Source organism: Triticum dicoccoides, chromosome 7A, assembly GCF_002162155.2.
Source record: "Triticum dicoccoides isolate Atlit2015 ecotype Zavitan chromosome 7A, WEW_v2.0, whole genome shotgun sequence".
NCBI classification, from domain to species: domain Eukaryota; kingdom Viridiplantae; phylum Streptophyta; class Magnoliopsida; order Poales; family Poaceae; genus Triticum; species Triticum dicoccoides.
In genome coordinates this window covers 67,357,948-67,413,292 of record NC_041392.1, presented here as the reverse complement: position 1 = coordinate 67,413,292, position 55,345 = coordinate 67,357,948, and the positions used below count along the sequence as shown (strand labels likewise).

Below are 55,345 nucleotides of genomic sequence, written 5' to 3'. Positions count from 1 at the left end.
CTCAAAAAAAAAAAACGTCAACACAACAAGAAGCGGTAGACGACAATCCGTCACGCCTAGATAGAGAGAAAGATGGATAGGACCAAAACACCTCAGGCTATCCAATCGTGTCAGCCACACTAGAAAGACGACTCTCCGTCTTAATAGTTGAGACCATCATGAACTGGTAACAAAAATCTAACTAAAAAATCTTACCAAAACCACATCCAAACCTTCATTCTTTCTCCAGCTCTTCTCACCTAGTCTCCCATTCGTCGCGTGTCTCAGTAGTGGATCTGCGGATGTATGCATATTTTGAATCTCAAGGCCTTGAAACTTGGTGCAACTGGGACCTTTTATTCGCATTAGGCCTGTTGATCTTTGTGGTTTGATCCACTTCTTGTTTTGGTTTGCTTGTACGTTTAATGGAAAATTAAGAAAAGATATATTGAAATCAAGAATAATTATTTTTTACCATCATGCAATAGAAGAAGAGAATTTTTCTGTAATTTCTTGGATTTGCCATGTGTTCATGTTTATTGGGCACCGAAGCCTTCTTTGCCCTGTAAAAACAACTCATGATGGGAATGCACTACCTATTAGTACACTGGTTCGGCCCGTAGTTTCAAGAACGATGGGTCTTCTCTGTATAGGCTTCATCAGAAAATTGGGTAAGTGGAGCCAGTTGTCATTGGCCCACTAGGACAAGCGGTTCAACCCAAATTTAGTTGCCCAAGGTTGCAGTTTGCCGATACAACGTGCATGCCTTTGCAACCCTTTACAAAGTTGTTATCTTTGTGCTTATATGAAAAATTTCAAACTATTGACCTAACACTACTTTTGTTTTGTAGAAATAGAAACAGAGTTTCATTTTTTCTTTAAACAAATAAATTCTAAATATCCTAATAACTTACTAAAAATCCCTATGACTAACTGATGCTAGTTAAATAATCCTATTAACGGACATAATGAAGAATGAAGAATGAGAGAATGAGTGCTGGAAGGGTGTGTGTGTGTGTGTGTGTGTGTGTGTGTGTGTGTGTGTGTGACTACCACATAAAATGAAGAACGATAGCAATACATTGCCAGCAATTCAGGCAGCAATAGGTTCTAGGAAGCACCACGTATCAAATTACAGTAACTACCGCATATAAGAATCTCATGAACATATCTGATGTAGTACGTACTAGCACATAACCAAATAGAGTCATAGAAGCACATATAGATGGTCCATTTGGAGCAACAAGTCATCATCAACAAGCATACAAAAAAGCAAGTTAGATAAGAAATTTATGATCGATAACATAACTTAGAGTGATGATTAACTCAAGTTATCTTCTTAAAATACTACTCATTATGTAACCGGTTGATCACACCAACAGCTGAGTGTTGCTGAGCTTCAGTAAAACTCTGAATTCAGCCGTGATAAACCAATAATGAGTCAAGGTCACAATAAGACTAAGAGTACATATCGCGGTTGGTTTCTGGGACAGAGACGTTCGTTTTACGACCAATGAAAGACCGAGTCGAGAATGTGAACGAGGACGAGAGACAGTGGGTAGAGCAAGTATGCCACCAGGCACGTCCAGAGAGGGAAGTTGGTCCGGAAGCTCGTGAAGAGGCCCATGACGATGCAGACAAGCAAAATGATGAGCAGCTCAGAGGAGAAGTCCCACGTTATGTCCCGGGCATAGACCAGCGCCAGGAACATGCCCAAGCACATCAGGTTGTTCACAGTCACAACACAGTACACCTGCAAATTAACAAAGTACGGTGGTAGTAAATATTACCCCAATTAGTGTCCAGTTTACAAAGGTTGCATGCATGCATCATGGTGATTTCATGGTGGAGGTGAGGCACCTCCGATAAAGCGAGGGAAGCGCTCCTTCGCTTCTTCTTTCTCATGGACCTGACGGCAGAGACGACCTCGCTGGAGTTGTTCACCAGCGGGAGCACAACGAAGGAGACGAAGAAGGACGATACGTGTGTAGCCTTGGACAGGCTGTATATGGCGTCGACAAGTGGGTCCGCAAACGCAGCAGGGATGGCAGCACCCACAAGCATGAGACCCACGGCCTTGACAATCATTCTTCCGGGGTTTTCCACAGGCTCCACCTCTTCATCGCTTACCGCCAGCTGATCGTGTTCCTCCCGTGTTCTCTGCAGGATCAAGACCGCTTGTTGGGAGTGCATTTCTTTCTCAGAAGTTAGGGCAAATCTGCGATGCTGATCTTTTACTTCTGAAATGAGAATGGCTTGGAAAGCTATAGCTGGATTTTCCTTAATAAGCCGGCTCATTCGTTCTTTATTTCGTATATCGGTGGGTACTAAAAAAGATCATTAGAGATAGTTAAAGGCATGGGGACCCAAACTCGAACGCCGTGCACCGAAACACCTTTAAATATCCAGACCACACGGTCCCAACGCCTTTTGCCATCCAACATCATGCATCAAACGTTAGCGGAAAACCAAGAAGGTATATGTTTTAATTTCAAACATCCCATTCGTATATGTTTTCAAAAACTTCGTTTACAAAAAGGAATACATCTCAGCAACAACTGGAATGTGTTTTGGCTATGTGCATCCTAGGCTCCTAGCTATGCAAAGGTGAGAGTGACCGAGTGAGATGTGACCTGAACAAATTTTGCTTATATCCCACTGATGTGATATCAAGTCAATAAAAGCATCATTTTCAAGAAAAAACGACAACTCGTACAATAAGAAGTTAAGAAATGGAGACGTAGCTGCCATAGAGGCACTGGTGTCAGCTGAGACCAGTAATTTTTTTATTTTTCTTCACTATTTTCGTACTAATCAATGCTAAATGGCATAGATGACACCATTGCTACATAGCTTACACCATTGGGTTTTGTTTCTAGTTTCCTCCCTATTAGAGCAAGTACAATAATGGACTTGTAACCCGCTTACATGGCACTTTTAATTATGTGGAGGAGAGAGACATGAAAAAAATAGTGGGAGTGGGCTCTCATGAAAAAGCCTAGCTATATGCATACTTCTAGACAATTGCAATAAATATAAAGAAAGAGATAGAGAGAAAGTGAAAAATAGCCAACCTTATAACTAATTTTATTATATGAGCAACTATAAATGGTGACTATATATGACATGGCAATTTCATATATATAGCCATGGATCCACTGGCTCGATGCACTTCAGTTTCCTAATACGCGTTCCAATGTGGGGGAAAACTAAGATGCGATCCTTTTTGAAACGAAGGGAGTAGAAGTCAATGTTTGGTCACCAAATAGACAATATTTACATAGGGGACTGCGATTTACAGTTAGACGCGATATCCAGTTAAATACGACACAAATAGTAGGTCCTGAACTCATAAAAATGGCAAGGATATCAATCAGTCTACCTCGAGGAGTGAAGACAACATACTTACGACTGAACCGTCTCATATATTGTTGTGGAGAGACCAACTTGTTTAGTTTTCACTAAGTGATTGAATTCAAAATTTTCATTATTTTTATCTTGGTAAGCACGTTTACCGCTGGGGTGTTAGGAAATGTGTTAATGTCTGGTAACTGAATTTACCGCCCAGTAACCAAAACGTTCGTACGAGTTCAAATATAGTACAAATTCGTAGCCAAAGAATCATGAATGAAAATCCCCTAATTTATATTCGCAATTATAAATATTCTGAAAATGTCACAATAGAAAACATAATTAAGGCTTGGCAATCAAATGCAAGATTTTAGAATTGGTATACTGTTTTCCTACAATCTTTCTGTTTGTACAACATTTGTTATTAAAAGTACCTTTAAATGTCTGGACCATTTGGTAAGCTATCATTTGGGTTTTCCTTATAAGAGGGCTCATTCGTTATTAGAACTGGTAAGCTATCATTTAGGTTTTCGTTATAAGAGGGCTCATTCGTTATTTATTTCAGATATCGGCAGGTACAGTTCTTGATTAAAAAAAGATCAGCAGAGACAGTTAAAGGCATGGGGAACGAAACTCCAACGCCGTGCACCAAAGTACCTTTAAATGTATGGACCACGCGGTATGTACACTGTTAAATTATGATCCAAATTTTAGTATCGTATTGGACTAGACGTAATACAAACAGTATGGGCCTTTCCGTTAGTACCGACGTGTACGAGTACAATTCGTTTATTTGTCCTTTAAGGACTCTCATGTATTGCCCTCATATATATTTCATGTAGTCACACCTAAGACGGCATGTCGTTTCGTGCTTATAATACTCCTCCTCATAGTGATTGTGCCTTCCTGCGACCGTGATTTTCTCCCTCAAGGGTTTCCACGTAAAAATTTGTGTCTCTCATGTCTCATTTTATCTCGTTTTATCTAACAAATGATATACATAGCCAAGTTGTAAATACAAGTTTTCAATGGCGGAGCTAGCGAATTGCTAAAGCCCGGGCACAATGTAAGCTAAAGAATATTTTGGTCTTTCGAAAATCACAAGTATCACATATCTGATCTATCAAAATATGCCCAATTCTGAAATTTGAACAAACATAATTTGAATCGACACAATCAATGTTAAATTGCATAATTTTTCATAAAACTACAGAGAATGACTCACCTAATTATCGTGTGCCGCGGTAGCCCTCTTTGACAGTTTGGTGCTAGCTGCCTCTTGATCGCGGCTTTGTTTTGGTCGAACACTTGGCAGTGCTGCTGGCACGGCTACTGCGGACGACAAAGAGCCACCGTCCGCCGGAGACGGAATGAAATTTTCACAGGAGGAGCCGCCGCCTCGGCGCTTGCACTTTTGATTATACGTGATCTGCCCAACAGAGTAGTGGCCCCGCCGCGCGCCAACACTCTTGCAGCTCACCGTGCCTTCCGGCAGTCCGCCCTCCACCAGCGGCCAGATCGTTTTCGAGAATGGAGTAACGAGCTAGGGTTTGGGCGTGCCGCGCGAGCGCCCGTTCCCATCTCCCCGAGTTCCTCGTCTCTACTCGACAGGCAACAAATCGATCGATTCCTCTCCTGATTTTCTCAAGTTGGTTGTGGCCCACGTTACGAACGGGTGCATGACCTCCTGGTTGTTCTAAGAAAGGCTCAAAAGACAAGAAAATGACCACGTTGGCCCAGTTATACAGCAGTTTCCAGTTTGCAGCGTATTTTCACGAGTTTTCAGCCTATATGAGCAACTTTTGCGATTCTTGTGGCTTCGGAAGCTCTCGAAGTTCGGGAAATTGGCGGCGTCGAGCCCGGGCACATGCCCAGGGTGCCCGTACGGTAAAATCGCCCCTGCAAGTTTTTTGAGACGAGAGAATTAGAGTTTCTGTTCGCGCCGCTTGCACGCGTCGTGGCGATCTGTCAATTTGAAGGCAGATTTATTCTGTGCACGGCCGTACACGATTATTAGATCGTTTCACCAAGTCCGGCATGCAGTCCAATCCGTGCGTTCTGCTTCTTCTCGATCGGTCGCGCGTGGAGCTACAACGGCGTCACACCTACAAGTACTACTTCTCCTCCCGCTCCAGGTCATCGCACAAGGAAGGAACTACTAATTGATTCGCGGACCCGTCTAGCTGGCGGCCGGGGGCTTGCTAGCGGCCGGCCAAATAAAGTAAGTGTCTGTCTTTTTAGGCTGGTCATAGTGGGGAGTAATTTATACTAGTGTCATGCATATGGTACTAGTCTAAGTTACTATCTTTATAATGCAAAATATCTTAGTAGTAGTATCATATATTGTTTCATTAACTCATTTTATCTCGGAAAGCGGTATGTTACAGTAACATATTATGTTACTCCAAACACCTCTCTCCTCATTAAATACTTGCCACATAAGCAAAATTATCTTGGGGTGTGTTAAGTAAGTTACTACCTAAGTTACCCCCACTATGGCTACCCTTAGTCTCAGGAAAGGCAGGATACTGCTAATTAATCATCCTATGTGGTCTCTCCTCACGTGATGAATGACGTTTGCATGCCGCTGCATCAATGTTTCTTATGTTCGTCTTTTGTGCATTAGTTTTTTGTTTTCAAAATTATAAAAGACATATCTTCTAAACTATGCGTCGAAATTTAGATCCGTTTTCGCCGTTGAAACTCTCTCGACATGCTTTTCAAAAGTAGATCCTGCATGTGGATGTTTCGACGAACTAGTTTTTCTACCAGCTAAACATCAATGCATGTGCAACTAGACTATATTACCGTACCAACTGAGTATATGTGTGTGCCAATAGTCATGTCTACTAAACATCAATGTGTGTGCAACTAGATTACATTACCGCGCCAACTGAGAATATGTGTGCAACTAGTGTCCTGTCAATTAAACATCAATGTGTGTGCAACTAGACTAAATTACAAGCCAACTGAGCATATGTGTGTGCAACTAGTATTCCAGCCAACAAAACATCAATATGTGTGCAACTAGACTACATTACAAGCCAACTAAATATTAATGTACGTGCAACTAGACTACATTACAAGAGGAGGTTGCACATCGACTTTCGTCGGGGTAATAGACTAGTTGCACATCAAAGTTATCGTGGTTTCTAGGTTGCAACCTCATACAAAGGTGCAGCTTCAAACATTAGTTTTAAAAAAAGTTGCACGATGTAGTAATAAAGTTGCACAATATAGTACTAAAGTTGCACAATATATCATCCAAGTTGGCATAAAAAAATTTCATTGAAACATACCCATATGAGATCTAGTTTCAAAAATCTCGTCACGAAGAACCCAACGGTGAAGACGGATTTAAATTCCGACACGTGGTTTGAAAGATATGACTTTTTAAAAATTGAAGATCCGGAATAAATACCCGTAAATCTGTTTTGTTGTCCATTGAATATAATAAATTTAACTACATTTAATGATCAATCATATACACTAGCAGACAAATCCTACGCATGCATGTGCTCGTTTTCTCCAAAATGTGCACGTGCACTTTGAAGATTTTAGGTTGATTCGCACGGTGACGGAGAAAGCTACATCTCTGTCATCGCTAATCGCTACATCTATTCCGAAGCTATCAGGTGCTACTGTTTCTAGTTCCGTTTGACCGCAAATTAATTATGTCCAGAATTTTTCTACCGGTTTATACTACATTGTGAACACATATTTTATCGACTCATGGCATCAATGAAGTATGATCTTTCGCTGCTGGATCATGACACAAAGTTTACCCTATGGCAAGTCAAGATGCGGGCGTTGTTGGCACAGTCCTACTATGATGAAGCACTGGATAGTTTTGGAAAGAATAGAACTCAGGACTGGACTGATGAGCAGAAAAGAATTGATTGTAAGTCTTTGGGAAGAATATTTTGCAGGAAGTTTGAGCAAGAAAACTGACGCCGCTCTATGGTTAAAGCTGGAAGGGATTTGAATCATATTTCTACACAGGTTACCCGAGGGAGGTAATGTTTTGAATCATATTTTAGAATTTAAAGAGATCATATCTGATCTAGCTACAATGGAGGTTAAGTATGAAGAGGAAGATACTACTTTAATGTTACTTTGTTCACTGCCAAGTTCTTATACCAATTTTAGAGACACCATATTATACAGTCGTGATACTCTCATACTTAATGAAGTTTATGAAGCTTTGAACTCTAAGGAGAAGATGAAATTAATGGTGCCTTATGATGGTTCGAGTTCATCTCAAGCCGAGGGATTATCTGTTCGTGGCAGAACAAAGGAGAAGAACTCCAATAATGGAAACAGAGGCAAAAGCAAAAATGGCTACAGGGTCCAGTCGCAATCCAGAGACAACAAATATTGCAGATATTGCAAGAGAGACGGGCATGACATCTCAGAGTGTTTCAAGTTGCAGAACAAGGAAAAGAGGAAAGGTAACAAACAAGGTGAAAATTCTGCTAATGTTGCTTGTGATGATAGTTTCGATAATGCCATTGTTGTTATTGCTAGATGTGCTGAGACCAATGATGAGTGGATACTTGACACTGCATAGAGATTGATTTTCTACTTTTGATTCCACTACTACTGGTTCCGTTTTGGGTTTTGATAATTCACCATGCAAGATTGAAGGCATATGTTCTATTCGAAACAAGATGTTTGATGGCACCATTAGAATTTTGACAGATGTTCGGTATATTCCGAAGATGAAGAGAAATGTTATTTCTATGAGGGCCCTTGATGCAAAGGGATACAAGTATTCAGGTGGAGATTGTGTTTTGAAAGTCACCAAAGGTTCCCTTATTGTGATGAAAGGTGAATTAAGTTCGACCAATGGTCTTTATTACCTTCGAGGTTCTACCGTTTCAGGTAACGCTACTCCAGTTATTTCAAAGAATTCTGATTGTGACGCTGCTAACCTTTGGCATATGCGTCTTGGACATATGAGTGAACTTGGTTTAGTAGAGTTAAATAAGAGAGGTCTTCTTGATGGATATGAACCTGATAAATTGAAATTTTGTGAGCATTGTATCTTCGGCAAGCACAAAAAGGTGAAGTTCAACACTTCGACTCATACAACCGAAGGTATTCTTGATTATGTCCATTCTGATTTATGGGGACCATCTCGCAAGAAGTCACTAGGTGGTGCTAGTTACATGCTGACTATTATTGATGATTATTCGAGAAAAGTTTGGCCTTATTTATTGAAGCATAAATATGAAGCATTCTCAGTATTTAAGGAGTGGAAGGTTATGATTGAGAGACAAACTGAAAAGAAGATAAAAATACTTCGCACTGATAATGGTATGGAATTCTGTTCTAACCAATTTAAGAATTTTTGCAAGTCTGAAGGCATTGCCAGACACTACACCGTTGCTTATACTCCTCAACAAAACGGTGTTGTTTAGCGTACGAACATGACCATTATTTCCAGAGCCCGTTGCATGTTGTCCAATGCAGATTTACATAGGCGTTTTTGGGCTGAGACTGCTTCCACTGCTTGTTATCTGATTAATCGTTCACCATCTATTGCTCTTAATAAGAGAATTCCTATTGAGGTATGGTCTGGTTCACCTGCTGATTATTCATAATTGAGAGTTTCTTGTTGCACTGCTTATGCTCATGTTGATAATGGGAAGTTGGAGCCTAGGGTTGTTAAGTATATTTTTTGGGTTATAAATATGGTGTTAAAGGTTTTAAATTGTGGAGTCCTAAAACCCAGAAGGTGGTTATTAGCAGAAATGTTATCTTTAATGAATCTGCTATGTTACATGATGTTTCATCTACTAAAGTTCCTGTTGAGAGTGAAACAACCTATTGTTCAGGAGCCTACTGTTCAGGAGGAGCATGTTATTGATTCAGGTGATACATCTGGTAATGAAATTGTTGATGCACATGATGAACCCGTCGTTAATGATGATCATGTCACTCCCACTCCAAATCGGCATATTGTTCCACCCAGTTGGAATCTTGCACGTGACAGAGTTAGGCGGGTACTAATAACCTGACAGGTTAATTGAAGAGTGCAATATTGTTTCTTTTGCTTCATCTGTTGCAAAGAAATTGAAGGTAATTTTGAGCCTTCTTCATATTCCGAGGCTATTATTTCTGGTGATAGAAATAAGTGGATGACCTCTATGCATGATGAGATGGAATCACTTGAAAAGAATGGCACTTGGGATTAAGTAAAATGACCCAGAGAGAAGAAACCTATTTGTTGCAAGTGGGTTTTCAAGAGGAAAGAAGGTGTTTCTCCTAATGATGAGACAATAAAACAAGGTTAGTTGCTAAAGGTTATAGCCATTTTCCAGGTATTGACTATAACGAAGCATAGCTCTATTCGCACTTTACTCAGTATTGTTGCCATGCATGATTTTGAGCTTGAACAATTGGATGCTAAAACTGCATTCTTACATGGAGAATTAGAAGAGGATATTTATATGGAAAAACCTGAAGGTTTTATTATTCCTGGAAAACAAAAGCTTGTCTGGATATTGAAGCAATCCCCTAGACAATGGTACAAGAGATTTGACACCTTTATGCTCTCTCAAGGTTTCAAAAGGTCTAATTATGATAGTTGTGTCTATTTGAAAACTGTCAATGGTTCAACTATTTATTTGCTCCTTTATGTTGATGATATGCTAATTGTTGCAAAGAGTATGTCAGAGATTAATGAACTAAAGAAGCAATTGAGTAATGAGTTTGAGATGGAGGATTTGGGTGCAGCAAAGAAAATACTTGGTATGGAAATATTTAGAGATAGACCGTCTGAAAAAGTATATCTAAGTCAGAAGAGTTATATTGATAAAGTTCTTCGTCGTTTTAATATGCATAATGCCAAGCCGGTGAGTACTCCATTAGCTGCACACTTCAAATTTTCATCAGCTTTATGTCCTAAGTCAGATGCAGATATTGAGTAGATGTCTAGAGATTGAGTACATGCCAACCCAGGCGCGCCCAGGTGGGTTTTGTCCACCTCGGTGGCCTCCCCCACCGCCTCTTCGCCCTATAAATCCCCAAATATTCCAGAAACCCTAGGGGAGTCGACGAAACACAATTCCAGCCGTTGATACGTCTCCATAGTATCTAATTTTTTGATTATTTCATGCCAATATTATAAAACTTTCACATACTTTTCACAACATTTTATATGATTTATTGGACTAACCTATTGATCCAGTGTCCAGTGTCAATTCCTATTTGTTGCATGTTTTTTGTTTTACGGAATATCCATATCAAATGAAGTACAAACACGATAAAAATTTATGAAGAATTATTTTGGAATAGATGTGATTTTTGGGACTTGGAATCAACGCAAACGGGGGCCCATAGCCCCCAAGATACACCAGGGCGTGCCCCAGGGGCCAGGCACATGGTGGTGGGTTGTGCTCACCTCGTACATCGGTTGGAGCTCTACTTTAGGCGCAAGGAAGCTTATATCCAGAAAAAAATCATGTTAAAATCTCTGGGCAATCGGAGTTAAGGATCTCCAGGCATTTAATAAACGGTGAAGGGCTAGAAAACAGGAACGTGAAACAGAAGAGAACATAGGGATAGATCCAATCTCGAAGGGGCTCCCGCCCCTCCACCGCCATGGAGGCCATGGACCAAAGGGGGAACTCTCCTCCCATCTAGGGGGGAGGCCAAGGAAGAAGGAGGAGGATTGGGGCTCTCTCCCCCTCTCTCCCGGTGGCGCCGGAGTGCCGCCGGGGCAAGGATCGTAACGACGATCTACATCAACAATCTTGGTACCGTCAACACCAACTTTCTCCCCCTCTATGCAGCGGTGTAACACCCCTTCTCCCTGCTGTAATATCTACTTAAACATGGTGCTCAACGCTATATATTATTTCCCAATGGTCTATGGCTACCTTATGATGTTTGAGTAGATCTGTTTTATCCTATGGGCTAATTGATGATCGTGGTTGGTTTGAGTGTATATTTTTTTGTGGTGCTGTCCTACGGTGCCCATCGTCTCACGCAAACGTGATGGGTCCCCGCTGTAGGGTGTTGCAATATGTTCATGATTTTCTTATTGTCGGTTGCGGGAGTGACAGAAATGTGAACGTGAATAAGTGGGTTATTGCGTATGGGAGTAATGAGGACTTGATACTTAATGCTATGGTTGGGTTTTACGTTAATGATCTTTAGTAGTTGTGGATGCTTGCTAGAGTTTCAATCATAAGTGCATATGATTCAAGTAGAGAAAGTATGTTAGCTCATGCCTCTCCCTCATATAAAATTGCATGAATTATTACCGGTCTAGTTATCGATTGCCTAGGGACAAATGACTTTCTTGTTGACAAAAGCTATCTACTTTTATTATCTTGCAATTTATTCGTAGTTTTATTCTTGCAAAGTATTTATAGGTTTATTCTTGCAAAATAGTTTCATACTTGTTTTAGGTAAAGCAGACGTGAAGTATGCGTATAGTTGTATCGATGGTCGATAGAACTTGAAGAAATATTTGTTCTACCTTTAGCTCCTCATTGGGTTCAACACTCTTATTTATCGAAAAAGGCTACAAACGATCCCCTATACTTGTGGGTTATCAGCCGCCGCAAGTTTCAGAACCATGAGATCCAATCTAGACACCATCACGGAGGGGTTCATCATCCTCATTGGTGCCTCTCCGATGATGCGTGAGTAGTTCATCATAGACCTACGGGTCCGTAGGTAGTAGCTAGATGTCTTCCTCTCCCTCTCTTTTGATTATCAATATACAATGGTCTTTTGGAGATCTATCTGATGTAGCTCTTTTTGCGGTGTGTTTGTTGGGATCCAATGAACTTCGAGTTTATGATCAGATCTATATATCCATGAAAGTTATTTGAGTTTTGATCTCTTATATGCATGATTATTTATAGTCTCATGTTTCTTCTTCGAATCTTTGGCTTAGTTAGGCCGACTAGATCGATTTTCTTGCCAGAAGAGGTGCTTTGTCATGGGTTCGACCGTGCGGTGTTCTTTCCCAGTAACAGAAGGGGCAGCAAGACACGTATTGATGTTATTAAGGATAACAAGATGGGGTCTATTCCTACATGAATAGATCTTGCCTACATCATGTCATCGTTCTTATTGCATTACTCCGTTTCTTCATGAACTTAATGCACTAGATGCATGCTGGATAGCAGTCGATGTGTAGAGTAATAGTAGTAGATGCAGCAGGAGTCGATCTACTAATCTTGGACATGATGCCTAGATATTGATCATTGCCTGGATATCGTCATAATTATTTGAGGTTCTATCAATTGTCCAACAATAATTTGTTTACCCATCGTGTGCTATTTCTTGTGAGAAGCCGCTAGTGAAATCTACGGTCCCCGAGTCTATTCTTTATCATATTTGCGTTCTGATCTATTATTTGCCTTTGATGGTACATTTTGAGTTAATTATAGCACCCTTTATCGAAAAACTTATTCACCAAAGTTAGAGAATTTTGATTGGACAATTACTAAAACATTATTTAGTTTTTAGTAAGACTTCATTTGATTTTCTAAATTATTCAGTTTGTGTGTGGGAATCATTGGCTCATAGTAATTTAATGCAAATTACCTCATGGTAGTCGTTGATGAACTTGTTAGCATACGCACCCGAAGCCTGCACCTTTATCTTGGCCTCATTTATCCATATCTTCATTCCTGCAAGGAACTCTTCCTCATCTACTGTGTCATTGCCTGATGTGTCGAAGTCGTCCATGATTTTGTCCACGACGTCATTCTTGTCAAAAACAATCTCCTCAAAGTTGATTCCAATGATAAGGGCATGCAGCTCAGCTCGTGACAGGTCGCGGCTACCATCATTGTCAATCTTGTAGAACAATCTGCGCATTGGCACAGAGGAGTACATCATGTTCATGAGTGTTCCATTGGCATATCAAGAACAAAACAAAGTTGAAGCATAATACTTTCTTATCACATTTTCATTAGGTGTGCCATCGTCGTTTAGCAGACGTCCGAGCGCTTGCATTTGGGCATGTTTTAGTATGCCAGAGATTACATGCCTATGTTTTGCAAACGCGAGTCGCCTCCGCTGGATCCACGGTAGGAAGATCTATAATTTGAGAAAATTAGCATTGTCAAGTAGATCTTTGTAACCTAGATGTACACGTATGTACCAATGTAGCCATCATTATTTGAACGTGCAAAAGAACATCAGATGGAATGGATGTACCTGAAACATGCAGTAGGAGAGTGCAAGCAAGAATGATACAATGCTAGCCAGCAAGATTGGTAGGCGATGCCCGGGCTGGGTTCTCAACATTTTTGGGAAAAGTGCAATGGCGAAAGGAATAACACAAATCGCCATGATTCGTGCCGTCCAGCTGGTTTCGTCGTCGGTTGAAATACCACTGCCTGCGAAGCGAAACAATGTGGATGCAACACATGATTAACTACTAACCACACTGTTGGGGAAGTGCATGCAGAGGAGCTCGTAAGAACAACACTTTCAGATTAATTATTTTGCCACATTGCAACATTTTATTGCACCTCCAGTTAGACAAACTTGACTTACACGTGTGTTTGGTTCTAGCCACACGCCCACACCTAAGGGAAGAATTTTTTTTGTCAAGATGAGCCCCACATGTAGTACAAACAAATGTGGTAAGATTTTCTTAGGCAAGTCAAAGTGTGGCTTAGAATATGTTCAACTAAAGTTAGGCAAATTTGGTAAAAAAAAAATAGGTTGGCAAACAAGGGAGAAGTTAGTCACGAACCAAACAAGCACTATGATTTGGTTCTGTGGCATTTAATCTACAAAATAACTAGACAGACACCGTGATTTTGTTCGGTAGCATTTGATCTGCAAAATAACCAAACAAGCACCATGATTTCGTTCGATTACATTTGATCCGCAAAATATATAGCCATATATGTTCAGGGAGCATAGGTTAGGCACTATGAAGGCTATGTATGCCACCAATGGCAACAAATAGCCCAGTTATTAATGTGCTCTTGTTGAAATTGAGATACCACTGGATGTACAACAATTGCTTATTGAACATCCTTTATTCATCAATTGCCCCTTGGCATGCCAAAGTCTTTTCTAACGGATGACGTATGTACCGGATAAATATCTAAATTTCATTCGCTTCAAGATCTGTGCATTTTGGACTCATATGCATGTGGTATTCTATGTATTTGCTTTTCCTCTTAGGTGGTATAGAAATATTAAAGGCACATCAGAGGGTCACATCACCTTTCGTGTGCGAAAGGAGGACGTACGTGCATGCATGACTCTGCCATTCACCATCCCTCTCCCATGGAAAACATTAGCATTATTTTTCTTGCTGTTTCTTTATATGATCCATCTTTCAAACTAGAATTTTTTTGATTTGTTTATACATATTTCGAATCCTGACGCCAAGATCTTTGAAATATGATCAATATTGAATATTTTTAAAACTCATTTAAATTTTCTTGTTTCACAAAATTGATTGGAACTGAAATTACTTTAATATTTTTTAAATTATTTCTTCCATTGATTGAAATTGAAATGAATTCCATCTATAACATTATGCCATACATTTCATCAGTAACATAGTTTCACACCGTATGCTTCAATAATTGAAATTTAAATGAATGTTAATTAATTTCATATATTTGAATAATTGAATTTGAAAATTGAAATGAATTCCATATATTCAAACAATATCATATACTCTATGTTTCACAACCATATCACTTTCTTAGCATATGAATTTCAATACCAGCTGCATTTCAATTTCCACACCAGTTTCAGTACCCAATCCATTTCAATAACTTCCACATATTTCAAATTAAATACAGTTTTTATTCTATTTCAATACTATAAAGTGAAATATAAATTATAAATTTCAGTACCAAATGCATTTCAATACTAGATGCATTTCTATACCAGCTCACATTGTTACCGAATGCATTTCAATATTGTATGCCACACTACCATATCACCTTGTTAGCATATGATTTTCAATAGCAGTTGCATTTCAATTTCCGGACCAATTTTAGTATTGCATCCATTTCAATAAAATGCATATATTTCAAATTCAATAATATTTTAAAACTATTTTCAAAACATTGATTTGTAACAACTATCAATATGAAATTGAATCTCACATCACAACTATCAATGTGAAACTGAAATATTGGAAATTAATTTCATTTTAAGTCATGTTAGAAAATGAATTTTCGGTTTAGAAGAAGTGAATTATTTAATATATCACTTAGAAATAAAAGGATTGCTTTTTTGCATGGGAGAGAGAAAAATATAAAACATTCATGCATCGTCGTTCTCTGTGCTCTCTCTTTCTCTTTTCTGGCAAGACGACAAAACACTGACATACACAGGTATTCTCTTGTATTCCGTATATCTAATTCTGAGCCCGGGCTCATCTGCACCTTGTTAAGAAATAATTCATAAAAAAATATAAAAAAATCCAAATTTTTTGTGCATGGTAGATAATTTGGTGCGTGAGGTGCACTCCAAATTTCAGAGCATTTGGACATTTGAGTAGCTCTCGGCAAAAAAAGACAAATTGGGTCAGAACAGTATACGAACAGTACACTATTTAACAGACCCTAAATTTGTCTTTTTTGCCGAGAGCTACTCATATTTCCAAATGGTTTGAAATTTGAACCGGACATCATGCACCAAATTATCTACCATGCCAAAAAAATAGGATTTTTTTTAAAATTTTCTACTATTTGTTTTGATTTTTTTATTCAGCGCAGGTGCAGATGCTCCTGGAGCCAAAACGCCTCACTCCTTTCCAACATAACACTCATAGACATGCACAGATCTCGAAAAAAAAGTGTTGAACGATGGATGCTTGCCGTTACATACATCTTCCACTAGAAAATGCAGTTTTGGAGGAGGGTCATACAGTCATATATACTGGGATGATGCCTCCAACGGCTCCTGTACGGCCTGGCGACGCGGGTGGCGATGGGGCGGGCGACGCGCCGCGCCCCAGTGTGTCAGGTGAGTCGGCGGGCTGGTCGGAGGTGAGGTCGTCGGGGCGGCCGGTGCGCGCGGCCCCGGCGGCGGCGCTGGGCGTGGGGCCGTCCCCGCGCTGGGAAGGGAGTTGGTTCTGGGCGCTGTCTGAGGTAAGTGACGACGAGGTCTCGGAGGAGGAGGAGTGTGTTGGCAGTGGCGATTCCGCCGGTCGGCGTGGTGCAGGGTCCAGGCCGTCGGTGGGTGCGTTCGTAGCCTTGGCGGAGGAGCTTGGGGGCTCCCTCAAAGCTGGGCGACACGGTGCTTTTGCGCCAGGCGGTCGGGGCGTCCGCAGACCAGGGGTGTCGGGACGGGCGCCGTCGTCGCGTGCGGTGGAGGCGCCGCGCGCCCACTCGGTGCGGAGGGACGACGAGGTCGTGCCTGCCGTGGTGGCGGCGGCTGCTACCTTGCCGGCCGTGGGGCCAGCCCTGGCGGCCGATACACCACGTGGGGTAGTGCCGGCCGCGGGGCCAAGGGTGGCGGCGGCGGCGGAGCCGCTCGAGACCTGGCCTAGGGTTGGTGAGGTTGGTGAGGCTGGGCCGGTCCTTGATTCCTGGCCGGTCGGGCCCATCCGTGCCGTGTGTAGCCCAGGGGGGCGGGGCAGTTGCGGAAACGACACGGGTGGTCGTGGGCTGCCCAGTGCGGCCCAGGCCCGCCCCCGCTGTGGTGCGGCCAGTCCTTAAGTGGTTATGGATCCGCCGGGGCGCCACTGACTGCGTCCTAGGGTTTCCAGCCACTCCTGCAGAGGTGCGGCGCTTCGGTCATGTCGCTCGCTCTCTCTCCCCACTTCCCCCTCCCTCACCCCTGGATCGCTCCTTCACGGAGGTCGTCGCCATGGGATCCAAGGCGGATCGGCAGGCGGACAAGCGGGCGGAGCCGAATCCGGAGGCGGAACGGCGGCGCGAGTGAGATCTGCGCGAGCAAGCTAACATGCGGGCGGCGGAGCGCGCCGGCGAGGAGGGCGGCCGGGGGCCTCCCCCTGCCTGGTGGCTCAAGCAGCAGGAGTGCAAGAAGAAAAGGAAGGAGGTATACAAAAAGAAGGGGCTGGAGCTCAAGCGCAAGGAATCGCTCCATCCCCATTGCGGCGACCGGGTGGGCGACCCGTTCAACAAGACGAAGATGAAGAAGCACAAGCCGGCGATGAAGGCGGCCTCCAAGCCCTCCTCCTCCAAAGGCACGGCGGTGGAGCCAATCCCCGTCGAGGAGTTGGCGGGGCCGGAGTGCTTCCGCTGTGGGCGCACGGGCCACTACCAGAACGAGTGCGCCTTCCAGCAACTGTGCGTGCTCTGCAGCATGGAGGGCCATGTGTCGGTGTACTGCCCCACGCATGGCAAGCAGCTGGTGCTCCAGACCATGGGCCACGCCTTCGCGGGGGGCGTCTTATTCTACTTGCCGTACCCAGAGGAGGCAGACGCGGGGGCGTCGGATCTGCTGGGGGTCAACACGGCATTGGTGTCGGCCGCGCCCGGCGTCCTGTCGAAAGAAATCCTGGAGGCAGAGCTCCCCCACCTCTTTGAGGGGGAGTGGGATTGGCAGGTTGCTCCGTTCGACGTGGACTGCTTCTCGGTGGCGTTCCCAGATTCGGCCTTGCTGAGGATGGCGACGCGCAACGGCAAGCTGTTCCTCCCCATCAACAACATCACGGCGAACATTCGCGACGCGGTCCTCGCCGAGCCCAAGGCGCCGTCGATGCCGGAAGTGTGGGTTAAGATGTGGGGCATCCCCCCAAAACAGCGGCGCGCGAAGCGTCTGATGGCGGCCACGACCATGATCGGGCGGCCCCTCGTGGTGGATGAGCTGTCCCTGATTCGATCCGGCCCGGTGCGCATGCATTTCTCGTGTCGTGTGCCGGCCAAGCTCCGGGGCTCCGTGCAGATCTGGTTCAACGGAGAAGGGTACAACGTCAAGCTCGAGCCGGAGTTGGAGTCTCTCCTGGCGGCCCCTGCCCTCCCACCTCCTCCGCCTCCTTCTAGTGGCCGCGGGCCCGATGAGCAGGACAAGGACAAGCAAAAGGACAAGGATCAAGAGCAGGATGCGAGCATGGAGGAGGACGACTCCATCGACATGGCGGCGTGGGACAAGCTGGGGATCTCCGCACCGGGCCCTGTTGCTCAAGTGGATGGGGCAACGACAGCGAGGGCGGCGGAGGCTGGGGGATCGGTTGGGATGACGGTCTCGATCCCCAACCAATATGGATCCAACCCGGGGTCGGTCTCCTCTCCCCCCATGGCTGCCGCGGGTGCAGATGGTGGCCTGTCCCCGCACGGCCTCTCCCCTGCTCCCTCGCGCCCCGTCCCGCCGGGACTCCTACCTCTGGTGGCCACGGCTCTCCTCTTAGCGGCTCGGTGAAGCTCATGAAGAAGACGGCGGTGCGCAAGGTCAGCGCGGAGGTGGTGCGCGCGATGGAGACGCTGGGGGCGCCTGTCACTCCAAGGCAGTCGGTCATGGCGCTGGCGGCCTCGATGGCGCCTCCCCTAGTGGACCAGCTGTTGCAGGACGCCTCCAAGACGGGGATGATCTCAAAGGCCAAGCGCACCAAGACGGTGCCAGCGGCGCCGGTGCGCACCAGCTCGCGTTCGAAGGGGGCCAAGGGCAACATGCCATCACTGCAGAGGGCGCAACTCCTCCAAGCCCCGAAGAACATGGAGATCTCAGGTAATCCATCCCCCGGTTTACGGTTCTTGATGATTTCTCGGACGATCATTTGCATGAGGTGTTAGATGCGAGCGGTGTGGATCCCACCTGTGTAGCAGGGGTTAGAGAGTTAATTTTGCTTGTGCGTGCTAAGGAGTTAGCACAGGCCACGCTCGCGGCCGCCGCTGCAGAGCGTGCTGAGCAGAGACCCCGGGTACCCGAGGGAGGGGACGCCGTGGTGATCTCTGTGCCCGAAGAGGGGGGACAGGCAACAGGGGTTGCCCCTGTTGGAAATATGCCCTAGAGGCAATAATAAAAGCATTATTATTATATTTCCTTGTTCATGATAATTGTCTTTATTCATGCTATAATTGTGTTATCCGGAAATCATAATACATGTGTGAATAACAGACACCAACATGTCCCTAGTGAGCCTCTAGTTGACTAGCTCGTTGATCAACAGATAGTCATGGTTTCCTGACTATGGACACTGGATGTCATTGATAACGAGATCACATCATTGGAAGAATGATGTGATGGACAAGACCCAATCCTAAACATAGCACAAGATCGTATAGTTCGTTTGCTAGAGTTTTCCAATGTCAAAGTATCTTTTCCTTAGACCATGAGATCGTGTAACTCCCGGATACCGTAGGAGTGCTTTGGGTATGCCAAACGTCACAATGTAACTAGGTGACTATAAAGGTAGACTACGGGTATCTCCGAAAGTGTCTGTTGGGTGACATGGATCAAGACTGGGATTTGTCACTCCGTATGACGGAGAGGTATCACTGGGCCCACTCGGTAATGCATCATCATAATGAGCTCAAAGTGACCAAGTGTCTGGTCACGGGATCATGCATTACGGTATGAGTAAAGTGACTTGCCGGTAACGAGATTGAACAAGGTATTGGGATATCGACGATCGAATCTCGGGCAAGTAACATATCGATAGACAAAGGGAATAGCGTACGGGATTGATTGAATCCTCGACATCGTGGTTCATCCGATGAGATCATCGTGGAGCATGTGAGAGCCAACATGGGTATCCAGATCCCGCTGTTGGTTATTGACCGGAGAGTCGTCTCGGTCATGTCTGCTTGTCTCCCGAACCCGTAGGGTCTACACACTTAAGGTTCGGTGACGCTAGGGTTATGAAGATATGTATATACAGAAACCCGAATGTTGTTCGGAGTCCTGGATGAGATCCCGCACGTCACGAGGAGTTCCGGAATGGTCCGGAGGTAAAGAATTATATATAGGAAGTGCTATTTTGGGCATCGGGACAAGTTTCGGGGTTATCGGTATTGTACCGGGACCACCGGAAGGGTCCCGGGGGTCCACCGGGTGGGGCCACCTGTCCCGGGGGGGCCACATGGGCTGTAGGGGGTGCGCCTTGGCCTAGATGGGCCAAGGGCACCAGCCCCTATAGGCCCATGCGCCTAGGGTTTCCACCATGGAAGAGTCCATGTGGTGGAAGGCACCCCTAGTGCCTTGGGGGGGAGGGAAACCTCCCCTTGGCCGCCGCCCCCCTAGTAGATCTCATCTACTAGGGCCGGCGCCCCCCTGGCACCCCTATATATAGTGGGGGGAGAGGAGGGATTTCACACCAGCCCCTGGCGCCTCCATCTCCCCCCGTTACGTCTCTCCCTCGTAGTCTCGGCGAAGCCCTGCTGCTGTGACGCCCTGCATCCACCACCACGCCGTCGTTCTGCTGGATCTTCATCAACCTCTCCTTCCCCCTTGCTGGATCAAGAAGTAGGAGACGTCTCCCGTCCCGTACGTGTGTTGAACGCGGAGGTGCCGTCCGTTCGGCGCTGGTCATCGGTGATTTGGATCACGTCAAGTACGACTACATCATCACCGTTCTTTTGAACGCTTCCGTGCGCGATCTACAAAGGTATGTAGATGCATCTAATCACACGTTGCTAGATGAACTCCTAGATGATCTTGGTGAAACGAGTAGGAAAATTTTTGTTTTCTGCAACGTTCCCCAACAGTGGCATCATGAGCTAGGTCTATGCGTAGTTCTTCTTGCGCGAGTAGAACACAATTTGTTGTGGGCGTAGATTTGTCAACTTTCTTGCCGTTACTTGTCCTTTCTTGCTTCAGCAGTATTGTGGGATGAAGCGGCCCGGACCAACCTTACACGTACGCTTACGTGAGACCGGTTCCAGCGACTAACATGCACTAGTTGCATAAGGTGGCTGGCGGGTGTCTGTCTCTCTCACTTTAGTTGGAGCGGAATCGATGCACATGGTCCTTATGAAGGGTAAATAGAAGTTGACAAATCACGTTGTGGCTTTAACGTAGGTAAGAAAACGTTCTTGCTAGAACCCTAATTCAGCCACGTAAAACTTGCAACAACATTTAGAGGACGTCTAACTTGTTTTTGCAGCAAGTGGTTTGTGATATGATATGGCCAAAGTTGTGATGAATGATGAATTATCTATATGTGATGTATGAGATGTTCATGCTATTGTAATAGGATTCACGACTTGCATGTCGATGAGTATGACAACCGGCAGGAGCCATAGGAGTTGTCTTTATTCTTTTTATGACCTGCGTGTCATCGAGAAACGCCATGTAAATTACTTTACTTTATTGCTAAACGCGTTAGCCATAGTAGTAGAAGTAATAGTTGGCGAGCAACTTCATGGAGACACGATGATGGAGATCATGATGATGGAGATCATGGTGTCAAGCCGGTGACAAGATGATCATGGAGCCCCAAGATGGAGATCAAAGGAGCTATGTGATATTGGCCATATCATGTCACGTTTATTATTTGATTGCATGTGATGTTTATCATGTTTTGCATCTTGTTTACTTAGAACGACGGTAGTAAATAAGATGATCCCTCACAATAAATTCAAGAAGTGTTCCCCCTAACTGTGCACCGTTGCGACAGTTCGCTGTTTCAAAACACCACGCGATGATCGGGTGTTTTATTCAGACGTTCACATACAACGGGTGTAAGACAGATTTACACATGCAAACACTTAGGTTAACTTGACGAGCCTAGCATGTACAGACATGGCCTCGGAACACAGAAGACCGAAAGGTCGAGCATGAGTCGTATAGAAGATACGATCAACATGAAGATGTTCACCGACGTTGACTAGTCCGTCTCACGTGATGATCGGACACGGTCTAGTTAAACTCGGATCATGTAATACTTAGATGACTGGAGGGATGTCTAATCTAAGTGGGAGTTCATTAATAATTTGATTAGTTGAACTTAATTATCATGAACTTAGTCTAAATATTTTACAATATGTCTTGTAGATTAAATGGCCAACGTAGTCCTCAACTTCAACGCGTTCCTAGAGAAAACCAAGCTGAAAGACGATGGCAGCAACTATACGGACTGGGTCTGGAACCTGAGGATCATCCTCATAGCTGCCAAGAAAGATTATGTCCTACAAGCACCGCTTGGTGACGCACCCGTTCTCCCTGCAGAACAAGATGTTATGAACGCTTGGCAGGCACGTTCCGATGACTACTCCCTCGTTCAGTGCGGCATGCTTTACAGCCTAGAGCCGGGGCTCCAAAAGCGTTTTGAGAGACATGGAGCATATGAGATGTTCGAAGAGCTGAAAATGGTTTTCCAAGCTCATGCCCGGGTCGAGAGATATGAAGTCTCCGACAAATTCTTCAGCTGTAAGATGGAGGAAAACAGTTCTGTCAGTGAGCACATACTCACTATTTCTGGGTTGCATAACCACTTGACTCAGCTGGGAGTTAATCTCCCGGATGATGCGGTCATTGACAGAATCCTCCAGTCGCTTCCACCAAGCTACAAGAGCTTTGTGATGAACTTCAATATGCAGGGGATGGAAAAGACCATTCCTGAAGTATTTGCTATGCTGAAATCAGCAGAGGTAGAAGTCAGGAAGGAACATCAAGTGTTGATGGTCAATAAAACCACTAACTTCAAGAAAGGCAAGGGTAAAAAGAACTTCAAGAAGGACGGCAAGGAGGTTGCCGCGCCCGGCAAGCAAGCTGCCGGGAAGAAGCCAAAGAATGGACCCAAGCCCGAGACTGAGTGCTTTTATTGCAAGGGAAGCGGTCACTGGAAGCGGAACTGCCCTAAGTACTTAGCGGATAAGAAGGCCGGCAAAACAAAAGGTATATGTGATATACATGTAATTGATGTGTACCTTACTAGTGCCCGTAGTAGCTCCTGGGTATTTGATACCGGTGCAGTTGCTCACATTTGTAACTCAAAGCAGGGGCTGCGGAATAAGCGGAAACTGGCAAAGGACGAGGTGACGATGCGCGTCGGGAATGGTTCCAAGGTCAATGTGATCGCCGTCGGCACGCTACCTCTGCATCTCCCTTCGGGATTAGTTTTAAACCTTAATAATTGTTATTTAGTACCAGCTTTGAGCATGAACATTGTACCGGGATCTCGTTTAATTCGAGATGGCTACTCTTTTAAATCTGAGAATAATGGTTGTTCCATTTTTATGAGAGATATGTTTTATGGTCATGCTCCTATGGTGAATGGTTTATTCTTTATGAATCTCGAACGTGATGCTACACATGTTCATAATGTGAGTACCAAAAGAAGTAAGGTTGATAATGATAGTCCCACATACCTGTGGCACTGCCGCCTTGGTCACATAGGTGTCAAACGCATGAAGAAGCTCCATGCTGATGGACTTTTAGAGTCTCTTGATTATGAATCATTTGATACATGCGAACCATGCCTTATGGGTAAAATGACCAAGACTCCGTTCTCAGGAACAATGGAGCGAGCAACCGACTTATTGGAAATCATACATACTGATGTGTGCGGTCCAATGAGTGTTGAGGCTCGCGGTGGCTATCGTTATGTTCTCACCCTCACTGATGATTTAAGTAGGTATGGGTATATCTACTTAATGAAACACAAGTCTGAAACCTTTGAAAAGTTCAAGGAATTTCAGAGTGAGGTTGAAAATCAACGTGACAGGAAAATCAAGTTTCTACGATCAAATCGTGGAGGAGAATACTTGAGTCACGAGTTTGGCACACACTTAAGAAAATGTGGAATAGTTTCACAACTCATGCCGCCTGGAACACCTCAGCGTAATGGTGTGTCCGAACGTCGTAATCGCACTCTATTAGATATGGTGCGATCTATGATGTCTCTTACCGATTTACCGCTATCTTTTTGGGGCTATGCTTTAGAGACTGCCGCATTCACTTTAAATAGGGCTCCGTCGAAATCCGTTGAGACGACACCGTATGAATTATGGTTTGGGAAGAAACCTAAGCTGTCATTTCTGAAAGTTTGGGGATGCGATGCTTATGTCAAGAAACTTCAACCTGAAAAGCTCGAACCCAAGTCGGAAAAATGCGTCTTCATAGGATACCCAAAAGAAACTATTGGGTACACCTTCTACCTCAGATCCGAAGGCAAGATCTTTGTTGCCAAGAATGGGTCCTTTCTGGAGAAAGAGTTTCTCTCGAAAGAAGTAAGTGGGACGAAAGTAGAGCTTGATGAAGTATTACCTCTTGAACCGGAAAATGGCGCAACTCAAGAAAATGTTCCTGAGGTGCGTGCACCGACTAGAGAGGAAGTTAATGACAATGATCAAGATACTTCTGATCAAGCCCCTACTGAAATTCGAAGGTCCACAAGGACACGTTCCGCACCAGAGTGGTACGGCAACCCTGTCTTGGAAATCATGCTGTTAGACAACGGTGAACCTTCGAACTATGAAGAAGCGATGGCGGGCCCGGATTCCGACAAATGGCTAGAAGCCATGAAATCCGAGATAGGATCCATGTATGAAAACAAAGTATGGACTTTGACTGACTTGCCCGTTGAGCGGCGAGCCATAGAAAATAAATGGATCTTTAAGAGGAAGACAGACGCGGATGGTAATGTGACCATCTATAAAGCTCGGCTTGTCGCTAAGGGTTATCGACAAGTTCAAGGGGTTGACTACGATGAGACTTTCTCACCGGTAGCGAAGCTGAAGTCCGTCCGAATCATGTTAGCAATTGCTGCATTCTATGATTACGAAATATGGCAAATGGACGTCAAAACGGCATTCCTTAATGGTTTCCTTAAGGAAGAATTGTATATGATGCAGCCGGAAGGTTTTGTCGATCCTAAGAATGCTGACAAAGTGTGCAAGCTCCAACGCTCGATTTATGGGCTGGTGCAAGCATCTCGGAGTTGGAACATTCGCTTTGATGAGATGATCAAAGCGTTTGGGTTTACACAGACTTATGGAGAAGCCTGCGTTTACAAGAAAGTGAGTGGGAGCTCTGTAGCATTTCTCATATTATATGTAGATGACATACTTTTGATGGGAAATGATATAGAACTCTTGGACAGCATCAAGGCCTGCTTGAATAAAAGTTTTTCAATGAAGGACCTTGGAGAAGCTGCTTATATATTAGGCATCAAAATCTATAGAGATAGATCGAGACGCCTCATAGGTCTTTCACAAAGCACATACCTTGATAAGATATTGAAGAAGTTCAATATGGATCAATCCAAGAAGGGGTTCTTGCCTGTGTTGCAAGGTATGAAATTGAGCTCAGCTCAATGTCCGACCACGGCAGAAGATATAGAAGAGATGAGCGTCATCCCCTATGCCTCAGCCATAGGTTCTATTATGTATGCCATGCTGTGTACCAGACCTGATGTAAACCTTGCCGTAAGTTTGGTAGGAAGGTACCAAAGTAATCCCGGCAAGGAACACTGGACAGCGGTCAAGAATATCCTGAAGTACCTGAAAAGGACTAAGGAAATGTTTCTCGTTTATGGAGGTGACGAAGAGCTCGTCGTAAAGGGTTACATCGACGCTAGCTTCGACACAGATCTGGATGACTCTAAGTCACAAACCGGATACGTGTATATTTTGAATGGTGGGGCAGTAAGCTGGTGCAGTTGCAAGCAAAGCGTCGTGGCGGGATCTACATGTGAAGCGGAGTACATGGAAGCCTCGGAGGCAGCGCATGAAGCAATATGGGTGAAGGAGTTCATCACCGACCTAGGAGTCATACCCAATGCGTCGGGGCCGATCAAGCTCTTCTGTGACAACACTGGAGCTATTGCACTTGCCAAGGAGCCCAGGTTTCACAAGAAGACAAGGCACATCAAGCGTCGCTTCAACTCCATTCGTGAAAATGTTCAAGATGGAGACATAGAGATTTGTAAAGTACATACGGACCTGAATATAGCAGATCCGTTGACTAAACCTCTCCCTAGAGCAAAACATGATCAACACCAGAATTCCATGGGTGTTCGATTCATCACAATGTAACTAGATTATTGACTCTAGTGCAAGTGGGAGACTGTTGGAAATATGCCCTAGAGGCAATAATAAAAGCAGCACTATTATATTTCCTTGTTCATGATAATTGTCTTTATTCATGCTATAATTGTGTTATCCGGAAATCGTAATACATGTGTGAATAACAGACACCAACATGTCCCTAGTGAGCCTCTAGTTGACTAGCTCGTTGATCAACAGATAGTCATGGTTTCCTGACTATGGACACTGGATGTCATTGATAACGAGATCACATCATTGGGAGAATGATGTGATGGACAAGACCCAATCCTAAACATAGCACAAGATCGTATAGTTCGTTTGCTAGAGTTTTCCAATGTCAAAGTATCTTTTCCTTAGACCATGAGATCGTGTAACTCCCGGATACCGTAGGAGTGCTTTGGGTATGCCAAACGTCACAACGTAACTGGGTGACTATAAAGGTAGACTATGGGTATCTCCGAAAGTGTCTGTTGGGTGACATGGATCAAGACTGGGATTTGTCACTCCATATGACGGAGAGGTATCACTGGGCCCACTCGGTAATGCATCATCATAATGAGCTCAAAGTGACCAAGTGTCTGGTCACGGGATCATGCATTACGGTATGAGTAAAGTGACTTGCCGGTAACGAGATTGAACAAGGTATTGGGATACCGACGATCGAATCTCGGGCAAGTAACATATCGATAGACAAAGGGAATAGCGTACGGGATTGATTGAATCCTCGACATCGTGGTTCATCCGATGAGATCATCGTGGAGCATGTGGGAGCCAACATGGGTATCCAGATCCCGCTGTTGGTTATTGACCGGAGAGTCGTCTCGGTCATGTCTGCTTGTCTCCCGAACCCGTAGGGTCTACACACTTAAGGTTCGGTGACGCTAGGGTTATGAAGATATGTATATGCAGAAACCCGAATGTTGTTCGGAGTCCCGGATGAGATCCCGGACGTCACGAGGAGTTCCGGAATGGTCCGGAGGTAAAGAATTATATATAGGAAGTGCTATTTCGGGCATCGGGACAAGTTTCGGGGTTATCGGTATTGTACCGGGACCACCGGAAGGGTCCCGGGGGTCCACCGGGTGGGGCCACCTGTCCCAGGGGGCCACATGGGCTGTAGGGGGTGCGCCTTGGCCTAGATGGGCCAAGGGCACCAGCCCCTATAGGCCCATGCGCCTAGGGTTTCCATCATGGAAGAGTCCATGTGGTGGAAGGCACCCCTAGTGCCTTGGGGGGGAGGGAAACCTCCCCTTGGCCGCCGCCCCCCCTAGTAGATCTCATCTACTAGGGCCGGCGCCCCCCCTGGCACCCCTATATATAGTGGGGGGGAGAGGAGGGATTTCACACCAGCCCCTGGCGCCTCCATCTCCCCCCGTTATGTCTCTCCCTCGTAGTCTCGGCGAAGCCCTGCTGCTGTGACGCCCTGCATCCACCACCACGCCGTCGTGCTGCTGGATCTTCATCAACCTCTCCTTCCCCCTTGCTGGATCAAGAAGGAGGAGACGTCTCCCGTCCCGTACGTGTGTTGAACGCGGAGGTGCCGTCCGTTCGGCGCTGGTCATCGGTGATTTGGATCACGTCAAGTACGACTACATCATCACCGTTCTTTTGAACGCTTCCGTGCGTGATCTACAAAGGTATGTAGATGCATCTAATCACTCGTTGCTAGATGAACTCCTAGATGATCTTGGTGAAACAAGTACGAAATTTTTTGTTTTCTGCAACGTTCCCCAACAGCCCCCTCTCCCGCGCCTTGCAGGGGCAGGACGAGGCGAGTGGCAAAAGCGGTCACCTCCAGGGGTGTCTGGCTCCGGAATCGCGTGATTTAGATGTGAGCCTTGTTCTGGAATATCCGTGGCTTCGGTCACGTGGGGCGGCACACCCAACTTAAAGAATACATGCGCAAAGAAGACATAGACATCGTAGGGCTTCAAGAGACGATTAAGGCGGACTTTCGTTTCCACGAACTGCTTGCGATCGACCCTTTGGAGCGCTTCGAGTGGCAGCACGTACCTGCGGTAGGGCACTTAGGTGGCATGCTGCTGGGCTTGAGCCGAGCCCTGTACGAGATTATTGACTGGGACGTAGGCTCGTTTTATATCGCGACACATTTTCGTATTAGTGCCTTGCTTCGTGAGTTAGCAGTCATACAAGTCTACGGACCGGCCGATCACTCTCGTTCGGCGGAGTTCTTGGCGGAACTCCAGGCCAAAGTCACCACGGTGACCGCGGCCACGCTCCCTGTTCTGGTGGGTGGAGATTTCAACCTTATCCGATCGGGAGCCGACAAGAACAACATCAATATAAACTGGCCTAGGGTGGCCATGTTTAACTCCGCCATTGCTTCCATGGCCCTTAGGGAGGTGGCCAGGTCGGGCGCGAGGTTTACTTGGACTAATAAACAACTCGATCCGGTGCGGTCAGTGCTGGACATGGTGTTCATGTCGCCGGAGTGGGAAATGGGCTTCCCTCTCTGTACATTGGTCGCGAAGACGCGCATAGGCTCTGACCATGTACCGCTCGTCTATTCCTCGGGGGAGGACAGGGTGCGATGCAGCTCACGCTTCTTCTTCGAAACAGCCTGGTTCGAGGTTCTAGGCTTCAAGGAGATTTTCAGGGCGAAGTGGTGGGCGTGCGTTGATTCGTTAGGGCCCCAGAGAGGCCCGATGGAGTTTTGGAACGCGGTTGGGGGTCGGCTCAGGGCTAGCCTCAAGGGATGGGGCGCAAACCTAGGGAGGACTGACAGAGAGCGCCGCGCCGCGATCCTTGCGGAAATCGCAAGGATTGATGCAATGGCTAATGCTAGGGTCTTTTCGGAGCAGGAATGGGCTCATCGCTATGACCTGGAGGGTCAGGTCGAAGCTTCACTTCACGCAGAGGAAGAATACTGGCGTCGATGAAGTGGTCTGAAATGGGTTCTGAAGGGCAACGCCAATACTAAGTATTTCCAGGCTTATGCTAACGGGCGTCGTCGGAAGTGCTCCATCCTAAGGTTGCAATCAGAGCAGGGGCTTCTGTTGCGACAGGAGGATATCTCCCGACACATTTACGAGTTCTACATCAATTTGATGGGCTCGTGTGAGGCCCAAGGGGGCGGGTCTCCGCGCGGACATTTGGGAGGATTCGCAACGTGTGTTGCACTGTGAAAACGAAGCGCTAGGGCTTGCGTTTCTGCCACAAGAGATCGACGCCGCCCTTCTCGGTATGAGAGTGGACACGGCGCCGGGCCCAGACAGGTGGCCGGTGGCGATGTTCAAGCGCTTCTGGCCTATGCTTAGGGGCCCTATTTTCGAGATCTGCAACGGTTTTATGCGGGGGATGGTTGACATCTCGCGCCTCAATTTTGGCGTCTTAACGCTCATCCCGAAGGTTCAAGGGGCAGGCAATATTAGACAATTCCGACCGATCGCGCTCATTAACGTGCCTTTTAAAATTTGTGCAAAAGCGTGCGCCAATAGGCTAGGTCCGATCGCTCACCGCTCGATTAATTGTAACCAATCTGCTTTCATCCGAGGCCGCAACATCTTAGAGGGACCGCTCGCCCTACAAGAGATCGTGCATGAACTAAAGCGCACTAAGGAAACAGCGGTGTTGCTGAAACTTGATTTCGAAAAAGCATACGACGGTGTGAATTGGGATTTCTTGTGGCAAGTGCTTATCGGTAGAGGCTTTTCTGCCGTTTGGGTCCATCGTATTATGCAGTTGGTGTCGGGAGGCCAAACTGCAGTTTCGGTGAACGGAGAAATAGGGCATTTCTTCCGAAACAAACGCGGGCTCAGGCAGGGTGATCCGATGTCCCCTCTCCTATTCAACTTTGTTGTGGACGCTCTGTCCACAATGCTTCGGAAAGCAGCCGAAGCTGGCCATATCCAAGGGTTGGTAGGCCACCTCATTCCAGGGGGAGTGACGCATCTGCAATATGCAGATGACACGCTGCTTTTGTTTCGCCCAGACCACCACAGCATTGCGTCGGTCAAGGCGATTCTTATTTGTTTTGAGCTCATGTCAGGGCTCAAAATAAATTTTCATAAATGTGAGGTGCTCACGATGGGGGTTGAGCCGGAGGAGGGTAAGCGTATAGCGGACCTGCTCAACTGCAAGGTGGGAAAATTCCCGCTGACATACCTAGGCCTTCCAGTTGACATCAAAAGGCCGGGGATAGAGGATTGGGAACCTTTATGTGCTAAGGTGAGGGGTAGGGTGTGCCCTTGGAGGGGTAAATTCCTTTCAAAAGCGGCCAGGCTAGTTCTCACGAACTCAAGCCTCTCTTCCCTGCCTATGTTTGCTATGGGCCTTTTTTTGCTTGCAGAGGGGGTGCATGCAAAGTTTGACACACCGCGGTCTAAATTTTTCTGGGAAGGAACTAGCCCGAACCGTAAATATCATATGGTTAAATGGGCTTGGGTGTGTCAACCCAAGGACTTGGGGGGCCTCGGGATCACCAACTCTAGACTGATTAACATCGCAATGATGTGCAAGTGGATCTAGAAAATTGTCCAGGGGGCATCCGGACTCTGGGTTGATCTCCTTAATGCGAAGTACTTCCCCAACGGGAATTTCTTTGAAGGTAGGGCAAGGGGCTCGCCTTTTTGGAATGATCTCCAGACGATCAAGTCGGCCTTTTGCCTTGGGGGCTAAGTTCTCGATTGGAGATGGGCGCTCTGCGCGTTTCTGGACAGATCTTTTGATAGGCTCCCGCCCCCTATGGGAAGAATTCCGCGATCTGTACGACATCGCCGTGGATCCAGGCATGTCGGTGGCTGATGCGCTGAGATCGACCCCTTCAGAGATTCATTTCAAACGTGAACTCCAGGGGCCAGAGCAGGCCAGCCTAGTAGCCCTGCGGCAGTTAATTGATAGGGTGGTGCTCTCGGACCAACCGGGCGCGGTGAGCTGGGCGCTCACCAGCTCTGGGAAGTTCTCAGTCAAGTCTCTATACCGAAAGCTGTGCCAGGGGCCGTCGCAGCTTGTGGTTGCAGGGCTTTGGAGCGCGCGGTTGGCACTGAAGATCAAATTATTTCTTTGGCAAATGTTCCGCGATAAGCTCCCCACTTCCCTGAACGTGGCCAAACGAAATGGACCGGCCAATGGGCCATGTGCGTTGTGCGGGGATCCAGAGGACGCGAATCACGTCTTCTTTCGGTGCCCCTTAGCGCGGTTTGCGTGGAGCGCAGTGCGGTCCGCGGCTGGAGTCCAGTGGGACCCTTGCTCGGCTGCAGAACTCATTCACATTTTAGGCGCGCTGCAAGGCTCAACGAAACGGGTCGTGTGGAGCTGTGACGGGGCACTTCTCTGGTCCTTGTGGCTAACTAGGAATAAACTCAGGATTGAGGGGACCTTGCCAACACATCCGGCTAATATCATCTTCAAATGCAATCTTCTTTTGCAGCAGTGGAGTCCGTTGGGGAGGCGCAAGGATGTTGATTTGATCAAGACAGCGCAACAACGAATTCTGCAAGTGTACGCGGCGGCTACGGAGCCATGACTACGGTGGTATACGTAGTCTCTTTTGAGTGCTTGACAAGCCTGCGTGCTCAGTACGGGCGATGCCTTGTAACGCGATAGTAACTTTTTCTCTCAGCTCGATCCTGTGCGTGGCCCGATGTGGCTTTTGGGTGTTGTAAGACTTATTGCTATGACTCTGCCGTTGGGGCTTTATTAATTTAAAGCCAGACGCACCTGGCGTCTTCGTTCTAAAAACAAAATGCAATTTTCCCCTTGGAGCATAGTGGCTAACCACTCACACTCCATCCAATCTAGCATGCTAGCACCACCAACTCACATAGCTCGGATGTTTGGAGATTGATTTATGTGATGTGGTTGACATTTAGATGTGGATATGTTCTTACTGGGGCTGCTGCATTATGTTGGTCGACTTGGTCATGTCTAAACCATAATATGTTTGGTAAGCATAAGATTCTACTAATCCATTGCAAGTTATGGGCATCTCAATTTTCCACGGTCAGCATAATGGTTAGAGCACGGGGATGCGTGGAACCATGCAGCTAAAGCAAAAACAAGGTAAGCAAAAGGAAGCATGGCCAATATAAAACTCAATCAACAAGAGTGACGCGCCAGCTTATTGTAAAACAAATTAACCACGTATGCTTCTTGTAAAAGCTGGGTAAGTATAAGAGTAGTTGAAGATATCATACCAGTAAAACTGAACCACCCTTTATTGTCTTCTAAATCAATGGCAGCACCATTGGGCCCAATGTCACACTTGCCAGCAAAAACACAAGTCCCCCAAACGACGGTGAGAAGAAAGATCGTGGAGCCAGCAAGCAGACCCATTCCGACCAGAACCTGATTTTGTGCCTTTTCTCCGCTTCCCGAGAGGCCAGATGCTGTTTATATATGAAATAGAACTGAGACTAGTTCGGAATCCTGGTTTAGACATACACATGTACTTTCAGAAAAGGCGAAGACACACTATATATTCAGCATAGGTACTAACTAGTGAACGTGGTAGGATAGTTCTATCTAGGTGCTAACAGGTTTTAGTCTCATTGCTTGAGTTTCGATTGCCGGCGCGAGCAGTGTTTCCTGTTAGCTCAGGCTGGTTGTAATGAGGAGTATCATATATTAGTATCATGCATATGATATCAGTATATAATACCACCTTCCTAATGCGTAGTATTATATATTAGTATCATGCAGTATTTTAGTTATTGACATGCATGACACATAATTCTACTAGCATAGCATTTATTATGATATAGTATCATGATATGATACTCAACCCTCTCTTTCTTCATTTAATTTTATGACACCTCTTTAAAATTGCCTAATTGGCATGCATGATACTTGGTATGATACTACCATTACGACTAGCTCCTTTCCTATCTCCTTTACTTTTGACTCGGAATTTTTCCATTAAGAAATGAATGGAAAGGGGTTAATACTCGGTTAAAAGAAAAAGCGAAGACACACTATTCAGCAATGGCACCGACAAAAGAGCGCAATGGTGAGATGTGCCTCCTCGGGTTCAACGGGAACCCAGCAGATCCATTCATTAGCAGGCGGAAGCAAAACGGGGACGTACCGAGTACGAGGAGCGCGTCGGGGAGGGCGCCGAGCATCGGGAGCAGGAGCGTGACGATGTGGCCGTGGCCGACATAGCCAGGGCCGATGGTCTCCAGCAGCAAGTCGCTCCCGGCCGTCAAGAAGGAAACTCGCACCTTGTAATTCAGGATGCCGTAGGCAAGAACCAGGAAGAGGTTGCCAAGCGCAGTGGTGGTGCAGGGGAGGAAGCTGTACGTCTGCGCGCATGTCTCCGCCGTGGAGGATGAGCGTACGTGGTTCATGGTCGGATACCGATCCACCGACGTACTTGTGTCTAGGATTTCATAATATGTGTGATAATAGTGGCGTTGTTAGTTTTCCTCCCTCAGATGAGCTCTCTTTGGGATGGCTTGCCGGGAGTGAGATGCACCCAACCCCTACTCCCCTTTTGCCATTTGGAGGTGCTTTGAATAAAGCAAGAATTGTTCTTTTCTTGTCGGCATAGGGTGACGCTTTGGCCCATATGCACCTTTGTTTTTTTCTATCATCGACCTTGCGGGCAGCTGAGGTATAGTTTGTTCTAACCAACCTTCATATTAGCCCTTAACTGCACATCTAGTCTCTTCAAAAAACTTACGTACTTGCATGTTTAACCCTGTAGGTGACCGACGCCTCGTGATTCGTACTCAGCTTGTCCAAACCAACAACCCTAAGTTGAGTTTGGTTGTAAAACCACGTTCGCCTTCAATTTGACCTAGACTAGAATTCTCAAAAAAAAAGAGACCTAGACTAGAGAAACACGACGGGCGCTTTGTGATTGCGGTGCTAGCTACAATCCCCCTCGTATCTCCTTCCTCCAGCCCCCAGCCCGACGACAACGGGAACTCCTAGTCAGCACCTTCAGCGCCGCGCAAGCTAACCGGCGCCTGCACCCGCGGCTGGATGGGCCGGCCCACAATGGCGCGGCACATCTAGTCTCTTCAAAAAACTTACGTACTTGCATGTTTAACCCTGTAGGTGACCGACACCTCATGATTCGTACTCAGCTTGTCCAAACCAACAACCCTAAGTTGAGTTTGGTTGTAAAACCACCTTCGCCTTCAATTTGACATAGACTAGAATTCTCAAAAAAAAAAAAGAGACCTAGACTAGAGAAACACGACGGGCGCTTTGTGATTGCGGTGCTAGCTACAATCCCCCTCGTATCTCCTTCCTCCAGCCCCCAGCCCGACGACAACGGGAACTCCTAGTCAGCGCCTTCAGCGCCGCGCAAGCTAACCGGCGCCTGCACCCGCGGCTGGATGGGCCGGCCCACAATGGCGCGGCGAGAAAAAAGGTGGCCGAAAAAACTGCTATCAATCGGGATCGATCTCACGCCCTCACGCTTCCAAAGAACGAGGCTAACCACTTGACTAGCCAAACTGCAGTGATTATTTAGAGCGTGAAGTTTAACAGAATAGAAACAAAGACGCATTATTAATTTCGCATTACACGGTGGCGTTTAGATTTTCCAATTATTTAAAAACATGTGCACATATTACAAATGAAGTTCATGCTTATGCAAAAATAGTTCGCGTACTCAAAAAATAGTTCAACAAATAAAAAAGTTCATGTATTCAAAATAAAGTTCACAGATTCAAAAGAGTTCATCAATTTTCAAAAAATGTCCATCGAACAACAAAATTAGTTCATCAATTTGAATAAAAAAAGTTCATCAATTTGAATAAAAAAAGTTCATCGAATTTGAAAAAAGTTCATCTAAATTGAAAAAAGTTCATGTATTCAAAAACAAGTTCACAGATTCAAAAGAGTTCATCAATTTTCAAAAATGTTCATCAAACAATGAAAGTAGTTCATCGATTAGAATAAAAAAAGTTCATCAATTCGAAAAAAGTTCATCGGATTTGGAGAAAGTTCATCAGTTTTCAAAAAAGTTCATCAACGTTGAAAAAAAGTTCATCGATTTTGAGAAAAATTTCAAACAAATGAAAAAGTTCATCAAATTGGAAAAAAAGTTCATCGATTTTGAAAAAGGTTCAAGAGTTTCCAAAGAACAGTTCATGGATTTTGAAAACAAGTTCATCTATTTGAAGAAAACAATTACGAATTTGGAAAAAGAAAGAAGAAAAGAACAGAGAAAAAAGAAAAAGAAAGAAAAAAAAGGAAAAATGGAAGGTATAAATCGACGAAAAACGTTTTTGTTATCACAGTTAGTGAGGTAGTCGGGTTGGTCAAGCCACGAGCATTGATAACCAGCGATGCAATCTTCGAATCCTAGCTCGCGCTGTGTTTTTGCAGTTTTCCATAGAGTTTAGAGAGCGGAAGAAAATGAAAGATGGGCCGGCTCACGAGATCCTGCTGCAGGCGCCGGTTAGCAAAAACAGTAGAAACCGGCGCCTGCGGCGCTAAATAGGAATTGCCGACGACAACTCACCGCGTTCCTTCAATACCCCTCGAGCTTTTTGCCGGCCCAAGGAGTCGCCCGCTCCTCAAGGTGATCTCTTATCTCCAGGGGCGGAGCCCAATGGGCCAACCCTCTAGCCTGTGCTACAGGGTCCAAAAGAAAATTTAGTGCTAATTATAAGGTATATGGCCCGAGGCAACAGGGTGGCCCATCGAGTATGCATCAGGTTGGCCCATGAAACCAATGAACCAGGCTGAACCAGCTCCGAGGCACGCGCGTATGCTCTCGCAGCCCAACTCCCGGATTCGTGTACGACTGCGGCTGGGCGTTCGGTCTTCTAGTACGTGATCGTGAATTTTCAGTTTTCTACTCGAGAAAAAAAACAGCAACCCCAGATCCCAATCCTATAGTCTTCTCATCTCCCGTGATCTGTTCCTGGCGGCTGGGCGGCCGGCGTTCGTGCAGCAGCGGCCAGCCGGGCGCCGGCAACTAGAAGGCCGCCGATCAACGGCACAACGCCGGACGCTGAACTCCTCCAACGCGAGACGCGACTAGCCGACTACGCCGCGTGCCGTAAATTTTTTCCTCCTCGGACCCCCTCTGTTTTAGGCCTTATTATTGCCTTAGCGAAGTAGCAACATCACTTTGAGTATTTTTACCTAATTGTAGTCAATTAGTCATACTTGATTCGCATTCTGCTTGGTACCCCATTTGTGTGTCATTCTTCATAAATGCTTTTATAAGTTGCAAACAATTGTATGTATTAACTTGTAGTTGGTAGATCAATTTTTGTTCTCTGTTGTAATTTTATTTGTTAAACGCAGACAATGGACAAGTTTCTTCTCAAAAGAAAGGAACCATCACAAGATGCTCCAGAAGACATGAATTGGGAGGAGGAGATTCAATATGATCCAGGCAAGAGGAAATTGATAGAACATTATCATCCAAATTTGAAAGACTTGGTAAGAAGAAAGTATTTGCTTAATGAACCTTGTCAGCCAAAAGATATCGATTTTCCATATTCAAACTTTGGGACTAAGAGGAGAAGGTTCAATCCTGAATGGTTTGATGATCATGAGAGTTGGCTTGAATACAGCAAAGATAAGAAAAAAGCATATTGCTTTTGTTGTTTCTTATTTAGGGATCGTGGCCACAAGAAAGAAGCTGGGTATGAGGCATTTGTTCTGAATGGTTGGGATACCTGTAGCGTTCCATCAAGGCTAAAAGATCATGTTGGCGAGCCAGGTAGTGTCCATGATCAAGCAATACAAAATGTACCGCTCTACTAAAAAGAGATGAACACATTGATGTTGCTATGAAATTTCGAGGTGAAGCTTCGAAGGTTGCATATTTTACTCGACTGAATGCTGCAATTGACACGGCTAGACTATTGTTGAAGCAAGGGTTGCCTTTCCGGGGCCATGATGAGTCAAAGAACTCGCACAATAAAGGTAATTTCTTGGAAGTTCGTGATTTCTTAGCTAAGCATGATCCAGTTGTTGGCAAGGCTATGGGAAAAGATGCTGAAAAGAATGCTGTTATGGCTGCTCGTCAAGTCCAGAAAGATATTGCTGAAGGTTTTGCCCATGTGATAGTCCAATCTATTCTCAAAGAAGTTTAGAATAATGTGTTTTGCTTGCTTGTAGATGAGTCCAGAGATGCCTCTTGCAAAGAACAAATGGTTGTGGCCTTGCGGTATGTTGATAGTTCCGGAGATTCTAAAGAAAGCTTTGTTGGTCTTGTTCATGTGAAAGAAACAACTTCTTCGTACTTCAAGAGTTCAATTGATTCTCTTTTTGCAAAATATAAGCTGAGCTACAATCAAGTTAGAGGACAAGGGTACGATGGTGCCAACAACATGCGAGGTGAGTTTAATGGTCTCAAATCATTAATCATGAGAGAAAGTAGCACAACTTATTATGTTCATTGCTTTGCTCACCAACTCCAGTTAGTTGTTGTGGCTGTTGTAAGAAAGCATAAAGGAACTAGTAATTTCTTCGGTATGATTTCTACCTTGTTAAATGTTGTGGGTGGTTCTTCCAAGAGAAGAGACATGATTAGAGATATAAATCTTGAAGAAGTGAGCAAGGCTTTAGAGTGTGGGCAGCTTACAACAGGAATAGGTCAGAATCAAGAGCTGTGTCTTCAAAGACCCGGAGACACTCATTGGGGTTCACATGCTAAAACACTTAAGAGTTTGGTTGCCATGTTCAGGTCAGTTATTAAAGTTCTTGAATGTTGAAGAAGAAGACACTGACAGAACAAATAGAGACCAAGCAATCGGTCTTCTAGTGTACTTTCAATCTTTTGACTTTGTCTTCTACTTGCATCTCATGTTGACAATCCTCAGTACTACCAACACATTGTCATTAGCATTGCAGCGGAAGGATCAAGACATAGTAAATGCCATGATATGTGTCAAGTCAACTAGAACAGTTTTGAATGAACTTAGAGAAGATGGATGGGAATCTATGCTAGGTGATGTTCATGTGTTTTGTGAGAAACATGATATTGTAGAGTTGGACATGGAAGAAGCATATGTTAATCCAAAAAAGAGAAGGCAGGTAACTGGAATTACCAACAAACATCACTATCAGGTTGTTTGCTTCAACGATGTTTTTGATTGGCTAGTTCAAGAGCTTGACTGCAGGTTCACTGAGGCATCCTCTAATTTGCTTGTTTTGTCAGCCGCTTTGAGTCCAAGAGACTCATTTCGTGATTTCAATTTGGATAGTCTCATGAGTTTGGCTAAACTATACCCTGAGGATTTTGATTCCGGGGATTTGAGGGATCTTTATAAGGATCTACGTCTCTATATTGCTGATGCGCGCACAGATGATAGCTTTTCCAGCATAGCAACAATCACCGAGCTTTCAAAAAAAATGGTGCAAACAAGGAGACATATTATGTATCCTTTGTTTTATCGGTTGTTGAAACTAGTAATTGTGTTTCCTATTGCTACTGCTACAGTTGAGAGGTGCTTTTCAGCAATGAAATTGGTCAAAACTGACTTGCGCAGTCGCCTCAATGATGACAGCTTGAGTGATGATGTTATTTGTTATGTGGAGAAAGAAGAGATGGAAAAGGTCACGAATGATCAAGTGGTTGAGTATTTCATGGCTAGAAGGAAAAGAGTTTACTGAAGGTAATTCATAAAAAAGCAAATTAACGTACTTTCATTTGTGCATTTTATTATGTTCCACACTTCTACTTGAAAATTCAATACTAGTTTTTATACTGTAGGTTATTGAGTCTTGGTATGTGATGAGGTGTTTTGGAATTTGAGAATGCAAGACATCCTTTTGAAGTAAATTGTCATTTGTTTTACTGTTTTATTAAGCCGTTTACCTCTTACATTTTGTTTTTTATAAACCGACTTATATTATGTTCTGTAATTCGTGTTACAAGATCTGAAACATTTCTTTATTCATTCCATCCTCGCTTGAAAAATTTATACCATAGTTAAGTGGTGCTTCAGGGTAAGATTAGCTCCAGATCCGCCCCTGCTTATCTCTACGATATTTCTTGGCGCCCTTGACCATGACCATGATGCATCAATCGAGGACGATTTTTTATTCTGTTTTGTTGATTTTGTGGGAGTAGCATACCACGTATTTGGTTGTTGTGTTTCAATCCATGCACACGTCAAGCATACGTTATAATCGATCTTGTGATTACTTCCGCAGATCTGTTGCGAGATTACACTTAATGAAATATATAAAAGACAAGTCGACTAATTTGAGATGGCGGTGGTGATCATTAGGGATGGAAAAATCAATAAAACTGAGTTGATAAAAGCTCTCAATGATTGCTGGGATGGCAGTGGAGAGTAAAGGAATATGGAAAAAATGTTATATGATGAGAGTCCCCAATAAAGCAAAGTTGGTGAAATTGGCAAAGTTCAACGACTTCAACTTGTTGGGGACAGGGGCGGAGCCCAATGGGCCAACCCTGTAGCCTGTGCTACAGGGTCCAAAAGAAAATTTACTGCTAATTATAAGGTATATGGCCCGACGCAACAGGGTGGCCCATCGAGTGTGCATCAGGGTGGCCCATGAAACCAATGAACCAGGCCGAACCAGCTCCGAGGCACGCGCGTACGCTCTCGCAGCCCAACTCGCGGATTCATGTACGGCTGCGGCTGGGCGTTCGGTCTTCTAGTACGTGATCGTGACTTTTCAGTTTTCTACTCGAGAAAAAAAACAGCGACCCCAGATCCCAATCCTATAGTCTTCTCATCTCCCGTGATCTGTTCCTGGCGGCTGGGCGGCCGGTGTTCATGCAGCAGCGGCGAGCCGGGCGCCGGCAACCAGAAGGCCGCCGATGAACGACACAATGCCGGACGCTGAACTCCTCCAACGCGAGACGCGACTAGCCGACTACGCCGCATGCCGTAAAAGTTTTCCTCCTCGGACCCCCTCTGTTTTAGGCCTTATTATTGCCTTAGCGAAGTTGCAACATCACTTTGAGTATTTTTTACCTAATTGTAGTCAATTAGTCATACTTGATTCGCATTCTGCTTGGTACCCCATTTTTGTGTCGTTCTTCATAAATGCTTTTATAAGTTGCAAACAATTGTATGTATTAACTTGTAGCTAGTAGATCAATTTTTGTTCTCTGTTGTAATTTTATTTGTTAAATACAGACAATGGACAATTTTCTTCTCAAAAGAAAGGAACCATCACAAGATGCTCCAGAAGACATGAATTGGGAGGAGGAGATTCAATATGATCCAGGCAAGAGGAAATTGATAGAACATTATCATCCAAATTTGAAAGACTTGGTAAGAAGAAAGTATTTGCTTAATGAACCTTGTCAGCCAAAAGATATCGATTTTCCATATTCAAACTTTGGGACTAAGAGCAGAAGGTTCAATCCTGAATGGTTTGATGATCATGAGAGTTCGCTTGAATACAACAAAGATAAGAAAAAAGCATATTGCTTTTGTTGTTTCTTATTTAGGGATCGTGGCCACAAGAAAGAAGCTGGGTATGAGGCATTTGTTCTGAATGGTTGGGATACCTGGAGCATTCCATCAAGGCTAAAAGATCATGTTGGCGAGCCAGGTAGTGTCCATGATCAAGCAATGAAAAAATGTACCGCTCTACTAAAAAGAGATGAACACATTGATGTTGCTATGCAATTTCGAGGTGAAGCTTCGAAGGTTGCATATTTTACTCGACTGAATGCTGCAATTAACACGGATAGACTATTGTTGAAGCAAGGGTTGCCTTTCTGGGTCCATGATGAGTCAAAGAACTCGCACAATAAAGGTAATTTCTTGGAAGTTCGTGATTTCTTAGCTTAGCATGATCCAGTTGTTGGCAAGGCTATGGGAAAATATGCTGAAAAGAATGTTGTTATGGCTGCTCCTCAAGTCCAGAAAGATATTGCTGAAGGTTTTGCCCATGTGATAGTCCAATCTATTCTCAAAGAAGTTTAGAATAATGTGTTTTGCTTGCTTGTAGATGAGTCCAGAGATGCCTCTTGCAAAGAACAAACGGCTGTGGCCTTGCGGTATGTTGATAGTTCCGGAGATTCTAAAGAAAGCTTTGTTGGTCTTGTTCATGTGAAAGAAACAACTTCTTCGTACCTCAAGAGTTCAATTGATTCTCTTTTTGCAAAATATAAGCTGAGCTACAATCAAGTTAGAGGACAAGGGTACGATGGTGCCAACAACATGCGAGGTGAGTTTAATGGTCTCAAATCATTAATCATGAGAGAAAGTAGCACAACTTATTATGTTCATTGCTTTGCTCACCAACTCCTGTTAGTTGTTGTGGCTATTGTAAGAAAGCATAAAGGAACTAGTAATTTCTTCGGTATGATTTCTACCTTGTTAAATGTTGTGGGTGGTTCTTCCAAGAGAAGAGACATGATTAGAGATATAAATCTTGAAGAAGTGAGCAAGGCTTTAGTGTGTGGGCAGCTTACAACAGGAATAGGTCAGAATCAAGAGCTGTGTCTTCAAAGACCCGGAGACACTCATTGGGGTTCACATACTAAAACACTTAAGAGTTTGGTTGCCATGTTCAGGTCAGTTATTAAAGTTCTTGAATGTTGAAGAAGAAGACACTGACAGAACAAATAGAGACCAAGCAATCGGTCTTCTAGTGTGCTTTCAATCTTTTGACTTTGTCTTCTACTTGCATCTCATGTTGACAATCCTCAGTACTACCAACACATTGTCATTAGCATTGCAGCGGAAGGATCAAGACATAGTAAATGCCATGAAATGTGTCAAGTCAACTAGAACAGTTTTGAATGAACTTAGAGAAGATGGATGGGAATCTATGCTAGGTTATGTTCATGTGTTTTGTGAGAAACATGATATTGTAGAGTTGGACATGGAAGAAGCATATGTTAATCCAAAAAAGAGAAGGCAGGTAACTGGAATTACCAACAAACATCACTATCAGGTTGATTGCTTCAACGATGTTTTTGATTGGCTAGTTCAAGAGCTTGACTGCAGGTTCAGTGAGGCATCCTCTAATTTGCTTGTTTTGTCAGCCGCTTTGAGTCCAAGAGACTCATTTCGTGATTTCAATTTGGATAATCTCATGAGTTTGGCTAAACTATACCCCGAGGATTTTAATTCCGGGGATTTGAGGGATCTTGATAAGGATCTACGTCTCTATATTGCTGATGTGCGCACAGATGATAGCTTTTCCAGCATAGCAACAATCACCGAGCTTTCAAAAAAAATGGTGCAAACAAGGAGACATATTATGTATCCTTTGTTTTATCGGTTGTTGAAACTAGTCATTGTGTTGCCTATTGCTACTGCTACAGTTGAGAGGTGCTTTTCAGCAATGAAATTGGTCAAAACTGACTTGCGCAGTCGCCTCAATGATGACAACTTGAGTGATGATGTTATTTGTTATGTGGGGAAAGAAGAGATGGAAAAGGTCACCAATGATCAAGTGGTTGAGTATTTCATGGCCAGAAGGAAAAGAGTTTACTGAAGGTAATTCATAAAAAAGCAAATTAACGTACTTTCATTTGTGCATTTTATTATGTTCCACACTTCTACTTGAAAATTCAATACTAGTTTTTATACTGTAGGTTATTGAGTCTTGGTATGTGATGAGGTGTTTTGGAATCTGAGAATGCAAGACATCCTTTTGAAGTAAATTTTCATTTGTTTTACTATTTTATTAAGCCGTTTACCTCTTACATTTTGTTTTTTATAAACCGACTTATATTATGTTCTGTAATTCGTGTTACAAGATCTGAAACATTTCTTTATTCATTGCATCCTCGCTTGAAAAATTTATGCCATAGTTAAGTGGTGCTTCAGGGTATGATTAGCTCCAGATCCGCCCCTGGTTGGGGACTAGTATCATTATAAAGGTACAACCCTGGTCTCTTTATCATTTGGCAATTGGGAAAATGCATACTGCCTGGGTGAAATTTGAGAAAGTAGTAGATTGCTTTAGACATTTCTTTGGGATGTGTGAAGTGACTACTGCTGTAGGGCCTGTGTTAGAAATAGACATGGACACTATTAATGAAGAGAAAGTGAAAGTGAAGTGCAGGGTTAGGGATGTGGGGAACATCCCTTCCTAGGTGGAAATAAGCTCTCCAAATTTGTTGATATTCAGGATTGGGGCAAAGCTTGATAAGGTGACTGAGATGGGCTGGTATAAAGAGGAAAACATCTGATGTTGTATCTGAAATGGAAGATGGAGATGATGAGGAGGAAAAGAGAAAAAGAGCAAAGCTGACTGGAGCTGATAGAAGAGGGATGTCATTGCGCAGTTTATCTTTCAAACAAATTGAAGAGATTGACAAATAGAATGAAATGATGAAAAACTCAATAAAGGAAATCATTGGACACTTGGACAAAAGTATGGCTGCGGAAAGAGGGAAAATGCAAAAAGAAATTGATATTATGTTCAGGAAAATCCAGAACTTAGAGGAGGAGAAAGCCAGAGAAAATGCTTTGTGGTACAAGGTTGATAAGAGAATAAAAGACTTAGAGAGCACACAAAAAAGTTTAGAGAGCATGATTGAAAAACAAAAGGAAGATATATTGAAGTTGGAAGAGGAGGCTGCAAACAGAGAGCAATATGAGATGGAACTGGCTAATCTAGAGGTTGAAAACTTTGAAAAATAAGCTCAAGCTAAGAAAGAGGGAACTGGATCTGGAATGTATAATGAACCGACTGATTATAATGCAAGCCAAAAATCAGTAGGGGCTTTGGGAGAGAGATTGGCAGAGTTACATGGGATGGAGGTGATAGAAAAAATGATGAAGACAAAGAAATTGAACTGAAAAGAAGCTTGAGGAACAGGGGAAATGAAGATCAAAAAGTGGAGGAAATGGCAAAGATGAGGGCTGAAGAAAGAGATAATTATGGTAAGGGCTCTGATCTAAATTGTGCAAACTTTTCATTGTTACACATTAGTTATTCTCTAGTTGGGATTGATTTAGGGTGTTCCATTGATATGATAGACAAAAACTTAGAGATCATTAGGAGAATGGAGATAGCAAGAAGAGAAATATATTTCCAAAATCTGAAGGAGAGTAAGGAAAGGAGGAAAATAACAGTAACATTGGGGAGAAAAAGGCAACACACCAGCGTATATTCACACTGGGGATGTGGATTTAGATGAATTATGCTCAAACTTAGAGCACTCCGAAGCTGATCTAGAAGAACAACAATTTGAGAAACTGAGAAATATATTCTCAGGGAGAAAAGGAGAAAAAAGAATGGCTCACCAGCATCAAGTTGTGTGAAGCAAACTGTTGGGATTGGTGTGCTCGGAAGAAAAAAGAGAGCAAAGGATTGAAAAAAGAGAAGGAGAAGGGTAGAATAGCAATAGCAAAAAAATATTTCAATAAAACAAAAATGAGAGGAATTTTTTGGAATGTGAGAGATTTTGGGGAAAGATCACAAAAAAGATATGTGAGAGAATTAATTGTGGATCACAGACTTGATTTCAGAAACTATTAAGCAAAATATTTCAAAAAATGAATTACATAATCTTTGTGGGGGGAGAAATTTTGATTGGTGTTGGAATGAGCCTAGGGGGATGTTAGGAGGGATCCTGATGGGAGTGAATCAAGATAGGTTTAATGTAGAACACATAGAGAAAGGAGTTTACTTTATGAGGATGCTGATATATGACAAAATTATCAAAATGCACTGGAATTTGATTACTGTTTATGGAGATGCACAGATTGAGGGAAAAGCCAGCTTCCTGGCAGAGTTAGCTAGAGTTTATCATGATAACCAATTACCTTGTTTGGTAGTGGGAGATTTTAACATCATTAGAAATGAGAAGGAAAAGAACAAACGTATACACAATGACCAATGGACCTTTATGTTCAACTAGCACAGTGGCCCTCGCAAATGCGAGGGTATCACTTTAGTGCATTAAAGTATGTTTCGTGTTATGGGTGTGATAATTCTCTGTGAGTGAATGTATTTAGTGTGTTAAAAGTAGGATTCATGTTATAGGTGGGATCATTCTATAACCATCCCATTTATGAAATACATATTAGCATCAATAACATAAATAATTTGTGTACAAATTATTGTTAAATACAACATATTAATTAATGGTTTTATGTGTCGATTGTGCATGATCTTACTTTAGTGCAAAGAATTGAACCTCAAATATTGGGATAAACACTATTTTGTATGTAACACATATTATATCAATTGTGCAACTATAACTCAATTTAGATTTTATATAGTTGTTAGACTACACTAGATGTAAAAATATGAATATTTATGTATTGATGTCTATTAATAATTAGTTTGGATCAAGCACGACACAATAACAAAGACATTTGATAAAGGAGGATTTGGGGTAGAATCGGCAATTCAAGGGAAGAAAATAAATAAACCTAATAAATGATAATTTCTCTTAGAAAGAAATAGAATTAACATCACACAAAAAAGGAGTAATACTATCAAGCAGATGGTAGTACAAAGCTTATTTACAATCATCAAGATTTATCATTTTTGGGGTGTACCTAATTAATGTCTTTGTGTTTAGCTTTACTATGGCCTATATGTATGGTGCTAGTTTGGCATTGTTTTTCGTAAGCCTATAACTTATAATAAATATGGTATATGTCATGAATACAGAAAAAATAATTTAATATAAAAATAACACAATGAAATAATATATTAATGTATAGGAGCCAATTATACCAAATAAATAATCATATTATATTTTGAATCAAATAACAATAAACATTGATTAATGAAGTGTAACACCCACAATGCGGCTATATCTCCCACGTGTCAGGGCACGACTTAGAGGCATAGCTGCATGGTAGGTTTGTTGCAAGAGGGGTAATCTTCACACAATCCCATGTACTAAATAAGAATGAGATAAAGAGTTGGCTTACAATCACCACTTCACACAAATAACAAGTTAAACATACATCATCCAGAATACAATCAAGGTCCGGCTACGGAACCAAATTAAAAGAAGACAACCCCAAATGCTAGATCCCCGATCGTCCCAACTGAGCTCCACTACTGATCAATCGGAAAGACACAAAACAACGAACAAGATCTTCATCGAGCTCCCATTTGAGCTGGGTTGCGTCACCTGCACTGGTATCATCGGCACCTGTAGCTGTTTGGAAGTATCTGTGAGCCACGAGGACTCAGCAATCTCACACCCGCGAGATCAAGACTATTTAAGCTTATGGTTAGGAAAAGGGAAATGAGGTGGAGCTGCAGAAAGCACTAAGCATATATGGTGGCTAACATACGCAAATAAGAGCGAGAAGAGAAGCAATGCAACGGTCGTGAACTAGAAGTGATCCTGAATCTACTTACGTTCAAGCATAACACAAGACCGTGTTCACTTCCCGAACTCCGCCGGAAAGAGACCATCATGGCTACACACGCGGTTGGTGCATTTTAAATAAGTCAAGTGACAAGTTCTCTACAACCGGACATTAAAAAATTCCCATATGCCACATAACCGCGGGCACGACTTTCTAAAGTTCAAACCCTGCAGGGGTGTCCCAACTTAGCCCATCATAAGCTCTCACGGTCAACGAAGGATATTCCTTCTCCTAGGAAGACCCGATCAGACTCGGAATCCTAGTTACAAGACATTTCGACAATGGTAAAACAAGACCAGCAAAGCCGCCCGAATGTGCCGACAAATCTCAATAGGAGATGCACATATCTCGTTCTCAGGGCACACCGGATTGTCCAAACTTCCGGTAGGCCAGCCCAGAGGTGCCCCTGGTGGCCACCGGCGGCTGACAGGTTGGACCAACACTCAGAGGAGCACTGGCCCCGGGGGGGCTAAAATAAAGATGACCCTCGGGTGCGCGTCTCCCAGGGGAAAAAGGCTTAGGTGGCAAATGTTAAAACCAAGGTTGGGCCTTGCTGGAGGAGTTTTATTCAAAGCGAACTATCAAGGGGTTCCCATAACACCCAACCGCGTAAGGAACGCAAAATCAAGGAACATAACACCGGTATGACAGAAACTAGGGCGGCAAGAGTGGAACAAAACACCAGGCATAAGGCCGAGCCTTCCACCCTTTACCAAGTATATAGATGCATTAAAGTAAATAAGATATAATAATGATATCCCAACAATATCCATGTTCCAACATGGAACAAACTTCATCTTCACCTGCAACTAGCAACGCTATAAGAGGGGCTGAGCAAAGCAGTAACATAGCCAAACAACGGTTCACTACTAGGGAAAAGGCTAGCAGCAGCGCGGGTTTTATGTGTATCAGTAGCACGGGGACTGGCGCTACTAATAAGGCGCTATAGCTAAGACGTAGCAGTAGCGCATGCTCACCAGCGCTACTACTACACAAGTTTAGTAGCAGCGTGCTTAATGGAAGCTCGCTACTACTAATAGCTATAGCGCGCTTCTCCTGTGCGCGCTACTGCTACTACCGCGCTGCTGCTAACTTTTGTCCACTCGCTACTGCTAATTTTAGTAGTTTTTTGTTTTTTTCGGCATATTTGTTTTGTATTTGAACAGGCTTTATAGAAGAATCTTTAGCACATACAAATGTCATCATGATACACATACAAATGACTGCGAGACCACAAATGTAATCATAGCATATACATACAAATAGGCTCATCATAATCATCATCCAACACAAAGTGGTATCTTGTCATCATCTCGAAAATAGCGATACATGCAAGTCTCGAATACTTGCAACTACAACGTCATTCATCTAAACAAAGGTATACGCGAGAAGAGCTATCACTATGAGTGAGAGCGGAACTATGCAGTACATGAGGTGGCGGTTACGAGTCCTCTCTCGCGCTAGCGTGAACCTCAAGTAACTAGCTTCTCCTTCTTGTCTGCTTTTGAAGCCTTTATGGCTGGTGCCCGAGAACCCATTCACTTGCGCCTGACACTCATGCCACTCGTTGTACACCCCCGGAACCTCCCCTTTGTACACGACATAGCACTTCCATCTCGCCAACAAGAAACTAGGTACCTGTTAGAGATGCATGTTCATGAAGAGGATGTACAATCATATATATGCAATAAAATATACTAGAGCAACACCGAAAAAGAAAGGGTTAGCAACTAGATGCAACATATAGTATGCAAATTAATTAACTAGAGGTGCGCAGGTCTTCGTACGCAAACTAACAAAGTAGCATTACACATGTTCGGCAGGGATCATGGACATCACAAAGTTTCATCGCTACAAAAAGTATACAAGTTCAATTGACACATATCATCATCATCGGCATCATAAATCACTAGAAGTTCCATCCTTCCATATCATCGAGGATGGACCCTAGCTTCTTGGACGGCGTGAGGTCTAGACGTTGCATGCCTATGCGAGTTCGGACGTCAGTTCGCGATATAGGGCCGTGGTGGAACATCCCCTTCTCATCGACGACTTCTTTCATGATGATCGTCGCAATGTCGCTTTGGATGCGAAAGAAGTCATCTCTAAGTTTATAATCCGCTTCTCCATGAGATTCTAGCCACTTGTGGATATGATCATCATTTCTGCTTCTCATGCGAAGCTTTTGGTGATCCGTGTTGAACTGAATCATGAGATGGACGATGTAGAATCCATCCTTCTTGCTTGGTTTTGGGACATGGATGCAGGAGAAGTTACTTTTATGCGCGAAACCCATCTTCTTGTTCCTTTGTTTCCTGATCTGCATGTGGCCACCTCTAATGCTGAAGCCTTGGAGAGCATCATCTAGAATATTCATTATGTGGGTGTAGTCTTTTTTCTCGTAGTCTCTGGAAGGGTCAAAATACACGGCATGGGAGACTTGTGGGTAAAGAACGATAAGGACGGCGCGCCCGTTGCTGCGGGGAAAAGACACCTCAAATTATTCCCCATATGAGAGAGAAGGAATGATTGAAATGTATGAAAGGGTTGTCCGGAACTAACTTACTTTGGATGATAAGGCACGAGGACAATTTCCCGGTCCTTATTCTGTACCATGATGTTTTGGAGGTACTCCCTAGCAGTTTCACGCTCAAAGTCGTCGAGACTCAAGAAAGACTCGTGCATGTAGTACGGATCCGCCACACAGATTTGCGAGACTTCTTCACTCTTCATGATGGAGCTCATATGTAGCGCAAAAAGGCGGACGATTGTAAAATCGAGCCACCTTGTCATAAACATCTCAAAGATATGGTCAAACCGCAGGAAGAAAACCTCCGCGGGCCGTGTGTCGACGTAGCACTTCCCCTCAGGCACACGAGCCGCGTATGTCGGATATCCTGGATCCTTTGAGGCTAGTAGGCTTTTCTCAGTCGACAGCACATGGTCGTGCAGACTCCTGAGATCCCCTGATAGTGCCTCCAGCGGTTTCGGCGGTAGCATCGGCTCGCCCGTGAGATGGAACATGGTCGCACCTTTCACGGGTACACGCTCTTCAGATTGCATTGTCTGGCTGCTTTGTGCTCTGGCTTGTTTGGAGGCAGTTATCTTCCCCGATCTCTTCCTCTCCTTTTTCTTGGGCACACCTTCTAGACCCTTCCTTAACCCCTGCCCTAGGGTTCCTGGGCTAAGCACTGTACGACCCCAGGCTAGTTGAGCCTGTGTTGAGGCGACATCTTCAGGCGTGTCCTGTGAGGAATTCATGAAGAGAGACTTTTTGCAATCCTTCCAACGACCTTCCTGCCCGGGCATATCATCCATATCCTCATTAGCATGCTGATAGCCCGATTCATCATATGGTTGACTCATCATATCTATGTCACAGTCATACGCGTTTGTATTGAGGAAACCCATAGGGCCGACCTTCGTCTCATCATCCATTCTCTGTTTTATAGGACTGATTACATCAGCCAGTACTATTGCACCCCCTTCATCACGTCGTCCACCGCTCTCACTCGGCACTACAGGAGCTGGTAATTGCGTAGGCTGGGTGGTGGTCTCCGCACATGCTTGTTGATGTGTGGTTATTGGTGTGCTGTTGGCCGGCTCCAGACGAGTAAGATTCTTCGGCCATAGCAGCACCCAACCCTTGTAGTTTCCAATCCGTGGCGGGGTCTCGTCGTCCTCTCCCACGGGATATACCGGAGGAGGCAAATGCTCATTCCCTGATTTCACACTGGACAAGTTAACCCTGAAGTGCCCAGCGGGGATCGGCTGGTTGTGGAACGTGGGTTGCATGGGGTTCATTATCATCCCCTTTCCCACGTCCACCTTCTGGCCTTTGATCAAGTAGAGTATGGTGCACGGGGTTTCTTCGCCCTGCAAACACATATGTCTGTGGCGTAAAACATCTGAAAGGCAACGAAAATGGAATATTCTATATATATATATATATATATATATATATATATATATATATATATATATATATATATATATATATATGTTGGTGCGATATGTAATTACCGTGACGGCGTCGAGCTTAGCCAAAGACGAAGGCCCACCTAGCGCGCCAGAGACTGAGGACGGGCTGCTATGAGCGGGAGCGACCGCGAGAGGAGGCCCGGTTGCGTGAGCAAGTGATGGTGCGGTGTTGTTGTTGTTCATGGAGTTGCTCCCGACGAAACTGGGCATCGGGAAATCATGTACCGTCTTGTCTGGATTTTCCTTCGTCCAGTTGATGATAGCTGGAACCAAGTTAGTAGCGAAATCATTTCTACAGGCAGTTATAGCTGCATTGACTGCCTGCTGTAGCAACTCATTTTTCTCCTCGGCTGTTTTTTCCGCGTCCTCAGCTGCTTTTTTCTCGACCGCAAGCTTCACCTTTGCATCGATGTCCGCCTGACTAAACTTCTTTTTCTGCTTCTTGGCCTCCGGGCACTCGTTGTAAAACACCTTCCACGTGGCGCCGTCTCCAGCGCCGTGCACACGACCATATTGCGGCCACTGGCCCAAAGGGAGTCCCTTAAGTTCATTCAAGGCTTGGTTGAGAGGGGTGTCCCACTTGGGCCTTGTCAGAGAAGTAGGGCTTTCGGCTGCAAGCTAGTGATGCTTCTCCAGTAGTCTAATCAATTTCCTAGTGATCTGGTTCGTGTAAAAAACCTTTTTCTCCTTGTCCCACTTGTAGTGGGCCATGATGAAGTCACGCTCCAAGGGGTTGGTGAACTTCGCGAAGGTGTCTGGGAGACCCGCGGCTTCACGTTCCGTGTCCTACTTATCCCATATGGGCCTTTTACCGAGGTAGCCACGGCTTCCGAGGTGATGCTTCCCCGTGTTCCTTTGCTGAAGGCTCTTGAGTTTCATAGCCTTAGCCTTGGCTGCCTCGGTAGCGCAAGTGTCCTTGAACTTTTCGAACTCCTCTTCCGTAAGTGTCGGATTTTCCTCCAGAATCTTGGACAAGGGTTCGTCAGCCCCAATAGCTCGTTTCACCCTCCCTTTCCAGGAGGCCAAATCATTGCTAAACATGCCCATGGCGTGATTGATAATATTATTCATCTTCGGATCATCCCACGGTTGTTCTATGTTATCATCCCGGTTGGGGAACTTGAATCTCTTGTGCAACTTCGTTAGGAGCAACCACGTCAAATGTTCTTTACTCCTTAAGTCATCGTCGTTGATGCTCGCCCATTCCCGTAGGATGCATCCTAATTGGTTCCCATAGAACTTGCGAGGTTCTTCCGGCTCTAATGGCTCAAACTTGCCAGGTGCCATCTTTGTGATCACAAGTCGTCCAATCCCTAGTTTGTTAGGTTTTCGTGTCCTCTGCTTCTTATGCTTCCTCTTTTCGGTAGTGGCATCGGCGCCGGTACCTTCCCCGCCGGTATCTTCCCCGCCGGTACCTTCCCCGCCGGTCTCGGCGCCGCCATCGGTGGCGGCACCGTCGGTGTCGATGTTGGTGTCAATACCATCATCGAGGCCGACCTGCAAACCTTGCTTAGCAGTCAAATAGTCGAGGTAATCTTGTTCACCCTCATAATCCATCTCGTCTGCATCTTGGTCAGAAGGCCCAGTTTCTTCGTTGTTCGACATGTTTCCTGTGATTAAGTGTCCTCGTTTATTTCTAAAAGTATGAATAAATGAGAAATGACATAAAAAAGAAATCTATGTGCCAGCACTCGATATGCCAACTATGTAGCACAAATCATGCCTTTATTCACAACAAATTTCGGCATGACCTTTGCTAAAAAATGGACATATCGAGCGCCTGAAATTCACCGGAATGGAAATGAATCAACATTCCGGCGTAACATAGGCCACTCGGATCATTTACCAAAATTGAACCAAAACATCACCTGTCCAAATGACATGTTCAAATTCCAAACATGACATGTCCAAAACATGACATATCCACATATCACACGTCCAGTTCAAATTTGCATATAAATTTAGCCTACCTAAATTTCCTTTAACAAGGGATGTTGATTTGGACAATTGCTTAAATGCTGCCTTTTCTTTTAACTACAATTGCTTAACCCTAAATTTTTGTCCTATTTTAAAACCTAGCTAAATTCATAACTAAATAGATAACCTAATTGACCTACTACCCTAACTAAAACCTAAGTAAATTAACCGAAGAACCCTAGCTAGCAGAGAGGGGGGGGGTTACAGAGGGTGCAGGGGCGAGGAGGCAGGCCCAACGACGGCCGAGGTTGGGAGGGGAGGAAGCAGAGGAGGGAGGCGAAGGCCGACGGGTCGGGGGCGAGCGCCGGCGTCGGGGGCGAGGGCCGGGTCGGGGGCGAGCGCCGGGGCGCGGCGGTGCGACGGGGGAGAGAGTGGGGATTTGGGGGGAAAATGGGCGGGATGAAGCAGGGAGAGTGAGAATTTTGAGTTAAGTGGACGTAGCAGTAACGCGTTTAGACAAAACACGCTGCTACTACCTTCACTAGTTGTAGCGCGTTTAGACAAGATGCGCTGCTACTACCTTCTTCTCCCGTGCCTCTGTCTCCATCTCTGTCTCGTCTGACATTTTACGAGGCGGCATGTGCAGATCTTCCCTGATTTTCAAATCTTGCAAGTCTTTTCTTGCCTTCGGCCCATCCTTGGTCTTATCCGGCATGTTCATCAGTGTTGCGAGCAAGCTCTCAAGGACATTCTTACAGATATGCATTTGATCAAGGCAATGAGGTGTATCGAGTTTGTGCCAGTACTCCAAGTCCTAGAACACAGACCTCGTCTTCCATTCCTTCAGCAGCGGCTCCGGTGCCTTTCTCATCGTCTTTCCCGGCGCGGGGCCTCCTTCCAGTTTTTCAACAACTCATCGATTTCGGCACCGCTCTGCTTACGTGGAGGTCCTCGATGCTCAGCGTGACCATTGAATAGATCTCCACGGTTTCTCCACGGGTCGTCCTGTTCGAGCCATCTTCGATGCCCCATGTACACGATTTTCCCAGACCCGCCATCTTTCCTTGATGTTAGCTGCTGAGACGTCGTATCATCCATGCACCGCATGCATCCGCAATATCCATGGCACACCTGGCCTGCCACATATCCGTAACCGAGATAGTCCTGCACTGTCGTGATCAACGCGGCTCTCATGTTGAAATACTCGCCTTTGCCGACGTCCCATGTCTTGGCCGGTGTTGTCCGTAACGTGTCTAACTCCTCTTGAAGTAGCCCCAGATACAAATTAATATTATTTCATGTTTGTTTCGGCCCTTGAATAAGCATGCTCATGTGAATGTACTTTGATTTCATGCACAACCAGGGGGAGGTTGTACATCCATACAAACACGGGCCATGTGCTATGGTTGGTGTTCTAGTTGTGAAACAGGTTCATGCCATCGGTACACGCGCCGAGCACGATGTTCCTTGCATCACATTCAAAATACTGATAGAAGCTGTTCAACGCTCTCCACTAGCTTCCATCCTTGACGTGTCTCAGCTTCGGATCATCTCCATCGTCGGGCTTCTTCCTCTCCGCATGCCAGCGCATTAGCTTTGCTTCCTTGGGATCTACAAAATACCTCTGGAGACGGGGAGTGATCGGTAAGTACCATACCACTTTCTGGGGACACTTCTTCCTGGCCTTCTTGTATCGAGAAGCATTGCACACCGGACAGCTTGTTTTTTCCGCGTGCTCCTTCCGATAAATTATGCAATCATTGATGCATGCATGGTATCTAACGTGTGGCAGATCAAGAGGGCACACGATCTTCTTGGCCTCATCAACACTACTAGGACATAGATTACCCACGGGAAGAACATCCTTTAGGTACTTGAGATGCTCATCGAGGCTAGTGTCGGTCCATTTGTTTTTAGCCTTCGTCTTCAGGAGTTGGAGCGTGAAACTCAAGCGGGTCACCTCAGGATTGCAACCATCATACAATGGAGTGTTCGAGTCTACCACCAGTTGCTCTAGCTTAGCCTCCTCTCTAGAAGCAGCTCTCTCAGTACTCGTCTCCTTGCGAAGCAATGCTTGAACATGAGGGTCCCGCACGATTGAACTTAGTACCAACGAACTCTGCTGCATGGAGTCCATGTCGTTCTCTCTGCCGCCATGTCCGGCCCCTTCTCCGCCGCCATGTCCGGCCTCTTCCCCGCCGCCATTATCGATCATCTCTTCGTCTTGCCCCGTGTCATCATTGCCTGCCCCGTCGGCATCCTCAACATCGTCATACTCATCATCAATTATCCATCGAGTATAGCCATCCATGAAACAAGTCATGAGCAGGTGTGCTTCGACACGACCATCGTCATGGGGGTCGAGCCAAAATATTCCTTTGCATTTTCGACACGGACATAAAACCTCTGTCTGGTTATTTTCTTTCATGTCCTGCACCGCCGACCGCAACCACCTGTCCACCATCGTTCCACTGACCATCGTCAACTCTGCATGGTAATAATAAACAAATTGATTATAAAAATGCGTGCATGCATCAAAGTCATAGAAAAATTCGGCATGACCTTCCTTAAAAATAGGACATATATAGATCTAGAGTTTGCCTGGAATTCACCGAAACGGAAATAAATCGACATTTCGGCAAAACATAGGCAACTCAAAAGCACAATTTGGCATCAACTCATGCCACACACACAATTTCCATAAACATATCACACACACATAAACAAATTTCCATTTTGCAAAAGCATGAAATTTTAATCACCTATATCTCGAGATCAAGCACACGGTGGAGATGATGATGTAGGGAGATCAAAAGTGCACAAATCTCTTCTTGACAAAGATAGATCTAGTTAGGGGGCAAATAGGTCACTTAACTAAATACTACATCTACCTAGCTACCTAATTTGGGAGGAGACAACTTCAACTAGTGGAGGAGGAAGGAAAAAGAGAAAGGAGATGCATTAATGGAGGTGGTGTAGTTA

The 55,345-nt window shown here is 44.7% G+C and overlaps 1 pseudogene; it reads right to left on the bottom strand.

Annotated features, from left to right (window-relative positions):
• Window positions 1-1,408: 1,408 nt before the first annotated feature.
• LOC119332775 lies at window positions 1,409-32,575 on the bottom strand (annotated as a pseudogene).
• Window positions 32,576-55,345: the final 22,770 nt, after the last annotated feature.